At 45.3% G+C, this 54,734-nt stretch overlaps 1 protein-coding gene and 2 long non-coding RNA genes across 4 annotated transcripts; 1 reads left to right on the forward strand and 2 right to left on the reverse strand.

The window, feature by feature from the left end:
* Nucleotides 1-3,215: 3,215 nt before the first annotated feature.
* Nucleotides 3,216-45,493, reverse strand: SIAH3 (siah E3 ubiquitin protein ligase family member 3). Its single transcript, XM_013179523.3, has 2 exons — nt 45,305-45,493; nt 3,216-5,396 (listed from the first exon to the last, which is right to left on the reverse strand). Exons 1-2 carry the CDS (start codon nt 45,437-45,439, stop codon nt 4,803-4,805), a joined length of 729 nt encoding a protein of 242 aa, XP_013034977.3. The 5' UTR covers nt 45,440-45,493; the 3' UTR covers nt 3,216-4,802.
* A 5,833-nt stretch (nt 45,494-51,326) lies between these two features.
* Nucleotides 51,327-51,794, reverse strand: LOC125179652 (uncharacterized). The gene is made up of 2 exons (XR_001206458.3): nt 51,634-51,794; nt 51,327-51,566 (listed from the first exon to the last, which is right to left on the reverse strand). It is a non-coding gene; the product is annotated as an uncharacterized lncRNA (long non-coding RNA).
* An 80-nt stretch (nt 51,795-51,874) lies between these two features.
* LOC106035000 (uncharacterized) lies at nt 51,875-54,497 on the forward strand. 2 transcript variants are annotated; one of them, XR_010827884.1, is made up of 4 exons: nt 51,877-52,146; nt 52,246-52,309; nt 53,104-53,206; nt 53,978-54,497. It is a non-coding gene; the product is annotated as an uncharacterized lncRNA (long non-coding RNA). The 2 variants fall into 2 exon arrangements; XR_010827883.1 differs by having other exon boundaries at nt 51,875-52,146; nt 52,246-53,206.
* The last annotated feature ends 237 nt before the right edge of the window (nt 54,498-54,734 follow it).

The following is a 54,734-nucleotide window of genomic DNA, read 5'->3' on the forward strand; positions in this document are numbered from 1 at the left end:
GGGGCTTCATCCTGAATGAGTAGGAAATGCAACACTGTCCCCACAGTCCACTGGCCAGGCAGTCCAGTCTGAAAAACAAGATCCTCTCCAGTGTTGTTTCATGCCTAGCAGTATTTGCTGACTTTTTAAAGTGGTCTCCCTTAATCGAGAAAGCAAGAATATCTGCGTTTCTCTTGAATTCAGGCCAGTGGGACTTGACTGGCAGCGAAATGACTCTCACTAAGCAGACATCCAGTCTGTGGCAATAAGGAAAGTGCTTTTAAGACTCTGCCCCACATCTCACGTTTTCCTTTGAATAAGTTTATTTCTTTGTCTAAAAGCCCCGATTTTTCCAGCCTGCACGATATGGACGTTAAAGCAGTTCATCATTGTTGCCATGAAAGTTCAAAGCCATTTGTCTTCAATAAGGTTACTTGATGCAATTTCTAACTGTGCGAACCCCTCAGTCCTGGGGCTTTCTACAAGATTAAGTGATGTATTCAGATAGGCAGTGTCTCGGGAGGATTTTCAGTACCTGGAAGATATAAAGCTCATTCTACATGAGAGACAGCAGTCTTTGTAACTGGCGTTTCCCATTTCCCTCCCACTAAGGTATGTTAGGCTCTTTTCTGGAGCCTGGTATCCCTTTGTGAAAGAAAGTACTGTGGGAAGAGCTATCCTTGCAATGAATGAATGCCTTCATCCTTCTCTTGAAGATTATCACTGCCTGCTTAATCCTTTACATGTCTGCTGTGAAGGGACAGTGCCAAAAGGGGGATAAAAAAGCTATGCACTAATCTATTGCCTTTGTGGAGACGGAAAGAACGACTAGGTAAGAGTCCCAATCAAGGGTAAGAGGCATAGATGTAATTTTCTGTTCTTCCAGAGACTTTTTGGGTGGTTTCAGCCGATACTTCCCTACCTTGGTGAGAGCTATAGGGGTGAAATATAGCAAAGCTGGCTGCAGGTGCTGCCCTGTGCTACCCCACTCTGAAACACCCTGGTTTTCCTCAGGGTCACCTGGAAGCTGCGGGGGGCAGAACTTTTTGTTAACTGTTCTGGTGATGGTACATGCAGCAGAATACAGGCTTTGCTTTCTGCCCTTTGCTCAGCTGGTGTGAGCATGCAGCACTAATCCTATTTAAAATAAATAAATAAAAACTCTTGCTTGTGTCTGGACTGTTCAAAAGTTGCAGCTCTGTGTGAAAGGTGTTTCTGATCCAGCTGGAGCAGAAGTGCATCTCTGTGTCCTTTCTGAGAGACCCCGCTCCCATCAAAGTGTTCTTCAGCTGTATTATGGGCTGGAAAAGCAGATAAATCACCCGTACTACAGTGCTGCCAATCAGCCTTAATTCCTCTGATGCCCAAAAGAGAGAGTCATGTAGCAGTTCCCAGCAATTTATTGTAGCCCATTCATTTTATTATAACCTTTTCATTTTCCAGAATTTACCATCGCTCCTTTCTTTAATAGCTTACCAGCCTGTATTCATAAACGATGTCTTGAAATGTAGGATTTCATATCACAGTCCAGTGGGAAGGGGACCACTGCCCTACTTCTCAGCAAACCCTGAGGCTGGCACTGCTACCTTGCACACAGCAAGATCCTTTGTCATCTTGAAGATGATGAGACCCGGGACGCTTCAACTGATTTATAAGGAGTCGTGGATATATGATGTGAGCTTAATTCATAATGGGATTGAGCTAAAAGCACTAATGCTGTTTTACTGCAGACCTGACATTAACATTCACACTGTGCCTGATGGATAGTGCAGGAGAACCAGAGTAGGTTTCCTAGTGTATCTGGTGGCAACCCATCTGGCTCAGCCTGATGAAATTATGGTTGCAATTTACTAATCTAGGCAGAAGAAAATCCGTCAGAGAACACAATTATGTAAAAACTTTTAAATATCCTATTTTGTCTATGTAAAATACATAAATAAAAAAAATAGGACCAATACTCTCAGGTAGATAAGAAAACAGAATTTTGCAGCACCTGTGTAGCAATTTTTGCAAGATCTCATTTTCATCTGTACCAGAATAAGGGTAATTCCTTACTTCACGGAGATTTAAAGCTGTGTTCTTCATGTTTTTGAAGGTGTTTGGAGTGACTGGATATAACACATTATAAAGACACAAAATATTATAGTACAAAATTAATTCTGGAATCTAAAAATTCAGAATCTCATTTGGGAAACTAAGTTAAAAACTGCCTTTCAGCCATGATCAGATAGCTGCAAAAAGTGTTACATTATGGGCACTGAAAGAGTGCGTGTAAACCAAATTTCATTGTTGATCCTACTTGCCAGCTTTTCAGGATTTATGTCCCATCATGCAGAATATTTATTCACCTTCACTTTATGGCAGTGAAGAATTGCTCATAGGTTTTGAATTATGAGGGAATTAGAATGTCTTACGTTGTAGAAAGTCATTAAACATACCCTTAAACTTTTGAGTTTTATGTGGAAATGCTTATTAGGATTGGTTTTAGGTACCCATAATTCGGTTCTTCCCTAAATGTGTCCCCCTTTTCTGTCCTGGGATCCTTACTGGGCGGATTTTCATCAGCACTCAAAGGTATTCAGATTTCTGAAATCCCTGCCAGAACTGGGGCATTGCAGCTCCAGAGGGAGGCAAGAGGATGTGTGAAATGTGAGGAGGTCTGTGCCGGAGAGGTCAGACTTCCACCGGGACACCAGCACCAGAGAAACCAGAAAACCAAGACACTGGCAGGGGATGGAGATGCCCATCCCAGAGAACTGTTGCCACCATGCTTATCCTGCCAGAAACAGACCAGTTCCTTGGAGAGGGGCATGCCCCAAAATACCAACAGTGTGTTCTTCATTTCAAGCAAAGGTGCCAATGAGTGAGAAGTAAATGGTCTGGAACAAGTGAACACCTGAGGAATACACCTTCCTCTGGAGCTGGTTGTGATCGGACAGCACAAGCAGCGCAATGTTAGGTCACTATAAAGAGCTTGGGAAGTTTAAGCTAGAGGAATTGTTTTTCTTCACGTTTTATTGCTTTTGCTTTTAGTTCAGCAGCAGAATATTTGCCAGAGGAGCTGGAGGAGCCAGTTTCAGTCCACAAAAATGCCAATGATTTATTTATTACCATCATTTAGGGAAAGGGCAGCAGTTGCTGGTTCTGAATATTTAACATCGCAGGGAAAAAGCAAGCCACTCTGAAGCCTGCATGTTCTAGCGAAGTGCTGCAAACCAGCACGTCCCCTGCAGGGTTTGGAGGTGGGAGAGCTGTGTGGGTATGTCCCTGCATACTCTCAGAGGGACCGAGACTTCTTCAGACCTCAGCCTCCATTCCTATGTGGTCATGAGCAGCCTGCTGAAGAGGTCCTGGCTCCCTTCTGAGAGGAGACCTGCTATGAAAGCCCAGGTGAGGACATAACTTAGAAGATGCATTACCTGCATTCCTCAGGAAAATTGCAATTTGTTTTACTTCATGCATCATTTATAATAATTCCCAGGAGAGCAGCAGGTGGGAGAGATTGGCATCAAGGCTTTTCCGTACCCAAAGCTGGCTATGTGAGATGCCTTTTGAAATGATGGAGGACTGTTCTTATCTCACTCACCCCCCCACCCAAGGGAGGAGCTCCTCTGACCACTGCTGTCTGTACACTCAGCAGAAGAAAGGGACAATCATAACCCAACAAGTATATAGAACAAAAAAAAAGTCAAGGTCCTTTTTAAAGGAAAACATTTCAAACCTCATAGCCAATTTGCAAACAGATATTCCAGCATTGTAGTTTTAAAACAATACTTAGCAGCACAAGCTGTGGGGCTAGGGGCACAGAATTCACTAGTAAGATCAGTACACAATTTAGGGACTTCCTGCTACTTCATTTTCTGAAAATCTCATTTGGAGTACATGAGGAAATAGTAGCTAAAAAGGTGAATGTCCTGTTTGTAGGTTATGGATATCTCCATCCTGGAGGCAGACCATCTATCAGGACTCTCACTCTGCATCATGACACATGAATGAGATTTAACCATGCTCGCAGTGACCGCCCACTAGCTGTCGTTGCTGATTTAATGCAGGATGAAGTTTCCAAGGCCCCGGCTCAGTGGAAAAAATTACTTTTTCTTCTGAAATGTTCACAGTCTGGCTGGTGAATGCTGCCTCTTCAGGAGATAAAGGGAGCTCTGAAACCAAAAACTCGCTGGGGCTTGGTTGTGACCATAGTACAAAAGTTAAATCTCTGGTGCTGGTGTGGAAAAGCCACAGGGAGGTAAGTAAATGGTGCAAAAAGAAGGTGGGAAGGGAGGCACAAACTTCCTCCGACAGTCTGAAACCTTCTACAACTCTGTCCACTTGAGGTCATTCACTGCAGTGCACCAGTTTCTCTGAAGCTGCTCGTGAATCAGTGATGAAGGAACCTGTTGCAAATTGGGTGCTCTTGAACCTTGGTGGAATACTTTACCTTTTACCAGGCATGGGGGCCTCCTTAAAACCAGGCAATTAGGCAGATAACAAAGGAAACATATTTTCATGGCATTCTCAGAGCAAAGGTTTCTTTGGGTCACCCCTGGTGCACTTTCCAGGAGAGCAATGTTAACCCAAAAGGATCCAGCGTTGCTGGAAGGCGCCAATAAATGGATTAGCCTCTTTAAAATTTCTCATAAAATTGTATTAACAAAACAGTAAATACATTACACAGAGACCGTAACCACAGGATGTTTACATAATGCCCACTGTGGACCAGTACTAAATACCATAAAAGACCTGAGACCCCCCCCAAAATGTCTGCAAGTTCTGGCTCTCACGAGGCAGCAGGAGCACCGTGATTCCTCCTCTTCCTTCTCTTCCCCTCACATTTCAGCCTCGCCGTTGTGAACTTTGCTGGTGCTTATTGCAATTCCTATCGCTAAGCTCCCATTATCGGAAAACAGCTGAGCCAGGGAAGTGTTCAGCACGAGGCAATCCCCATCCGAAATGACGGAGTCCACGCACTCCAGCACCGACCTGGGGGTCGCCTCCCACTTGAGGCGCCTCTGGTTCCTGTTGAGCTCGAGCCGGTAGGTGAAGTTGTCAGCTTGGGTCGGCGTGCCGATCAGCATCATCGTGGCGAAGAACTGCGGGTGGCCTTCGTACTTCTCCTGCTTCCTGAGGACCAGCAAAAACTGGTGGCCAAGGCAAGAGTGCATGATGATCCAGTCTGTGGGTGCGGGCAGGTGCATGTCCGTGGCCAGGAAGACAATCTCTGCCCCCTGAAGGATGTTGATGCGGTGGGTCTGCCTCAGGTGGGACACCACCACCTCCAGGTGGCCTTCCCACGGGCAGGAGAACAGCGGGCACGTACAGGGAACCAGCTGGGGGTCGTGCACGGCCTCATGGTGATGGCAGGGAGGAAGGCCGCCTTGCTCCGTGGACGTCTGCGCGGCTGCGCAGCGGGTCGGTGCATACTGCAAGAAAAAAAAAATTACACGTGACAGCAGGACAAGGAACACATGCGGGCACACAATATCCCACCTTAAACAACATCAGAGGCAACATCTGTAACCCAGACTCCTGAAACCAGACTGAGAGCAGGGGCAATCCAGGCCTGGATTTGCACTGCAAAAGGTGCTGGCGGCTGCCTTGCTCTCCAGGAGAAGAGAGAAAGAGTTTGAGCCATGATAAGTCACTTTAAATGAAAGTGATATATGTGTTTAAAGAGCGATTTCATTAGTTCAGGGGGGAAAATCTGATTAAAAAGAAAGAAAAGCCCAAAAATACTAGGACAGCATGGGGCATTTTATATAGTTATGGCTCTTGCAGCTCAGAACAAGGAAATGAAATATGTATGGCTTTATTATTCTTTAATGAAACACACTGGCAAATACAGGCATTTCTCCTGAAATGATATGCTTTATAACACCCATAATTTGTGAAATAAAAGTCAGTTTTTATTGTATACGGTGCCTTCATTTTTTTTTTCTGGTCAATGTATTTGTGCTTAATTGATGTGCTCTCCTACATAAATCTTAAATGGCTCTCAAAGGTGGATAGATGGCAAATTTAGGGCATTTTTATGCTAAAGTTAATTTGGATTAAGGTAAGGCAGCTAAATGGAAAGGCAAAGGCTCTTGCAGAATGATTGCGTGTGAGAACTAAGGAGCAAACCGCTCTGCTTCTGTCAGGCGGACATTGTTGAAGAGAAATGAGTAAGTCTTACTCAACCCAAAGTGTGTCCACATGTAATGCTATTCAGGAAGAGTAATGGCTCTGCTGCAATAACTCTGTGCGTAGACAAACCCTCAGGCACGAGCATGACGGTCATGATTCATCCTACCTAATTTTAAGCATTTACTTCAACCATCTGAGACAGAAACCTGGTTACCTAAGACTGTCTCTGTAGTCAATAGAGGGATGCAGCCCTTTCCACCGACTGATTCAGACCTTAGCTGGAGTAATTCACCTCCAAAACGTGGCACCAGCTGCTGCCAGAGTGACCGAGGCTGAGATCCAGTCTGTCCGTACCTCAATTTTACAAGCTTATACATAGGAGGACACTGTCTCCTTCTGAACTGCTTTGGAGATGCTTATAAAGAGTGTAAAAATTAAGTGTACATATATAAATATGTACGTTTTGTTTTAATATATGTTTTAGGAAGGTTTCTGTAATTCTCCAGGTACCCAAGTGAGAGTGACTGCAGTCTGCTGTGGGCTTGTAACTTGGAGTGGTTAGGTGGGATAAATCGAGGTTTTTATAACCATGCATAGGTCCAACCTCTTCATAGCTTGCACTTTTATTAGCATCTTTCCTTAAAAGATTGAGGAGGTTTCTATACAGGGAAAGCTAGAAAATACAAGATGGTTAAAACTCTGCCATATACACATTTGCACAGCCTGGAAAAGCAGATGTAGAAGGTGCAACCCATGAGACATGTGCCCATGCAATGCAGTGGGGAGTGCAGGGAGTACACCACCATGAGCAGCACTGGGGGCACTCACTATAGGGGCAATGCCATACCTGAGGTCCAAGCTCTGTTTTCACACATTCCACCATTACAACTGCTCATAAACCATAAGAAACAACGAAAATCTGAAAATTCAATGGCCAGCCTAATCTGTGTAAATAACCTCAATGTTGTGTTTTGAATATTTCTGTCCCATGTCTACTCATTTAAACATTTGTACCCAAATAACAGGAGCGGTATGGATCTAGCATCTAACAGTTGTCCTTCTTGATGCCACAACCAAACTCACAGTGGTTCTTACTGCCATCAGTTTTCCCCCCAAAACTTGCATTTTTACTTTTCAGGACATTTTGGAAGGCAACCTCTTGGGTCAGCTGTCAGAACTCTTAGATGACCAGGACATTTTGGAAGGCAACCTCTTGGGTCAGCTGTCAAAACTCTAAGATGACCAGGGCTTCCTTGCCAACCAGGATGACACATTTCTGGGTGTCCATTCAGGATCTCCGTTTGTCAGTAGCTGTCTAAGGGACATGACAGCTAGAGCAGGGTTATGATTGCTGCTGCATAATGCATGGCTCTTCCCAAGACATTGGGTGTTAAAGGGAGATGTTTCTACTTCCTCTGACATTTGATATGAAGAATAATTGACAATTTAAGCACCGTTACTCGACTTCATAGCTTTTTCTCTGGAAAATTATTACTGAAGTAGTACTGTCCTACTTTTTGGCTTTCTTATTTTTTTAGTTGTTTTGCTGTATAAAATTCAGGAGTATAAACTTTTCAACAAGATAATGAATTGAGGACGGATAAATGACTATCATTGTCTGGGAAATAAAGCAGGTCATTATAAACTAATCGAGGTTTGTGGCTTTAGCTGCCTGCTTATCGCGGTGGGATTGCTGAAGAGGAGTGGTTCACGCTTAATTCTACATTAATTTTTGCATCCCATTAGGATGAAAGTTATGGTTAATTTAAACTCTTTTGGTGAAGGAAGCTACATTGCTACTGCAATGGCAGATCATAAAAGCTTTTTAAAAAATCCCTGAAATGCTAATTGCCTCATAAAATGAATTCTAATCTCCCGATCTAATACAGTGGGTGTGAGCAATTACTTTCTCTCACCAAACTGTTAATGCAACATTAGTGATTATACTAATTAAAACTAATGAACTCATACTCACATGCTGATAAACCTCTCAACCACTCGACAAGTTCCAGCCTTCTATCAGTTTTATTTAACTCCTCTTTTGGAAGATGAATCTTAAATTAACCTCTTGAATAACATTCAAAATTAGGTTTTGAAATGCGAAGCTTTATAGACTGTGTATAATTCCTCTCCAAAGATTATCAGAGTCAGAGAAACCATTTCCACTGAGGATGTAATTGAATTTAAAAATGCATTCTCCTAATTTGATAAGCTTGGACAGCAACGGTAGCTCATCCATCTAAGCTGTATTCAAGGTAAGAAAATACAAGTGTCGTCAAAATCGTGATATGGCAATCATGATTCATGGCTCAAAAACTGGAAAAATAATTTTCAGTGATCAATTTTTTCATTGTATCTTGCACCTTTCCTTTATTTTTTATTTATTTATTGTGTGTGTGTGTGCAAACAAATGAGAATTCCCTTCAGCATTTTTTGGTTTTGAAATTTTTTCATGAATCACTTCAGGAAAGGATGTTTTGGTCTAACTTCAATCAGCTCAGGTTTGTTGAAAATTCTGGAATTTTTGCACAGTCCAGATGATCTATTTTTATTCCCTGACTAGGTGAGAATAATCTTCAAAATCTGATTTCTGAATTATTCAACATTCCTTTTTCTAACTACTGAATTTTGTAATATTCTGACAGAAATATTTTAAATTTCCCCATCTCTGTGAAAAGTATTTCACAGAAAACTGTTATTTCACTCACACTTTGGGGAATAAGTGGAACTACTGGGGTGCCTGTGCCCTTGTTGGTCTTTCATACGGCTGTGAATTGAACCTCTAAAATTGAAAGACAAAAGAGACTTAAAATGGTCACCTTGAGTGCATTTAAACACCTAAATATTTATGGACCTTTTTTTTTACGTTTCAGCTTTCCCAATATTTACTTTCTATAATTTGTTTCCTGGTTACCTAATAAAATTAAGTTTATTGCATTGTTTTATCAGTCCAATCTTATTCTCCATAATCTTTTAGCTTGTTGGCCAATTTCAGTCAAATTTAACCATGTGATAGAAGTCCCAAAGACTTTAGTTTTCAACTGCTTTTGTGAAAAGATGCAGCAGGGTTGAAAATTGCAACCCTTTTGTGTCTCCAGAGACAAATAGCTTGCCACATGGGCAAAATTGCATTTTCAAATATGAGAGAGCCTAAACAACCGCACTTTGAGTCCAAATGTAATATCAGACAGCAGAAAATCCACATGAGACAGCGTCTTTATGAACAGGAGAAAAGGCTTCAGTCAGAGTACTCCTCATTAGACCCGAGATAATCCAGTCGCGAGACATGAAACCCCAGGAAAGCAGGATCTGCTGCTCACAGAACAATTTCTTTTTAATGATGTGGCTTATTACAGTGTAATTCTTTGTACATTTGGCAAAGAGCAATTTACAAATACACGGTACTTTTCTTAAAGACGCACTTATATTTGAACCTGGGACACAGTGCTTCTGAGTCGTGCTCTATCCTTTCTATAGACTTTCTAATAAAAATTCAACAAATTGCTCCAGGTATGACTCATCTGTTCTAACTTTGGCATTTGAGGAGTAGGTGGCTAAGTCTGAAGTACATCAGCTCCTTTTACAACCCATGCAGAGCTCCCGAGTGCAATTCTCTTGATCTCAAGACAGACCAAAGGGAAGTCCCCCTGTGCACTGCTCTCTGTGCACAAGTGGGATCACTCCCATCCTCGGGGCAGATCCATGTTTCCTTTATTTTTTTTTTTATTTTTTTTTCCTAGTTTCTAACCAAGGAGCAGAAGGGCAGCCCTATTTTGGACAGGAGGGAGCTGTAGAACACAGGCTTCTTCTGCTGTACCGGAGACAACATAGTATGTGGAGAGAGAAACAGATGTCTGTCCACACATGGGGGTTAATCTGTGTGTCCTTTGCACTGTTACACCTCTGGTCACCAGTGACTAGATAGAAAATCCACTCAGAGCTTGTCTGAAGCATGGTTATTAATCCATCCTGCAAATCTGGAAAAAAAAATCTAGCACATCCAGAAAATCGGTGTGTGTTGTCCACTCTCACAGTAGTTTCCCAGCTAAAGACTTTGATTTGAAAAGGATTCAAACCCCCAGTTGCCCAGGAATGCCTTAGCCACGTGTAGGATAACTGGTGGGACTTGCAGTGGAGCTTGGTCACTGTGAACCCCAAAATTCAAGCAGAGTCAACACGAGGTAGAGAAGATGCACACAAATCTCTGAGTCTGAAGCCTCAGAGCTGGGGCCTCCACTCAGGAGAAAGGGCTTTGGTACTGATCCTCTTGCTTTTGTATTTTATCCAGTAAACTCTTTAGGTCATCTGTGGTGTAAACAGTGGAAACAGAGGCAGCAACCCTGGCCAGCTGAGCTCCTGATCCTGTTGTGTGCAGATACCAGCTACTTCATGACTCCCTGAGCCCCCATTTCTTCTGTGCATTAGCACAGCTTCATGCAGAAGGCTGTCCCAAGGAATCCAACTCCTTGCAATTAAAGTCCTGATTTGCAGATGAGGGATTTGCTGCCTGCAAATCCCTCAGGATGAGGGGAGGATTGAATCCAGGCCTCCCACCCCATGGGAGAGGACCCACACGCTGAGGGTCTGGTGTGAAAGGAGGGCGGACAGCACTGACATATCGTGGAAGAAAAAATGCTGCTCGGTTCTTCAAAGAAAAGGTTAAATGTCATCTTTCTGCAATTCCCAGTGTTCCCCAGTGCTAGACAGGGAGCCTAGATGGCTCATTCATATTTTAGTTACAGCAGCACATATAGTGTGCAAAAAACGAGCTTTCTGTGCCTGTGAACGCTGCAGCGAGTGCCGAGAGGAACATCCCAAGGAGCAAGGACAATGACTCGTTCACTGCCTAGTCAATAAGCACTTCTGTCAGCAAAGCAGGTGCTGTGAGTAATCATCATTTTCCAGACGCTTCACACCCGTGCAACTGCATTTTATCTGGGGATCACACACAACATTTTAAACGCTCATTAATCCACGTAAAGCCTGAGCTATTTGCTTGGTGAACTCAGTGGTGTAGTCTGAATGCCTGGACACGAAAGCTGTCCCAGACCAGCAAGTAGTGCTCCCTCTCTACCCCTGTCCAACTTTAGCATGCCCTGGGACACTGCAACTTAATCCTTCTCCTGAGAGGGAACCAGTATCTGCTTTCTCTGTGGATGCAAATTTGTTCCTCCTTAACTACTGCTTTTCTGCTGAATTACAAGAGACTTGGTAAGAACAACTCAAGTTGTTTGGGGTAACACCTTTTTCATAGGAGGCACTTGATTCCAACTGACTTTAAAATATACATTAAAATATATATGCACATAAACAAATACACACCCCCTTATTGTACATAAACTCATATTGTACATAAACTCATAAACACTTGCAGATCTATATCAGGCGTTTCTGAAAATAATGCAGTGGGTAAAAATGCGTCGCTGTGTCCAGGTTAAACCACCCTGGTACATTTTTATTTAAAAAAGTCTGCAGGTGGGACTTGGCGGATGGAATCCCATTTATTTTGACAACATGTTTATTTTTGCTGTCCTTGGCAATCACCAACAATATGAAGTTTAACAAGAGCAAGTGTCGGATTCTAACCCCCAGGTCCCTTAACCACAGCAGATGCTTTTGGTGAGAGCTCCGCAGTGACTTTCGGAGCTTCTGTTTAAACAAATTGGCAGTGAAATGTGTTATTTACTCAGTTGTCTTACCATCTTCCTCCTTTTATCTGCCTTTTTTGAGGCCTCGGTCCCTTCTCATCTGTATGGAAACTGCTCCAATAATTTCCTAGCTCTCAGCTTCTTTCTATCTCATAAAAGCTCTGCCACCCACTAACATCCACCTCCATGCTACTTACACCCACCACACAGGGACAGATGCTCCAAGGAGCTATAAAGGTGACATGAAGAAACTAGTGAGTCTTTTAATCCTGGTCTCCAGTTAATTTCTCCTCTGCTATTTTTTAGTATGCTAATGAGATTTTGTAAATCTCTCAGATGAAAGAAAAGAGAAGAAAGGAAAAAAAAAAAACCCTCAACCTATTTTGTCAAAAGCTCTACTTCCGTATCTGAAATTAAGAAGTTCAGACCAGGGCTCATGTTGGGGATTTATTTAAAATTTTAATTACACAAAATTCTATTCATTATAAATGCATCAGTTGAATTTCTTAAGTACTGAATAATAGTTGCAGCTTTGGCAGTGGGGAAGTAGTTGTTTTCTGCACTATCTAATGGCAGCGAGAGGACAACTCCAAGCTCATTTTGCTAATCTCACTTTGCAACATAATCAAGCATGACTTGTTGACACGGCACACAGTATGTGCTAATGGCTCTCCTCGTGCTAATGACACACCTCTGAGCATGCAGAGAAAATCCTGGTTTAGACTGCGTCCACACTGTAGAAACCACGCTTCCTGGCAGCAGAGGACCCTGAATTTTAGTTGAGGCCACATGTTTTCAGAGATATTTTTGGGAAGGAAAAAAAAAAAAAAGGAAAATTGTTTTTTAGTGTTAGCTATAGATGTAACAAAAATATGTTACAGCATTTTCAATGTATCCCAGATGGAAAGAAAGACATTATTCTCGAATTAAAATACCTTGCTTGCTTTTCAAAAATCAGGGTTTTTAACATAAATCTGTCACGCAGTTTTGAAATGCAAGGAAGAAAATATCAAGAAACTTGACATTCTTCAATACATTGCAAACAATGTAATTATAATGAAATATAAACAGGATCCACACTAAAGCATTTCAGTCTCAGACATGCTTTCCTAGGGAGACCCAGGCAAAGACATCAGCGGGGTGGAATGAGGTCATGAACCCCATCTCTCCTGCTTTAAAACCAAGTTTGACGAACCTTCCATGTGGATAACTTCTGAAACTTCACATATTTCAGGCTGGAGAAAAACCACCTCAGCCAAAGCTGCAAATGAGGGATGTGGACACCCAGACGAATGGTCCCAGTTTACCAGCTGTGTTTGCTGGATCTCACTCTGCAACTAGGCATCAGATCACTTTCTGTGGTTTCTTTGAGGAACAAAATACCTTGCGTATATACAAACAAAATCATATACACGGATGATTCCTGTGAAGAATCTGGCACAGATATATATATATTTTATATATCCTGGAAATTCTGAGGAGTTTTTGAAATGAATGGGAATAATAGAAGACAATAAACTGCTCCTGCTCCACTAGGAGGATCCTGCAAGGCCACAAGAGTCCTCTTGCCTGTACCCTTTAAAACCTCTACCAAGGTACCCAAGCAAGGATCTGACTGAGGCTGTTTTGGTTGCAAGTCTTCTTCTGCAGAAGCTGGTCTACCATCATGACCATGACGGGAGTGGAGACAGACTCTGCTTCCAGCAAGGGGAGCTTCCCTGATCTGCAGATGGTTGCTGGGGACAAATCCAGGCCCCCGAGCCTGAGCTGCAGCTGCCAGAGGTGGAAAGGGTGGGCAGCTGCCCGCCAGAAACATGGTCTTCCTCCTCTCTTGGGAGTTTAGAGATAATCTGAGCATTTTCTTCTTGGGTCAGTTCTGGGGGTCCTTTTGCAGCAGCAAATGATGGCAGACTGCCCAGCCTTACAGCAGGGCTGGAGCCATTATGAATTTAGGAGAAGCTGGGCTGGAGTATGGGACGTGTACTCAGGACCTGAACTGCAACTTGAATTTTCTTTGCTGCCTTTTAGGACTGGGCACAATGCAGTGACAACAAACCATAGCACAGAGTATTTGGTGTAGCACTGCAGCTGCTGATGGGTAGGGGCATGGGGAGGTTTAACTTCTTTTTGGAATGGATAAAGATTTTATATCTTGTTCAAAGCAAGGGTGAAGCCTCTAAACACCATCCCCTTTGGCCACACAGAGAAAGAGTCGGGAGCCAAGGTACATGCTATCAGCTCTTGTTCCAGAAGAGTGGTATATAACCACTGCTTATCAGCAGATCTCTCATGATACAGTGCTGGTGGTGGCCCTGAATGATGTAGTGGGCAGGCTGCATATGTAAAAAGAGATAATCCATAATGTAGAATTATCTTAAGATTCACTTCATGCTTTATCCACTTTGTATTTTGTATAAAGCCTGTTAACAAAGTGCAAAACCATTAAAGGCTTTAATTAAAAGCAATGTGATAAAGTAGTTCCTGGCTGCATCTGCTCTGACTGATAGGGAAGGCAGAGTTCATAAGAGCCCTATATCTGACCTGTTGATTTTGTGTTTTACATTCGCACCGAGGAAGAAATTAATATGGAAAAGGAAAAAAAAAAAAAAAAAGAAAAAAGAAGAAGAAGAAGAAATGATTGCCCACTGTGCTCATAAACTTACCAGTTCAGACTGGCTTTAATAACTCATCATCCAATATTCATTTACAAGTTACTACAGTAACAGCATGTCTCCAAGAAGAGCAGATTTGCTGGTCTCATCTGAGATAATTAGACCAAATCCACCCCTAGACAATCAAAATGCTTCCCTTCCATCAGGCAACCTCCAGCTATCACAATTACATGACATTTAAATTCACTAACTGCTCTTTCAGGAACGCCGAAGGACGGCACAAGCATTGCGGATCTGCTGGGAGGAGATGAGGGGGTGGCTGCTGAGCAAACCTACAACCTCTCTCGGTGGGAGCGATGTCTCCAAGCCCATCCCAACCACACAGATATCCTGGCCAAGGGTGTGCTCTATGGGCTGTATATTGCATTGTACTTGCAGCTGTCGTGTGGTAATGCACAACTGCCCTGGTCTGGGGCAGTGTAGGTGGAGCACGGGGCATGCAACACCATGGACATCCTATATGGCCTGGTGTGGTGGAGGTCATGCTCAGGTTTTGGGAGCATTAGGAAGAGAACAGAAAGGAAAATAAATCATGCTGTACTTAGCGTAACTCTTCTTTCCTCTCTGCATCCCTTTCTGAGGGCACTTTTGGTTTTGTATCACAAATACTTCTTTTAATTTTGTACAAATCATAGCTTGTACTTTCTTCTTCCTCCCCCTCAAATTCTCAAAGAATAGTTCTTCCAGAAGTTTTCTTCATACAGGGAGGGTGCAGGTGGAAAGAAAGAACAGAAAGGGAGGCTCAACTTAGCCAGAAAGACAATGTTCCACCTACAGTAGGAAAATTATCTCTATTAATAGAGATGAAGTTTAAAGCAATAATAATAATAATAATAAATTCTAAGTTAACATTCATGCTTATGGAAAGGTAACAGCCCAGCATCTCCCAGGTTTGCAGTGCTCTCTCTACCTGCAGAACTAGCAGAGCAAAGAATGACAGTGTTCATTTATTTTCCACCCTGCCCTGTCAAAATGCCTTAAATCTGAGACAAAAGTCTCCCCTAGCCAGGAGAGGTCAGGTCAGTCGCCACGCTTCCCATCCTGCAGCACTGTCTTTTGGGGGAAGGAAAGCCCTGGCATCCCATGACCTCACCACCACCTCTGCTCTGACCACCAGCAAGAGGGATGTCGCCAGGGGGTGACTACGTTGTTCTTGGGAAATGGTAAACCATCTACATGCAAGACAACCATTGCCCAAAAGAGCCAAATCTCATGGAGTCTACTTAATTTTAAAGCTGGGGAGACCCTTGCTGGAAATCCACTGGCATGGGCTGTGTAGGTCTGACTGCAGCACCATGGGCTCTTTTTGTCAGCTTTGGTCTCTGGATCTCCATCCTACACTTACCATTTCTGAGGATTAAGGTTGGGGTTGGGGTTGATTTTCTCTCTCTCTCTCTCTCTCTCTCTCTCTCTCTCTCTCTCTCTCTTTTTTTGGTTTATTTTCAGCTTTCTGTAGACCATTTTTTATAGAGCTTTTGGTGTGACATGTTATTGAACGAGATGACAATTCAGTCATTTCACCACATTAAACGCATTTCAGCCTTTCTTTCCTAGGACAAACCTCTCATTTCCTCCTGAAAGGGCCTCCAGGGCTGGACAGAGGACACGTGGCAACTCAGGAGTGGGACACCGAGGAAAGAGCTGCATGAATGTGTGCAAGAAAGGGCATGGCTGCCCTGGTGTTCAGGATGCTGAGATCCTAGCTGCAGTCCTTGCTCCTGCAAACTCTGACTTCATACAACATGGAAAACCTCCAGTGGAGGAAAATAAGGGAGAGGTTTCACAAGACATCTCAGCTACCAAATAAGATGCTCCTCCTCTTGTACTTTCTGCCTCCTATTTTTCTGGCTTTTTGTTGATCTCCTTGGTGAGTTGATTCATCCTCCTAAACCAGCAGAAAATGATTCCATTTTTAAAAATTGATTTACTAGCCCATTTTTGTGCTGCCCTGGTGGGATGAATTGGTGAGTGAGTGGTCAGAGGTGCTGCCCCAGAAGCAGGGCTGGGCTGGGGAAGCCACTGAAATGGGCTGGGGAAATGGGCAAGTGGGGTGGACGGGAGCTCCTTGCTTACTGAAGGCTGTTAGGCACCTACAAGTCTCCATGTTGTGTCAATATATCTTCCATTTGTCACTAAAACTCTGCATTTCCCTACTTTCACCCTATGAGCATATAACAATGGCTCACCCTGCAGTTTCCAAATCCACAGTAAATCCAAGTAACTCACCTAAATGTATTATGTCTGAAAGGAAGATGTTCAAATCTGAGCTACTCACCTGAAGCTCCCTTAATATAGAGATAAGATGTACCTCCACAGAGCACTTCATCATCCCATGTTGAACATCCCCATCTCCAGGGGAAGAGGAAGCTACTGTGTGGTGACTACAGGAGGCGTGCACTTCTTTTCATTGGCTAGAAGTAGAGCTGGGGTCACCATCCCAGAACTGGACATCAGTCTCAAAAAGTTTCCCCACATTCTGTACTGCAGGAGTCATGACTCAGAGCAGCGAAGGGTGGTCGGAGACAGCCACCGTGACTGTTTAATGGGTGATTATGAGCTGCCTATTTGCCTAATGCAGAAAACCCCTTGAGCTGACACATTTTCTTCCTGGATAAGGACTGGGAATCCTAATTTTCAGGCTTCTAGATTTAACAGTGAAATAAAACTAATTTACAGCTCTTGCCATTAGGAGGACAAATTTTCGTCTCCGTCCTTCGGGTGAGAGGCACTATAACAAATGAATGATTACTGACCCATGATACCTATTAGAGATTACAGTTGGGTCATCTCATTTGTTGTTTTAACACATGAAATTAAGAGCCCTAGCAGGGCTGTCACAGAAATTGAATTGATAATGAGATGAACACTGCCTTTACCAGAGGCTCTTTCCGGAATTACCTGCGGGAAAAGCTCAGAGACAACAGGACCTTGAGCTCTAGGCCTGAATTGTAGAGCCCAGCAGGACTTTCTACTTTGCCACTTGCACTGGCTTCCTTCCATTATTACCTGGAAGTGCAATCTAGCCACCAGGAATTAGATTTCATACAGACAAAGGAACAGTTAACCACATACTTACTTGGGCCTTTTGCTTCTATCACTACCTGCAGCTAAATTGCCCACCAAAGAGGTTTTGAATCAAAAGGAGGTAAATGGATAGGCCAGCTCATTCCTAACACCAGCTGCCTCGCCAGAGCCTGCACACTTAGCATGATGCTGATTGCAGACTGGTCCCTGCTGCCAAGTAACATAGCTGATCTCCTTCAAAAGCATCCTCAGTGCTGGGAAAAATATAGTTTCAAGTTTTAAGGGAAATACCAAAGAATGCCATGGATCTTGCTTGTTCTGCTTGATGGAACATCATGACCTACTTGTTTATATGGACTCTGAGCTGCGAGAAGGCGAAACCAGACCTTAGAAGTCCTGCTGAGTCTCACATCAAGATGTATTTAGCATCTGGTCACCCCCTCCTGCCCTCACAGTTTGGGGGCTGTACATCACACACGTGATCCGTGGTTTCATTGTCTGAGACTCTGGGCTCCAGCTGCACCATGGACCCTTGAATCTGATGGCCATCTCTGATCCAGCAGCATCATTCCTCCCTGCACCCTACCCCAATACACCAGGCATTTCCAATTGTGCCAACACAGTGCCCTGGCATTGTCCCATGTATTGAAGAAAAAGAATTTGTCAGAATTGTAAGAATTGGCTGCCCCTTAAGCAACTATCAGCTAGTCATTAGGATTTCTGTTTGTTTGCTTTTTAGATTTCTAATCTAACGTACGATGGAAAACTGTCCAAAGGCCCATAATTCATAGATGTCTCATTAGTGCATCAATAGACAGAAAAAGTACTCTAAGCAGTATCCTACCCTTACTTTGTGGAGTTGGGTTGTATCTTCCTCTTTCTTTTGGAGTTTCATCTTAGCACTGGAATGGAAGGAAATTAATACTATAACCTGTTGCTGACTGGTCTTTCTTCTGCAGCACATCAGCAGAACTGGCTGTCCTGTTTTCACGGGCTCAGGGAAGCACAGGAAACAAGAGGCTCTGCAAGGTTGTGGTTTGAAGCTACACGTCAAGAAGAGCTTCAGATTTAGACCATAGACCAGAAGGTAAACAATCAGTGAAGGACTTTGTATCTTCGCTTTTTTCTTCCATCCATAGCTCTTAGGCCAGTGCACTCCAGCACAGAAGAAGGCCATCGGAACACAGCTCCTCTGCCATTGCAAACTCAGCAGTCCCAGTTCTTACCAGTTTAGGATGCAGACAGCTTACCTTACCCCTGGTTGTGGCCTTGTCGGCACTGGTGTGAGGAGCTAACTTCAGGGGAGGCAAAGGAGAAACTGTTTTCACTGAAAGTGCTGATGTAGTTACAATGGGAAACCTCCCATTCCCTTTCTGTCCTTGCAGTCCCAACTCATTTATCACAAAATGTTCTGTTTCCCCAGAGCTTCTTTGTCTCTCTGGAGGACTCTCGAGGCTGCTAGGTCAGCATTGCAAACTCAGACCTGTAAGTTACATCTCCATTTTGCTTCCCACATGAGCTTTCTCCTCGTTTATGCCCCCTTTTTTTTTTTTCTTTTCTACTTGAAGATCTGTTTTAGTTTTTGGGCTTGCTCCAGCACCATTTTCTGAGATTATAACCAAGTATTGATTATTAACAGATATATTACAGGGGCAATGCTATTGAGGATACATTAAGTAAATGGAGGAGCCGGCCCTGAATGATTCTATGATTCTGTGATTTTATGCTTCTTCCTTTCACTCCATTGCTGTTTATCAGCATGACAATCATCAGCAGCAGAGGTATACAGGATCTAAACTGTGGCTTAAACTGGCCAGAGATCATCCAAACCGATAGGTTATGGAGAAGACTGGGTGTTGTGTTAAATAGCTGTGGTTTGGTACTACCCTAGGTTACACAGTAGTTGAGTAGATGACCTTGTGAACTGAGAATGATTCGAGGAAAAAAAAAAGTTATGATTCAAGAACCTCATCACTGTGGTCATCTGCCATATTGCTCAGTGTTTCATTTACACTTATTATCACTCGATATTTTATTTTATCCTGCCCTTAGAAAGGTGTCAAACACTGGTAACAGTGATGACTGGTTACTAATTTTCAGGCCATGCAACCCGGGCAGTGAAGTAGAAAGGACAGTAAAAGAGCAGGGAAGGGGAAACACAACCATAATGCCAAACAATGGACACAATGGTAGAAGATGAAAGTGATTGTTTCAGGATAAGGAGTGGAAGTTAAAGAGATTTAAGCCGCAAATTTACATTAATATATGAAGTAAACTACCACTATTTCTTAACACTCAAACATAAAAATGAACATCAGTGGCACCAATATCACCCTAAAGTGACTTGCAGATGTGTTTTTGCTGGAGATCCTTGCTATTGGACTTACACTGGTGACTGCAGGTAGAGGAATGTATGTGGAAAAGTTAGAGAAACCTATATATATTAAATAGCACCCTGTACAGTTCAGATCATCAGTAGCTGTAAAATGGCAAAGTTATAGTTCAGTATGCCCTTCCAGTTCAGTCTGGCATCATCCTGATGCTGGCATCACCAGGCTATTTCACTCCACTGACTGTAAGGGGTGCTGAGGGGGACTAAGTTGAGCTCAGATGCAGACATTTGGTTTTTGGGTCCCACACTCAGCCAACATGAATCCCAGCCTGCCTCCTGCCTTGGCTCCCAAGCTTCCTCTTCACCCTCAGTTTTTTAATTCTGCCTCTTTCTGGTCCATCTGCCTGGCTGCACACTGGCTTTTCCCCTTATTGCCTCAAACATGTCCCCTTGTCCCTATGTTCTTCTTAAGATTAGTGTTTTTATGAATTTAGGTTCTCCTAATGACACCACTGCTCTTCACTGAATTCTATCTTAACCAAGCCACTGTCAACATCCCACTCTGAACCCAGGCTGCTTTTAGGATCTCAGCTAGATGGCTGGAGTACCTCCATTTGCCCTCTTTTTTTGTGTGAGAATGTACCCTGACACTGACCCTCCGGCTGATAAACTCTATACCTAGCGATCCCTTATGTGAAAGGCTCCATGTGATGAAGCAAACATCCCTGTTTTCACCAGGGTTTGCTGCCTCTAAAGGGCAATGATGCACTGGGCTTATGTGCAAGGCCTAAACTGCCAAATAAAGGAGGTCTGGGGATGGATGTGCCAAGCTCAGGTGACACGACCTGGCTTAGAGTCTTTCCCTGAAGGGACACAGAGCAGACCATGTCAAGGATCATGTGGTATAGATGGTCAAGGCCCAAATCTCAAACTCAGGCCTTATCTCTAATTTATTAGCCTAGGCTACCTTTATACAGGCCTTTCCTGGCCCTGTGGACAGGTGGTTCAGTGGTTCAACTCACAACTCACATGGTGTGGCCTGGTGGGAACAGTCCTTGGTCTCTCCCAGCCCTTGGCCACCATCTAGCAGAGGCACCTGCTGGCACGGGGCAGATGTGGAGGGAGTGCTGGCCACCACGTGTCATGGATGACAGCCAGCAGGTGCCTGGGCCTTGGCCTGCTGCGGTTTGGTGGATACAGCCATACCCAAATTTCCTGAGCTCAAAGGAGGCTCAGCTTGTGCGGTCACATCGGAAGAGTTCATGTGCTGCTTGAAGGTTAATGGTTGCATTGAGTCTGTCAGCCTTCAGGGTCATCTTCTGACACTTTCCCTAAGCACTTGGTCATTTGGAAAGGAAAAGTAATAAGCCCTTTCCCATCTTTCTTTTGACATCTGATGTCAAGATGCATATACATGTCATGCACGTGTGTGTTTTTATAAGGAACTATGTTAAAAAACATCCCTTCCTTCAAGTGCACGCAGTGTCAGCAGCTCTTTTGGAACAGTTTCAGCTCCTCAGCTGCACCGCAGCCCTTCTGCGGCTAGAAGAGGGCATTCGGGCTTTACCTTCCCTGTCAGCTGAAGAGCACTGCTCTGCAAACTGCCCTTGAAATCAATGCAGCTGCTATATTAGAAATACTTAACACATAAATTGTAGGACACGGAGGCAGTGCACGTTACAAGGCATGATAAGCGTGCAGTGAACCTGCTGTACAAGCTCATTTCAAAACCCAGCATGGACACCTTGCTCTCTCTCCTGCTTGGTTCGGAGCTTTAAGGCTGGATGTGCTTGTGAAGAGACGTGGGTAACCCCATCCAAACTCTGCTCAGCCAGAAATGGGGCTGAGCTTCCTCACACGTCATATATATTTTTTTAATGCTGATGTACCCACACTGCAGGTTCTATGGCAAAATGAGATTCCCCACCCAATTTGGGCACTTTAGCTTGAATCTGAGGATATCACTGGGTGGGCAACGGTTAAAGAATATTAAAACAGGAATAGAAGTGCCTACCTACATTTTAGTAAGTGTTACCACGGGTCTTGATAGTGTATGTAGTAATAAATAATTATAAATGTGCACTTTACTGTGGAGCAGCTAGACGGTGAGGGAAAGAATGGGAGTTATCTCTGCAAGTTTTCATGTGCCTGGGCATGTGAAAGCCGAGGAGACCACTGTAAAGATATATCCAGACGGCGTTTTTATTTCCAAGCCCACCAAGGAAAACTACATCTACGTGTGTAACTGTTAGAGCCATATGATCTGTGTTCACAAACCTGAGCCTATAAAAAGACAAGCTCGTTTGCTGGGGAAAGGATTTCTCCGTGAAAAACCTAGAGGCTCTTTCGACGTGCCAAATTGATTTCTTTGTCTTCTCTTCAAGCACGAATATCAATTAAGCTGAGGTTATGTCCTAACTTAAAAGCAGGGTGAGATTTATGTGAACAATCAGTTTCAGTTACAGGGAATTAATCTTAAGTGTATAGTACAGGCATAGGACTGCATTACTTTCCTTTTATGTCATTTGTTTCCTGATACTGGCACTCGGGAGCAAGGGTATCTCAAGTAAAATTGGCTTCTCATTATACATCCAAATCCCATCAGCACAGCTACAGACACCTGGCGAAGGGTCACATTCAGTTGAACATGCTCAGCTGCATGCAGGGGACATCATGCTTCACTAGAGGCACCTCAAGGTTTCGTAGACATCGCTGGGGAAGGAGCTGCATCTCTGGGGGACAGCAGCAGATGCTGAGCAGCCGGAATGGGTCTCGTTTGCGCTGGAGCAGTACATTTCTCACATGGATGCGTTACTGTTTTGCCACCCTCATTATTTCTGCTGTTGTTATTTCTCCGGTGCTGAATATAAGAGATACCTCATGAAGGATTGTACGGAAATGGTGAACCACCATAAATCCAAGTTCTTGGCTGAACAAAGCCACCACTGCAGCCATTGCTCCTACTCTACTGAGCTGTGCTGTTACAAGCACAGGGACCATGGAGGTTTTCACAGTTTGGGTACTGACGTGAGGGAAGATAAATTTAGGATTTAGCCCTAGTTTCTGTGGATTGAGTTTTACAGGAGACAGTAGCTGAAAGTATTCAAGCTGCAGCTCACTGTATCCATAAGAGATGTAGGTACGGACTCATGTTTCTTCTAGCCCTAAGAAGCCACTCTTGGTTGTGTGGTGACTTCACTTCAACAGGAACAGTGCAGTGTGATACTGGTCCTGATCCCTCCCACCTTGAGAGCACTCCTGTGGGAAATAGGAGATGTGGCTCCCATCCTGCGAGAGGGATTTTTACCTTCAAAGTCTCTCTGCAAGTGGTGGATGAAAAATAGACTGAAAGCTGCCAGGGAGTCATGTCTTCTGCCTTCCACGCCGTCACTCGGTGTTGGCTACACTCACAGATTAAACACAGGATTTAGACCTTCAGGGAGTATGTGACTGCCTGATTGTGTACCCAGAGAAGTACAAGTGGGAGAAAGCTGAGCTGAACAAAGTGGTCTCCTAAGATGTCATCCCCCTGCTAATGGGACTGAGCCTGGTGTTTGCTGTAGCTGCAGAAGGGGGTGGGAGGAATGATACTAGGCTCAGCAAGAGCAGGGATGCAGTCTGAAATGCTAATAAGAGTGTTCCCTAACTGTGGTGCAGACAGTACTGGTGGCATGCAAGCCTGGGACGGTGACATGACCTCCCAGTAATAATACACAACCTCTTCAGAACTGAGATCTTGGTGCTCAGCAAAAAAAATTGCTTGTGGATGGGCACATCCTTGTCACTTATGCCCTGACACACTTACAACCTCCTCTCTTCCTCAAAACATCACTGTGATCCCAGAATCCAGCGCCTGGCTCTGGCTCAGCCCAGCTACACTGTCTCAGCTCAGACCACTGAGAAGGAGATGTGAGAAAGCCAGCAGAGCAGAGACTCACATATATGAGAATGGTGAAATGGCAGAGGTAGGTCTGTTGAGGTGAGGATATGCAGTAGCTAAAGGGTTCAGGAAGAAAAACACCAACATGGGAAGTTATAAAGTCCTAGGTGGCAACATAGAGAGATGGAAACTGGAAACTCAGCAACAATGCAGTAGAAATGTGCCCTGCCCCACCTGATGGCTGACTGCCTGGCCAGCAAGGACTCATCAGGTGTGCTGTCTGGGACATTGTGCATACTAATGCTTTCCCTGGTAGCACATTAAAGTCCAGCTGTCTCTTGTCTGTATCAGCCAATAAATAACCGTGTTATACTTCAAAGTTTTGTAAATTCTACTTACAGAGTCTGTTTGTGCATAGCAAGGGGTGCCTGAACAAAGATGTGAACAAAGATGACCTAGAAAAGAAGGGTTACACTTTTTTTTTTCCAATGTAGGAAGCCAGCAAGACCAATAGAAGAAAATTCAGTTTCTTTGTTCATATACTCTCTCTTCATCTTCATCCTGTCTCCAGCCAGTTAAAAGAAAAAAACTTATTTTGATTTGATGGTGTATGAGGATAACCACAAAGGCAAAGGGGTAAAAAATACAGCTGGGACTGTATTTGCAGTTGCACACAAGTGGAAAGTGCTGCATGTGGCATGCCGTGATGTTGAGACTTCTTAAGTAGAACAAAATTCAGATTTCAGTAAGTCACAGAACAAAATACCTTTGAAGATCTAGACAATTTAGTTAGTAGAAGGTGACAGTCTGCTGGGCTACAGTATCTACAATCTCAACAAGAGAAATCTGGTAACATTTCTATACTCTATGTTTCAGAGTTTGGAGATCACAAAAAGAATTCCAAAACAACTCAAAGAAAAACTGTGATTCATCTTACTGAACATCACAGGTTCACAGGCCTATGAGCTAGCCAATATAGGCTAAAAGTCAGAGGAGATAGCAGGATCCTCTGGGCCTGTCTCCTGATCTGCTTTTGCATTTAACCTAGGCGTGCCTATTTCCATTCACTCAGTAAAATGGAACCCTGCATTTAGCCAGGTATCTTCTGTATTTGGCACAGGAGAAGAGCTGAGGATGAGAGAAAAGTCACCAAGGCTGTGAAATGAAATCAAAATAAGGGTGAACTGGGTTTGACTGGAAAAGATTTAGCTCTCTTCACAGTAGCCCTTATGGTGTTGTGCTTTGGATTTGTGATCAAAACTGTTTCGATAACAAGCTGATGTTTTGGCTGTCTCTGGGCAGTGCTTGCACAGCATCAAGGCTTTCTCTGTTCCTCACTCTGACCCTGCAGCAAGCAGACTGGGGGTGGACAAGGGGCTGAGAGGTGACACAGCTGGGACAGATGATCCCAGCTGTCCGAAATGATGTTCCATGCCATATAACATCATGCTGACCAATAAATTTGGGAGAAGTCTTGCCAAAGTGGCTTTTGCTTGGAGACCAGCTGGGCATCAGGCTGCTGGTGGGAAGAGGTGAGTTGTTGCTTTTGTATCACTTGCTCTTTTCTCTTCCCCTTCCTTCACTTACTAAACTGTCATCTTGACCCATGAGTTTTTCTCTTTTTCTCTTCTGATTCTCTCCCAGCCCCTGCTGGAAGGAATGGCTGCTGGGTGCTTAGCTGCTGGGCAGGGTTAATCCACTGCAAATAGCAAATAGGGCAAATATATGTTACTGAAGACCAAAAGGAAATGGATCCAGAAATTCCATTTCCAGCTTCTGGAAAAGACCAGAAAATAGATGTTTATATGAAATAAATCAAACCCTGTAGTCCCCTGGCAGCATTGCTGAAACATGCTGAAATGGGAATGACATTTCCAGGGTTCCAATGCCACAGTGCAGGCAGAGAGCCACAACCTGAGAGCAGCTATTTTATTGGAACTTATAACACCTGATTGCATCAGACATGAAGAAATGTTCCCACTTTGTATAAGGTCTCGGTGATATTACTCCTATAAACCTGAAAATCCTCTTAGAATGGCACCAACTGTGGAAGCACTCACACTTACTGAAGAGCAGTTTGGCAAACAAAGCTACGATGTGACCCAAAGCTAAGACTGAAAAAGCAGGAATGTGAACATTTCTGTAATACTGAGAATGACACGTTTGGAAACAAACACATTTGTGCTGTTTACGGAAAAGACAGTCCAGAGCACCATGCCATCTCTGTGCTCAGTTCAGCGGTGGGGAAGACCTTGTGAAACAACACTAACGCAAGGCAGAAGTGACAAACAACAAACGAGCTGGTCCCTGCCATTCACCACTGATATATGTGCGATCAGCCCAAATGACAGCAGCAATCCCAGCCCTACAATAGAAACACTTATAGGGAAAAGGCGGTAGGAAACATTTGAAGAGCTGATGCACACCAGTTGACTGCAGTGGAGGAACCACGTGAGCAGCAAGCGGGGTTGAGCACCATCAGCTGGAATTGCCAGGGTTATTTTGTGATTTGCATCAAGATGACCAGAAAATAAATTCATAGGTGAGTGGCATGAAGCCAAGACCGGCGCACTGTCTTTGTAGGAGGCATTCCCCAAGGAAATGGGCTGAGCTGGTAGTGAAGACGGGACTTGTGGTCTTCATCCCCAGCAGATGAGGGTTAACCCATGCTGTGGTAGCTTGTTTATGTTTCAGGTGTGATGGTGAGCATCTGCCTGCTGCCAGGATGAAGAAGAGGGCTGTAGGCACAGGGTAAAGCCAAATTTTTAAAATTACACAAACTTCATCCCACTGACCAACACTGCAGCAACACGTCTTTAGGGCTCCCTCCCCGTCCCAGTTGCTATTATTATTTCACAAGAGCTCCTGAGGGTCTGTTGGCAACCTGGTATTTTCTGGCCTTAAGCCAGCTTCCTTATGAGTGTATTAACATCTCCTTGTCCCTCTGTGTGTGATGAAAATGCTTAGGAGGCCTGGCAGGCAAATGTGTTGCATCATCACTTTAGCAGCTTGCTGTGCTATGCAGTTTGGGTTTCTTGCTGTCCTCCGCCTCACTGAGGAGGGACCAAGCGATAAATGGGGTGTGATAAACCCAACCCGATCTGGTGCAACTGCAGTGACAGGTTTTGGGAGCGTCTTTTTACATAAAGTGCACTTGTGGAAATGTGGCAGCCTGTTGTTTTCAGATAAATGCAAATAAAGAAGGAATGGCTAATGTGGGTCACTCTCCCCTGCCTTTGGATGTGGTGAAGGACACTGCGTTAAAGTCTCCTAGCCACCACACTGACATTTCTGAGTATGGAGCCAGCTCTGGCACCCTCAGTGTCTCCTTTCCCTGCCTCCTCTGGGACAAATTGACCCTGCCTAAGTAAGAAACGACTTTCCTAATCGCATTAGGATCAGCTCAGATGGTGGAGAGGGTAACAAAATTAGAGCTTTTAAACCATTATCTCTTCTCCATGAATGTCTGCACTAATACAAGCCAGCAGAGAGGTAAGGGAAGCTGAGCTATGGCTGATCTCATTATAGCTTGAAAAAATAAAAATGTGATGGAGAGCTGGTCCATGGCTGTAAGAAAACCAACAGACTTTTTGTAAGACACAAGAAAGGGCTGTCTTCAAGCCCTGGATGGTTATATTCTGGTTCCTGATTAAAAAAAATGAAATGATCTCCAATTTCTCACACCTTTTCCTAGGACCCACGTACAAGCTAATATATACACATATACTTAGTCAGGCAGCACGCCTATAATTTCATATTATATGTGTCATGCCATAGTGTTTTAATCCTGTTGTCTGCATCCTGTTTGATGTAATAATTTATTGTAATATTTTACATAACCACAGGTGATATATTGTATAGAGAAGTCAGGGAGCGTGTCTGATCTCCTTACTATGACAGGCAATAACTGAAGTGATATGGTTATTGTACTCAGAGAGAAACACGAACTCTGCAGAAAAACTGGCCTGGATGAAATAGGGAATAGGACTGGATTTTGACTATTGCAAACTAGACAGCTATCTGGCAGATGATACTGTGGTCAGGAATTTTATCATGTACCATATTTTTCTTAAAAACACCTATTTCTCACATAGGAACTACTCATTTATTAACATAAATAAGGAAAAATCTTATAGTCAGGACTACCCTTTGACTTATTCAAAGTGCAATTTACTGGAGAAATAAATTCTCTATTTATTTGTAAATGTAAGCAAAACTAAGAAGGTCAGAAGTCAAACCAAAATATTCTGAAGATTTCACAGTCACATGGGTTCACTACAACACATAGAAGCCCAAACCACAAAGCCAGCATCTGGAGATGGGGATGTTCAGTGACGTCCAGCCAAAGAAGATCGACCAGTGAACTCGGGCACTGGACTCCCAGTTGTCCTCGTGGCTGAGTTTTCAGCTCACTCCCTGGTTCTGCTCAGACCACTCTGGCTACATCTCTCCAAGGTGAAGCTGCTGCAGCAAAAGCTAATCCTAACCAGGTGGAGACACCAGTGGCATTTAGCTTCAGGCAAGAGACTGGTCCCTACCCCTCCTTTATTTAGCATCACAGACTTAACCCGTGATTCTTGGGCTTTGATACTGTGCTTTCTGTGTGCAAGCATCGCTTCTGCAACACATTTACAGAGATGTGAATAAATGCATGCACGCACATTTAACACATACACACATCTTCTTCATCACTCCAGTTTGGCAGAAACCTGAGCCTGTTCTTGAAATGCCACAGCTCAAATATAATCCCCTGAAAGAGTTTGCAATGCAGATCATTCCAGCAATCTGGTTTACAGCACAACCCTCTAAATGGTAATACTGGTAACAGACTGAGATGGGAGAGTAGGAACTTTTTAAACCTTACCACTGAAGTCTATTATGAAACTACCCTCTCCATCTACAGAGATTTAATTGCTACCTGACTTTTGGCCTCATTATATTCCAGATAATTAATCCCCAAGTACTAGGTTTTCACTCTGCCCCAAGACACTTCAACAGGTTTTCTTTGCAGTGGCCCTGAAATGATCATTTCCTGCTCTTGGCACTGAACATGCTGTGCCACGCAGTTTAATTCATGCCCATTAATAGCGGACCACTTTGCTGTATTAAAGAAAAAAAAAAAAAGAAAAAAAAAAAGAAGAAAAAAAAAGATGAAAAATACAAGCCCTGCACTATCATCAATTTCACTGTGAATTTGAATGATCAGAAAAATGCAGATTTGACCACCTGCTGGAGCATTACCCTGTTGCTTTCCGGAGTGCTGGGTTTGCAGAAGGGCCAAGGAGCCACACGGAGCTTCAGAGCTGGTTTCTCTCTTGTCCTGGGTCATCCCCTGCCCAAGGGGAAGTAACTATACTCATCCAGAGAGAAGGGAGCCAAACCAGTCTCCTTTTTTGGCATTTGAAACAGCCTTCCATTTCCACTCTTCCCTTTATTCAAGTCCAGCTGCCAACCCCGAAGGACACCAGTTCTCCAGGTTCAAAGGTGGCTAAAATCTCAAGGAAATGAGAATAATGCACTCCCAGTTGTGAAACGGGGACAAAAAACTCAGCTGCCATATGGTCCTAAGTAAATTCTACCACGGTTGTAATTCAATCAAAACTTCCCCCTTCCTCATAAATAAGCAGCAGAAGGCAGTTGCTATAGTTTTTTCCTCTGTGGCTATCACTCAGTGGAGGCAGAGCTGGAAAGCAGCATCCTGCGAGTGATGCCCAGGGGCAAACAGAAGGCATCTTGCATGAAATTTGCACTTTGGCCCCTGGAGACCCAACGGCATCTCTATTTTGTCTATAATTTGGGTGACAAGTTCGATGAGATGATGCTGCACAGGCTTGAAAGTAACTTTCACAGTTTATTTTCTAGGCTGTTGGGGCTGGCATGACTATTCCATCAGGAACTGAAATGTTCTTACAAACCTCATGGTTCATGAACTTTGAGGAGAGGTAGGGAATGGGGTCTGTCCTCCAATGGGCACATATTCTTGTCTATAAATGCAATCAGCTTACATTTACTTGTCATTTTTTTCACACTATATCTCAGTTTGTTGTATGTAGCAGGTGTCTGGACTGATTATCTTTCAAAACAGCATAATTAATGGATTTCTGTGCCTTCAAAATCAGAACTATTTTGATCAGCTTAAAAAAAAATCCCTTGTTTCTGTTCATATGAGGTGTGAACCTGGAAGCGTTGAGCCCCTGAGACTTTCCCCAACTTCAGAAGAGGTTTCATCTCTCATTCCACAGAATTACTGAGGACGCCTCCTTCATTAACAGAGAGGAGGCTGGGACCTTCTCCTTTCTGCAGCACAGACCTTGCTTTAACCTCAGGAAGGCTTTTATTTTTCCAGCTCTAAAGTGAAGGTAATGGTATTTATAAGCAGGCTAGGAGTTTCTACCTGAGGAACGTTTTATGAAAGCCTGGCTATTTGCCAAAGACAAGCATGATATTTTCCAGACCAATGAGCCATTGCCTCTCTACTGCAGAATGAGAAAAAAAAAAAAAAAAAAAAAAAAAAGCACATGAAGATCCAGTCCCTGGAAACAGGAGCTGCAATATTCATTTAGAAATGGGGCATTAAGGCTGGTCAGAGGCTGGTCCCAAAAGGATGAGGGAGTGGAAATCCCACAGCTGGCCCCACTGGTTGCCACAAGGAGCGGGACAAGGGGTGCTCCAGGGGTAGATGCTCTGCAGGAAGAGGTGCTCTCTGCCTGCTCCTGGCTGGAGAAACTGGGTAGGTCAGAGTGCTACCGTGGGACAAAAAGTAAAAACAGCCGTCTGGCAAAGTGTGCAGAGAGCTGTGACTCTGGTTCATGAGATAAGTGGCAACTTGCAGACTTTGCTGCTTTTTACAGAGTGCTGAAGCACCGATGCAGACAGCGGTTTTGCAAGCTGGGGTGACTTTCATGAAGTCTCAGAGGGCAAGAAGTGCTGATCCAGCAGCTGAGATGGGCTGTAACTGCACCTGCAAAGGCTGGATGGGAGAGGAGCGTGGGGAACAGCCACTAAGGAGGGAATGGCTTGGTGTAGTGAGCACCGAGGGAATGTAAGACTATTGTGAAACTATTCCAAGGAAGGGGAGTCTCACTGAAACAATACTAACCTCTACTGTTGATTAGCTGTGATTGATTTTTCTGGGGTTATTTCATTGCTTCGCCCACCCCCAGCAAAGTTAGTTTGAGTTTTACAACAGATGCAGCCTTTCAGTGGGAATATCAAAGTTCCCCTGAGCAGGAGGGGAGGGATACTTGAATATCCAGGCTTTTTGTGGAGGATGTCAAGTTGCTGCGATTTCTTTAACATTCAGAAACAAACAAACAAACAAAAAACACTGAACACAGCTTCTGCCCAGTTTCCTCAAAACCCTCCTGAGGCAATCAGGTGTAGTTCTTTTTCTGCTGAGAGTGTCATTTCTAATCATCATATTTTGCCCATAGGCATGTTGTGATTTCTATCACTGAAACACATTGTGTCTACCCCGGAGACCTTTCTAAAAGACATCAGGGACCTGAAGTTATGACCTTAAGCTCCTAAGACGGGATTTTGGCTTTGTATTTGTGCAACTGGCCTGGCTACATTACTGTAAGAGCCTATTTTAGCTTTAAAAGATGTAAATTCAAGTCTGGGAGGCAAGAAAATTTCCCTGTACCCTCATCAAAGCTTCACCCTGTTGATCTGTCAGTGATGTTTCAAAACAGGAACCCTGCTTTTGGCTACCCATCTCCAGCTTTGCAGGTTCCCTCCAGATGCCGGTCCTCAGCAATGAATGAACCGTGCTGTGAGAACACAAAGTAACTGGTGAGAAGAGGAGGATGATGTCTTGCAACCCACACTTTGTTTATGCCAAGGAAGGCACAAACGTGCTGGCCCACAGTTCCTGGGGCTGGTGGCTGAGAGACCTCTCCGTGATCCCCAGGGACAGTGGGATGACCCTCACATGAGGGATTGGTGCTGCATGTCCAGGAGGACTATATCCCTGAGCACTCTACAGGAACGGAGCAGACGTTTAACTCGTTCCTCAAGGAACCCTTGAAGAACCACGCTGGCAGACACAAATTCCCTTCCCAATTACTATTTGTTAGTGTCCGTGCATCACTTAACCCAGAAATGGGTTGTTCTTGATAACAGTCTCCTCTTCTTTGGCCGTGACAGGCCAGGAGCTTTATGAAAGTCTTTGGTACCTACTGTGTCAACAGAAGGGTTGATTTATGGTCCACTTAATGAATGCTGTTCTATTACATATTGATTTGCTGTGTATTTAATAGTTGAACTTAAAAATGATGTGAAGGCCATAACTATGTTAAGCGTGCATGCATAGCAAAACACTGCGACATAATAAAGCCAAAAAATTGTTTCTGACCTGCAGCTGGTGCATCCTCTCCCTCAGAACCTACTAAGCATCATAGCTAACACATTCTTTGAAATATTTTTTTTTCTCGGAGGTAAACTCATAAGCTAGCTAATTAAATACCAAATTGGTTATTGCGGGTGTATTTACTGGGCATGAAAAAGGGATGCACCTCTGACATTCCTCCCTGTAAATATGTTTTAAATAAGTCATTGGTAGTTAATTACCATACTGTAAAATTAAGGCAAATAGATGTATTTTAGATGCTATAAGGCAGCTGCTTCATGGTAATTAAATAACATAAATGGATTATGCTTAGATAAAAATCCTGGAAAACTGGGAGCCTCACATCATAGTATGGCATTTATTGCTTCCGCAAGCATCACTTCTGGATTAGAGGAGGTGCAAAAGATATGTCCACATTAGCAATAAGGGCAGCACAGGAAGGAGGTGAATCCCAGGTGATTTATGGTTATCTTCCAAAGAGTTTGGCTTTGCTAGGGAAAAGCACAGAGGTCACTGCACTGACACATGTCTTTCCAAGGCAGCACCTTCAAACTCAACATAGGTGGCTGAATTTTACTCTGTTTGGAAACTGAAAGCAAAAAGGCTCTGATTCTTCTGTCTTTCATAGTGAAAAGTCCAGATGTTGGTGCAGATCCACCCCGAAACCCCAGTGCTCTACAAGAAGGGCAGTTAGAGGGCTATGCATGCCTCGTGGTTTTCACCTCTGACCATTGCTTTCTGTCTGCCCCCACATCCTCCCACAGCCCCAGGTGGAGCGGGCATCCTCTGCTTCCCTCCTGAAGGCAGGCGGGGACAGTGTGATGTGTAACGCTGGGGCAGCATGATTCCTTCCTTCCCTCCCAGCGGTGGCTGCATGCTGACCATGGATTAATGAGACCTCGAAGTATTACTTAACGCTCCTAAAGTGCTTTATATTTTCTAAGTACAGTATAGAATCATAGAATCATAGAATAATTAAGGTGGGAAAAGACCTCCAAGATCATCTGGTCCAACCACCTCCCTACCACCAGTGTGACCCACTAAACCATGTCCCTAAGCACCACGTCCAGCCTTTCCTTGAACACCCCCAGGGACGGTGACTCCACCACCTCCCTGGGCAACCCATTCTAATGCCTGACTGCTCTTTCTGAGAAGAAATGTCTCCTCATTGTTTTAATTGTTGAAGAGTAGTGCTCTTTGTTCAATACTTTAATTGTTGAAGAGTAGGGGCATGAAGTTTCCATTTTTCCACTCATCAGGGACATTGCCCAAATGCCAGGACCTTTCAACTATGATGGAGAGAGGCTTGGCAACTACATCAGCCAGTTCCCTCAGGACCCTGGGATTCATGTCATCAGGTCCCATAGACTTGTACCTGTTTAGTTTCATCAGGTGGTCTTGAACCTGCTCTTCACTTACAGTGGGGGGGACTTTGATTGCCCAGCCTCCATCTGTGGGTTCAGGGAAATGAAAGTCTTGGGAAGCCCATCTACCAGTGCAGACGCAGGCAAAGATGTTGCTGAGTACCTCGGCGTTCTCCGTGTCTGTCGTTACCAATTATTCAGATATAGAAACTCACTCCCAATATAAGAAATTAGCCACCTATAATCACTTACACACTACTATTTTCACCCCTCAGTCTATTTTCACAAATGTTAAAGGTGCATGGTGGCCCTTGGGGACTCCTCCTGTCACCCCATGCAGCAGCCCAAAGGGAGCTGGGTCTTCTCTTGTGCTCTTCCTCAAGGCTCTGTGCAGAAGGGATGCTACCTCTCACACAAGGGCTGGAGGATGGGAAAGAAGCACTCACACAACCCCTGAGAATTGGCAACAGATTTCTTTATTGCCGGGACGTCTTGCAGGTGAGCCTGTGGGATGTCCATGTTGTCTGGCGGCTCCAAGCTAATGCTTGGGGTGGGGCCTGCGCAACGAGTAAGGAGCTCGTCGGGCACTCCTGCGATGCTGTTGGTGCATTCGGATGGCAGGTAGCAAAGACATGCTGGGGTAGTCCCAGGTCTGATGTGGTCGGGGTGGATCCACTTCCACCGGTTCCTCCACATCTGGTGGATCCAGCTCCATGGGCTCCACGGTGTTAGGCAGAAGGATAAGCCAGTCCTTGCCCAGGACTGCCCAAACAGGATGCCTTCCATCCAGAATGTTTTTGGGCCAGGGTGCAGAACCAGGGGCTCTTCCAGTTCCACCCCTAGGTCCCATGCCACTGTCTGGTTCATTTCCATGAGTGGGTCCGATACTGCCATCCGTTTTATGTCCATGGCTGGGTCCCACACTGCGTTTCAGACTCTGGGCAGGCCTGTGCTCCACACGGCTGTCTGCCTGACGCTCCTGCCTTTGCCCCACGCCGCCATTGTGCCACTGGTTAGGCCCAGGCCCCCTGTCACCGTATGGTTGAGGGGGCGGCCTGTTCCCTGCATCATTGCAGTGCCAGTGGTGCCACCTGTGTGTGTCTGTGGGCTGCGTGCCAGAGGTGCCTCGAGCACTGGTGTCAGTTGTGCTGCAGGCGCGATCCCTCTGCCCACGACACTTCTCGTTAGGTGCACTCCTGCTCGGTGCTTCCTTGGACTGCATTGCGGTCCTCACACCGAGGAGGCCTGCCACTCGCCTCGCTGCTTTGGCTCTTCTTCCTGCCACACAAGCCGGCTGTCAGAGTGCCTAGATGCTCAGCGAGTGGTGGGCCAGCTGCAGGGGTCCTGTTTTATAGGGCCCGCAGCAAAGGCGGGGCAGTGGTGGCCACTGTGACCTCAGCAAGCCTCTGTGATGGAGTGGCCCACGCGTGGCCACAGGCGGCTGTGTTGGGAGCGGCCTGGAAGATGCCCTCATGTGGAAGAAGGAGGAGGGTTGGGGGGGCTGGGTGACCCTTTTCTGGGGCTGGCTCCCCTGGGTCATTTGGCTTGCCAGAGAGAAAGACTGCCCCTCGGCCACACGGATTGCACTCCACCACCGATCCTGTGCCCTGGGTTTATGTTTAACACTGTTTTTTAGGTAATTAAAATTAATTTACAGAAAAGAACAGAAGCAAGGTGCATCTTCAGCCCTAATTCCCATGTGCAGCTTGTGCTCTAAGTGAAGAATTTCTTCCTCACATCACATCTAATCTAAATCTCCCCTCCATTTGTCCAAAGCAATTATTCCTTGTTCCATCGCTACACTCCCTGATAAAATCACTCTCCAGCTTTCTTTTAGGCCACTTCTGTGGGTTAGGTTAGGTGGCGAAGCTACAGGACCTTGCAAATTGCAGCCTTATCTACCTTGTTCCACATGTTCCACATGACGTTTTCCAGCTCAGGCTCTAGCCCCTCATCAGTGTAACATAGAATCATAGAATCATTCAGGTTGGAAAAGACCTCCAAGATCATCTGGTCCAACCATTGCCCTGCCGCCAGTGTGACCCACTAAACCATGTCCCTAAGCACCATGTCCAACCTTTCCTTGAACACCCCCAGGGACGGTGTCTACCATGATTCCCAATGCCTTTTCTGAAAACATCACTTCCAGCCATCTGGCTTCCAGCATCTACTTGTACATGAGATTTCTCCTCTCCAGGTACAGGTCTCAGCATTTGCTTTTGCTGAACTGCACGATGTTCCTGTCAGCTCATTTCTCCAGCCTGCCATACTGAGATTTTTTAATTTCCATAATGATTAAAATTTATTATTGCTGAAGAATCACTGCAAAACACATGAATTGCTTAACGTGCTTTAAAACTCTCTCTTAAGTACAAGAAGATGTCTTAAATGGGCTTCTAACATTTTACTGTTATTATTTAAAGTACGTGAACATGAAGGCAGGTATCATCAGTCTTAAAGACTTATTTTGAAGAATTAATTTAAGAAGTCTTTAAGAATTTGATCTCCAGAAGTACAAAATATTCTCGCCTCCAAAAATGGTAATAAGGATAGCTAATTCCTTGCTAGATAAGGCTAGGGCTAGCTTTGTGAGTCAAGGTCACACAGGCTATGATAATCATTAAGTGATTAAGGAAAAAAATAATAAACTTAGGTGGCTACAATTAAGCTTCAGCATCCACATTTTGAGCCTTACATATTTACAGCCCAACCGTGAGATTGGAAGAGCACACACCCCAGCCTCATTGACATGAAAAGCATCAGCATCTTCACAGTATTTGTGGCAACACGGCTGTTTTTGCAGATGAGCCCCTCACACACATACAGAAGCTTAACCTATAGCAGAGGATTCAAGTATTTTGTCTTCCACCCCAAACCTCCTACCTGATGTCAGAGAACTTTGCACAGCAAACTTCTGACCCAAGCGCTCTGTGCCCCACTGTTAGCTGGGGAAGTCTGATATGAGACTGTCCCAACGCGGTGAACATACCCACCAAGAGGTAGGTAGGGTTGCTCCCTGCCACAGAAACAAATTATGTATAAAACTGGAATTGGGCTGTAGGTCTTCTCTACTGCAGAGGGCAGGACCAGGGTCTCGCTCCTCTTTCACATCTCAGCTGTTTGCAAACACCAGGTAGCAAAAGTCTTACTGGAGGGGCCAAGTTGCAAAGACACTTTAGGACTGTGCAACTTGCCTGTAGAGAGCATCGAGGCTGTTTTTTTTTTTTTTTTTTTTTTTTGTGAAAACCAGCACAGAAGCTACTGCAAGTTTCTTCTGTGCTGTAAAAGTCAAGAAGCAAAAGTTACTATTACAAAAAATGCTGAAATTTTGCTTTTGGCATCAATTAATTTTCCCTATGAGTGAGTAAAGAAAAGGTCTTCCCTTCCCCAACATCTGCTTCATCAGACTGCGTTCTCTTTGCTATAGGCTGTTGATTGGTCTCCGGCAAATTAAAGTTGCTTTAGTTAAAGCACCAAAAAGCAAAATGCCCAGATACAGCCTGGATTTATCTGTGAACTAGGATGTTTTTTTCCTAATCACTGGCTTATTCTTGAAAAAAGAAAACTAAAAAAAAAAAATAGAAAAAACATTTAAAGCTTAAAAATTATTAAGAGATGCCTCCCCAGTAAGCTTGTGTTTAGCTGCAACACTAAATTATCTCCAATTGCCTTGTGAAGCTGCTGGAGATTAAGCTGGCTTCAGATCTGTTTTGCGATAGTGCTTTCATCTTTTACCAACAGCCTGAAAGAAAATTCAGCCTTTATAATCAGTTATTTACAAACCAGTGGTTATGTTTGTGCAACCTTGCATGACCTTAACATTTTTGAGTCTCCTTTTTGAAATATTTTCTGCGACAGAAGAAACACAGGAAAAGTTTCATTTATTTTTAAAGCTGCATTATTTCACGTATGAATTAGATTCGGGAGATTCCAGGCAGGAATTGCATCTGGAAGAAAGATTCCTGTTTGCTTCTATGGGACAAACCAGATGAAGCCATTGTGACTTACTATGAGAGTTTCTATCTGCTTTCCTGCAACACTTTAAATCTCAACCTGGGCATAGCTGTGAATTGCCTGCAAGTAAAGACACATCTGTTTGCAAGGAAAGAGCTTGTGCTGCATTGCTGTCCTCCTTGTGTTTGAATTCCACTGACGTTGGCATGTGGCTATGGACAAAGTGTCTTTCCACTCAGTCCCAAAAGCCTGCATAACGAGAGGTCTAAGCCTGTGTACGTGCCTTGAGATAGCTATTTATGGGGGATACCACTTGACTTATCAGGGCTAAAGTTGTCCCCCCAAAACGTTTGCCAGAACGATGGCAGAGAGGAAATTATATGAGCCAGACAAACCTCTGGCCACATAGTAACTGCTGGGAACACTGGCCCAGGCTGCCCAGAGAGGCTGCGGGGTCTCCTCCTGGGAGAGCGGCACAAGGCGCCTGGACGGGGTCCTGGGCACCCTGCGCTGGGGGGCTCTGCTGGAGCACGGGGGTGAACAAGAGGTCCCTTCCAATCCTAACCGTGCTGTGATTCTGTGAGCAAGTCCAAAATCCAGGCAGGGAAAGCAAACCACACTACCTACATATCCTCTCTGCTTTGTACCTCTTTGCACAGATAATTAACACAACACACGCACCAAAAAGCAGGTCTGAAGCATTAGGGATCCTGCTGGAGGGGGAAAGTAATCGTGAAGCAGTTAATTGAATAAGCCCAGGGAAAGTTTGTTCTGCTGGCAACCATCCCATAAGGAGAATGAAAGGCAGATTTGGCTGAGGGGATTATTTGCTCCACGGTAGTCTCTCAGTGCTCTTTAGGAACATGTTTACTGTTGTGCCAGGGTTCAAAGCCTTTACAAATAGATGTTGAACAATCTGTCCTCTCTCCTTCAGAATTTATTTCATATTGCTTGTAACTACCAATGTGGGTGCTTATCCCAAAGCATATTTTGAAATATATCTTACTCTCTTTTGCCACTGTTTGTCTGCCATGGTGACCCTCTTCCCAATCCAGGCTAATTTCATTAACTGCTAATATCTCTGGGCTTTGGACTACTGTAAGGATTTAAATTATGAGTTTAAATTGTCAGATACTTATGTAACTGATATAGCTCAATCCTTTTCCGCCAGTGCCAATCTTCTATGCTGACCCTTGGATTCCTGAGTATCTCCCACGTATCAGTTTGTCTCCTGTCTTCTTTCTCTTCATATATTTCCCACACTTTGTCTTGATTGTTGCTGATGCAAACACTCAAGACTGCCCTTGAGACCCTTGTAATGCTGTACCCTTCCTTGTGCACCAAGCTCTGTTTTTGTGTAGGATTGTATGGTCAGAACAGTTCAGGTTGGAAAGGACCTCTGGGCACCGTGTTGTCCAACCCCAAATTTATGTCAAGACGCTCAGGGCTTTGTCCCATCAAAATTTTAAAATATCCAAGAATGGAGATGGCAGAGACCCTCTGGGCAGCCTATGCTAGTGGCACACTCTCCCATGGGACAGACTTTTCCCCTTGTATTTAGTCAAAATATCTCTTGTTTTGGCTTATGTCTGGTCCTTCTTGTCCTTCCAATGTGCATCTCTGGGAAAAGACTGGCTCTGCCTTCTCTATATGGTTCGATTAATTAATTGTAGACTGCAATTCCCTTCTCTTCTCCTGGCTGAACAAGCCTGGTCCTCTCAGCCTCTCCTCCTCCATGCTGTGCTCCAGCCTCCTGACCAGCCTGGTGCCCCCCATTCCAATTGGGAGTGGGGTCCCCATACGGCACCCTCGGGCACATTTCAACCTGAAGGTAACCTTAACTGTCCCCTTGTCCCCACTGCCCTACACAAACCCCACGTGGTGTGATTCACTCTATTTTAACTCTTATTAATTATTTGGCTTATTTGCCACACGGCAGTCCCTGGGAGAGGAAGAACATTTTCATCCACTGCTGATGTGGTTTTCTGCTCCGTGGCAGCTGCCTCCTTGTTTGTCTGAAGTGTTTATTTGTTTTCTGCACAAGGGGAAGTTACTGAATTCATCTTTTTCTGTCTCATTTGTGCTCTATTCCTCTATTTCTCTTTCCATTCCAGCTGACACTTGATGCAAGAGTGTGTGATCTTGTGGTTAAGATATTCACAAGGACCCGTGTCTCTCCTCTGCCATGCATTTCCCAGAGGCTGGTGGGTAATTCTCCAACCACTCTGAAGCTTAATATTCCATGTGTAAGATACCAGCAACAGCACTTGAGCTGTGCAAATGGTTTATTTTTTTTTACTGGGGAGGCCAAACTGAAAGGAAAAGGGACTTCAGTGTAGAGTGAAATTGCTCTAGAAATGAAGAAAGAAAGAAAGAAAGAAAGAAAGAAAGAAAGAAAGAAAGAAAGAAAGAAAGAAAGAAAGAAAGAAAGAAAGAAAGAAAGAAAGAAAGAAAGAAAGAAAGAAAGAAAGAAAGAAAGAAAGAAAGAAAGAAAGAAAGAAAGAAAGAAAGAAAGAAAGAAAAAGAAAGAAAATAACAGAACTAAAAGCACCACATCTGGTGTGGAAATAAGTGGTTAATCCCTTTCCAGAGCTCGTTCAAGTATTTTTGCCTTTAAAAAAATAATAAATAAATAAATAAAATAAATGTGCAAAGCACTTGGAGGTCTCTGCCTTTCTCCGAAGAAGCTTTCCTGCCGTTGCTGAGACTAAAGGGGAGAGCTAAAGATAAATCCATTACTGTTATATAAGACGCTCAGAAATGCCTCTAAATAAATAAAACTGCTGTAAATTGTACACATGTATGTGTCAGGCAATTCGTCTGCAGTGCCCGAGTGCTCTTCCCTCCTTAGATGAGAGCGCTGCGGGAGAGCTGAGCAGTGCTGCAGGTGGCTGTGAGCAGCAGGTCACCCAGAGTAAATTCTCAGGAAATCCCTATGCAGCACTGAGATTTTACCATTTTTCAGCACAGCCCTACAGCACTGTCCTCAAAAATCCCTGGGGGTAAGAGCTTGGTGGGAGGTTGCGAGAGACAGTCAAAGCCACCGCCCTGCCCAGCTGTTTGCTGCTGCAGCAGGGGAAGCTGGTTTTGGAAGGTGGTTTTGCACTGCCAAACCAAAGCAGAGATATCTTTTTGCAGCACTGACTGAATCATGATCGTGGCTCCCCACGTTGGGTGGACAACAAATGGCCACGACCCCACCAGCAGGACCTGCCTGCTGGAACCACTGTCCAGTGCACCGAAACAGCACGTTGCAGGCTTGTAGAGCCCTTGGCTTCCTTCCTAGTGGCATCGGAAAGTGGTGACTGCAACCTATCCCTTAATTTTGTAGCATTCCCTGTCTTGCTGATGATTGTTTTAAAACGGGACTTTATCAGTCAATATGTAAATTGATGCCACCAAGCAAGTTGATGTTTGGATTTTATTTTATTTTTTGAAGGAGCTTAGAGACATATAAGAGACTTGATGTTGCAATGAAGTTAGTGATGATTTCCTTCAGCAGGAGTACAAAAAAAAAAAAAAGACAAAAAAAGCCCAAACTAAGGTTATTATATGACAGACAAGGAAATCTTTTGCCTTAAGGATTTTGTGTTACCAGCAGTGAGCAGCATGAGAGTGCAACAATAGCTCGGAAGAAAAGGCACTTAACGAAGAGACAAACTGAAAAGAAGGAAAAATAAAGCAGCCTGATAAGGTGTTTAGCTTCCCAACTTCCACCCTTTTCACTTCCAAAGCACATATGTGCACAGGTGGGCTGAGAAGTAGCTCCCATGGTCAGAGAGAGCAGGTGGAGGAGAGCTCAGGACCAGGCACAAGCCAGCATTGCAGGGCAGCAGTGATCCTCATTACCTCCAGAAGAGCTGATCTTCATCCCCCACTGCCCCACTCCATCCTGGGTAAAGCTGGGCAAAGACTGCCCCTCCTTCCCCATGAAAATACTGCAGGATTCTCAGTTTTTCCCCATTCCACCCCGAGCCAAGAGATGCTGATGGAGGAAGGCACTGGGGATGCCGTGCTCCCTTTAAACTCAATTTTTTGGGTTGCTTAGGAATCTCAGATTCTCTCTGAAAAAAGTTTCTAAGTGTCCCCACTTCAGAAATACGGATAAAAAGTGTGCTGGGAGGTCTTTGGTACCAGGGGAGAATCTTAATGATGAAAATATGTCGTGCTATTTGTAAATTCTGACTTTGAGGAGTTTTAATGATGCTCGGGGACCTGGCCGTGGGACTTTTTAATGTCTGGGGCTTGCAGCACCGCACTCAGGGTTTGGCTTCTCTCCTGAGACAACTGCCAAAGCGTGCTAATCAAAGCCAACTGTGGAAATTTCCGGGTGTGACTTACATCTGCTGGGAAGCACACCGAGACCTCGCGACTCATTTCACGTAATCAAGGCTTTTATTAAAACACCTTGATTTCCCCCACACCCCGTGCATTTGCAACAACAATTGCTTTGGGGCAGTATTTTTCCTGAGGGAGGTATCGCAGCCGTTGTGCATCGCTCATGTATATGTATGCATATACAATGTATGTGTATGCAAACTTGCCATCCTTCTACCCCGTCTCCAGAGCTGTAGCATGCCAGGGAGCACCAGTTAACATGCATTAAAAGTATTAGCACAGAAACTTTGGAAACGCTGTCTCTTCCCCTCCCTCTGCATCCTCCCACAAGGTTTTGTGATTTCTGATGCTGAAGCTCGAAGCTGCTCTGCTTTCCAACAGGCTCAAAGGGAAGCCTGTGCCACCCTGCAACCAGATCCCTGTGCTGTGGACCCGTGTGGTGTACATGTGTGGGTCTGCGAGCTCCAGATCAGTGGGTTTTGGGAGGGGAGAGCTCCTGGTCCGCCAGCATCATCTGCTTGCTGCATCCGTACAAAAGGATTTTGAAGCCTGTCCGGCGTTAATGTAGCCCTGTCCCCGAGCTGGGACAGGAACCTGGGATTGCAGGCTTCAGGGGGGCTGCCAAAGCCCCTCTCACCCTGGTTATCAGGCTCCTATTGTTTCACATGGGAAAATGCCACCTGCCCCCCAAATCCCAGCCCTGCATGGGTACCTGTGCTGAGATGGTGGTGGAGGATGGTGGGGGGTTGTGAGCCGTACGTTTCAGTGCCCATCTCCTCCCTTAGAGGACGTATATAACTAAGTCTCATGGGGGTATAATGCACCACAGCACTTTAATCCTGCTGGGGATTAACTGGATTACAATGCTATTTGGCCGGCCACTGTGCAGAGAGCCAAGCTGGTAGGACAGGATTCAAATCCTTCCTCTAACTCAGCGCAGACTTTCTTCTTGCTTTAAAAAACACCTAGAACACAGACTGGCCCAATAAACCACGTTGTAAACCTTTTTAAATGTAAGATTAAACTACTTATGCCCTCCTTCACATATGCATCGTCTCATAACTTAATTAATTCCTTTAAGTCCTATGGGGATGACTGGCCATGGCTGCGCTGTGATCCTGTGTTGTGCAGGATGGACCTGGGGGATCCCCTGCCCTCTGCTGCTCACCAAGTATGGTGCCAAATTTCTGGTGCATGCCCACAATGCCCAACCATGGGTCCTTGGTAGGGGGCTGGATGCCACCACATTTCCTGAGCGCTCCCCTGGGCAGAAGGGGCGAGAACAGGGGTCCTGCTGTGATGTGGCTTTGACGGGTTATGCACGTCGGCACTGATGGAGGAGCTGACCTGTGTGAGGGGTGTCAGCGAGCATAATCACAGCAGAACATGACGCCTGCCATTCGTCCTTTGCCCAAGTCAGCCCGGAGCCCCCTCACTGGGGCGCTGCAGAAGTACAGAATAAGGTAATCCCTTTGCAAAGAGCTCACAGCTGTGGGGTAAGCACAAACATTTAAGCCTTGAAGGGAACGGAGAGGAATGGCATTGCTCCCAGCCCTTGTTTCCTAGCAGGCTCGTATTCATCGACCACGAACCTTAATACAGTTTTCACTCCACTTGTCAATTGTTAAGATAGATTTGGGGGCTGTCAACAAAATGTTACAGATGAAATGACCCGGCTAGAAATAATAGACTCTGAAACACCAAAGAAGTCATAATACTGCAAGCCACCACAGAGCGATGGGTCCAACCCCAGGGCAGAAACAAGTTCACCTGGCTGGTCTGTGACACCAAATTTTGGACAAAACACCTTGCTCACTGGAGGTGACCCCTCTCCACGGCCAGGGAGGAGAAGATGGAGTGACTGCTTCATGTGGAGGTGGCTCACTTTTTTTTGTTTTTGTTTTTGTTTTTGTTTTTCCGACCAAGGTTTCTTGTCAAATTGTCCCACCTGCCTGCTTTCAAGAGCCACCAGGACAGTACCGAGACTGCTCATCTCTCTGCTGGGCTTTGAGTCCCAGCAGTGAAGAGCTTGGCCATGGGGATTTTAATGTGCTGAAAATCCCCATGTGTTTAACAGAGAGCAGCTGAAGCATCAACTTTTTCTGGCAAAATGCTGCAGGTTCTGCTGTAGTGAATCTGCAACTTGGGAGGACGTGAACGGATAAATTCAGGTCCTGTCCTAGTTACCGGGGGAGAGACCAATGGACACCCCTCTGTGCGCTTGTGGGGTGTCTTATCAGACAGGCATTGTAATGTGACCTTCAATAACCATTTGCTGCTTAGATTTTTTTTTTCATAATTAAAATTAGAGATGAAAGTAGCGGGAGACGGTCACATAAAAGGGGCCAAGTACAGAAGCATTCATTTACTGAATCTCTCCATGCACTCAGGAAGGCGGGTCTTTCTTTCTGCAAAGTGCTTTACCCATCTGGGCAGGCAGATCCCTTTAAGATAATGACAGGGCTGCGGGATTTTTAAGCAGCTCGTGTCAGTGGTGGCCGAGGATGTGATGACACGAGAGGCGAGCCTGCACTCCAACATCCCCTCACAGCGCCTGCCGGCCAGTAACACTCACTGGAAATCCTCCCCAAGCTGGTGTTGTGCTGGAAACCACCTCTCCCTGCCTGAGACTGCAGATATAACTCCGGAAATCTGCTTTTTAGAGGGCGCTGTTGTTTGCACCGGGGGGATGCTGCTCCGAGGCGGGGGTTACCCCATCAGCAGACTTCCCGGAGCAGAAAAGCAGAGCCAGAGATGAGTCGTCCTGAATTAAATCCCCTTCTGAGTTTGCATCAGTCACTCTGCAAGTCAGGTCTGCTTCCAGCAAGAGAGGATTCACTTTGGTAAAGTTGATTCTTTGCTACCATCATAAAGTAATTAAAGCCTCCCAGTCACTTTCTTCCCCCACCGCTCCACCGCTACATGAAAGCATCAGTGTTCTGGCATAGGCAGAGCTGTTGACACTTTGTCAGTAAAAATCCAGAACCGTGCTAGTGAGAGAAATGTTTTATGGGGGCTATAAATAGTTTTGCATTAAGGCAAATGTATTCTCCCACCTTAAAATAGATTCACCTTGCAAAGGACGAAGGAGGCTTTCAACACCAGAGGGATGCCTTTAGCCTCCCCTCGGGAGGCAGAAACAGCTTTTTTTTCACCCAGAAGTGAGCGCGACCAACAGCCAGAGACCCCCTGGGCTGTGTGTGGGGGGTCTCTTGCCCTGCTCCCTGCTGCTGGCCAGCAGCACATTGTCACACCACCAGCAGCACTAGCTGTGCCAGAGCCCTTTTAACAAAAAAAATGCTAATTCATCAAACAAACTTTTTTTTTCTTTTTTCCCAAACGCTTGCAGCATGCCTGCTTGTCACACGGATGAAAGGAACAAGGAAACTTTGGTGATTTGGGGAGCAGCGACTTCCCGCGACCGCCTCGAGCAGCGGGATGCTCTCCCTTCCCTCTAAAGTGGCTCCTGCAGCAAAGACAACGCAAACACCCCCTCGGCCAGGGCTGCAAGGTGTTCAACAGCACTCTCCCTCTGCTGCCGGAGGGAGATTTCAATCCCCGTAGAGAAACGCCGGCGGGAGGGGGTTAGGGATTAGGGAGAGAAGAAATTGGAAGAGGAAAAAAAAAACCATCTTTCGCTCACCTTCAGGCTGTGCGTTGGGTTGACGACGCAGACAAGTTGCCCGGCGGCCGAGAAAACCCTCTTCGCCTTGTAGTGCTGAAACCGCAGGTGGATGAGATCTAAGACAGCCCCAAAGCACTGGGTGAAGAAAAGCATCACAACTTTGGTCGTTGCTGCTGCCGGCGGCGGGCAGGGGAAGCGGCGAGGCAGCCCCTGAAGTCCTTGAGCCCGGGGAGGGAGTGCGGTGGGCGAGCGCTGCGCTCCGGCACGGCTCAGCGTGCCTTCATATTCATCATCAAAATAAGACGGGAAGAGGCTTGCAGCAGCGGGTCGGCCAATGGAAAGGACAGAAATGTTATCCTTGAGGTCCGGAGACAGCCAATAACGAATGCCTCCCCTCCAGAAAGTCCCTGATGAATTGAGCCTGGCGGAGAATGTATTATTGAACATTACCATACATCAGCACATCGCATTTATCTTGCGATTACAGCCGGGCGTACGTAAGGCTGGGGAGATAGGCAGGCAAAATTGATTGCTTAACGTCTCCATTTATTAATTGGCTTCATTTAGCAGAAAGCGCCCTAATACTGGAGCTAAGTGGAAGGGGTAGGAAAGAAGCCCACCAGCGAAACTGTTGGAAAGTAGCAAAATTAGATGGAGCAGACTACATTTTGCAGCCCGGGAGGAAAATCAAATATGCAGAGAGAGTTACAGCTCCTTGCAGGGGTTAAGCAGAAGTAGAGCTCGCTATATAAATAGATTCACGCCTGTGCATTTGCAGGCTTCGCTTTGGATTTTTATCACTCTGATGCTTTCTAAATGTTGCATTCTGCTGCTTCGTAAAGGAGACATTCCCAGCACACAAACAATGCATCCCCCCACCCCCCAAAAAAGTATAGGAGACATCAAGCCTGGGGTCTAGTGCAACTTGGTATAACTCCATGCAAAGTCAGCAACATTCCCCTGATTTACACTGGCTGGATCGGGTCCGCTGGACACTGAATGCGATTGCTGGATGCTGGAACTGCAAGAGCATGAAAAGGCACGGAGCACGCTTCTAAAAATAATGAAATACATGATGCATGAGAGCACACGCACGGAGAGGAACTTGCACAGGGGGGAAAGTGGCTTCTGAATCAACAGAATAATTAAACATGCAGAAGGCTTTTGCTTGTCATTCGTCTGCATATCAGTGGCTGGGAAATTACTAATTAGCCATTGGGTTGTCCTAGGTATTAAAAAAAAAAAAAAAAAGAATTAGGGAAGGACAAGAAAAATAAGATGCTTTTGTGTATTGTTACCAGCATGTATCTGTGTTGGTGGGCAGGGATCCTTTTCAAGCCACCGGGTCTCATTAAACAGGGTTCCTCATGACCAGGTTTTCCAGGAGGCAAAAGCACTGAAGCAGCCAAGGGAATCAGAAAGCACATTTGTTTCATGGGACAATCCTGTGTGATGTGTTGCTCTGCTTGTTAATAAATCAAAGAGGGCTAATTTAATTAGCTCTCTGCCAGAACTTCCTATTAGGGTGCTATTTAGGATTGCTAGCTAAGTACTCAGATGGCTTATTTAGCCTTTGTAATCATTTCCCCCCTCTTCAAAGCAGATAAAAATAGTTTTTCTTTCTTCTTTTGCCTCTTTTTAAACATGATCCCAGCCCTGGGGGTGAGGTTTCTGCTCAGGACGGAGCAGCCCACGTACAGCACCAGTATCAGCCTAGAACGGGATTGTCACTGCTGCAAGCTCCTAAATCAATACTGCAATACTGGCTCTGCCAGACTGCAGAGAGCCCGGGCGTAAAAACAATAAAATAACATAAAAATAAAAAAGAAGAGGCTCAAGCAGATAAATAAGTTGGATTTTGCAAATATCGGAACAGCTGACGACACAACCTCCCCCCAAAAGCATTAAAGATGGGAAGAATATGTGTCTCGTGGTTCTTAGCATTCACTTGTAGATGAGGAGATAATTTTTGCAGCGTTGAAAGAGATTTGGAGAATATTTTCAGACAGGCTTAAGGACAAGCGAGTGAATTGATTTGCTTAAATGTATCCTTTCCTCTGTTCCCAAAGTAACTGCAGGCATCCAACTATTTATTATTTATTTATTGCCAGTCTGTAGCTGGTAGCTGCACAAACACTTCAAACCAGTAAATTTCAGCCTACAAATCATCAGTGCAAGTACTCTGCCGCTCAAGTCCTAAATGAGCAAAAGGTACTCAGCATTTCTGTTCATTGTTGCTACTGGCAGAGTTTGCAAAATAAATAAATAAATAAATAGAGATGTTTTTCTTGTAAAGAAAATACCAAGCAGTTGACTGCATTAGGATGCATCTCCAGACATCCTAAAGAAGAAGGATCCTGCCCCTTGAAGAAGACTTCCTGCACTCACCCAGAGCCTCGGAGACCTGAAGGTCAGAGGTTGGAGGCGACGTCTGCTGAGCTGGGCGGTGCTGTGAAGGTCGTGGGGAGGCACCCGGCCGTCCTGGTTCTCTGCATGGTGAATGCAGGTCCTTCTTCTGCTTGCACATGCAGGGACTGTCAAGCAGCTCTCAACCAACTTAACTCCATCAATCTGAGTCAGGCTTGTGGAGGCAAGGTCTGCTGCCCTACCTCGCCTCAAATCAGGTTTGGGTCCTTGTCGGCTTTATTTAGCTGCATAGGTGTGCCCAGAGAGAAGAAGAAAAGTCCAAGTGCAAGAGTTAAACCCCTGTTTAACTGCTTACTGCTCATTTCTGGAGATTATAGTCTTTATTTCCAAGGGCATTCATTCTGTAATATGAGTTGTGTGGCACGGCAAAAGACCCTTGGCTAAATCCTTGCTACGACCCAGATTTGCCAAATTAGCAGCTCTAGGGACATCATCATAATATAATGGAGATTATAATGCTCCAACAGTTCAACTACTGGTGCGGCTGCATACTACTAACATAATAATAGGATCAACTAGACATAAAAACCTCGTAGATCTGGAAAGTCAGGGTTAAAATTTTTCACTCACTGAGATACCAGAAAAAAAAGAAAAAAAAAAAAAGAGAGAGAGAGAAGAAAAAAGAAGCATGAGATGGAGATGTGCCCAGGGATACAGCAGCTAGCTTTCCACTTTGCCAATTTGCTTTTGGTTGGAGCTGCCACGATGGAAGGGAACCATCCATAGGAAACTGTAGGCATCCAGGAACCACACAAATTCTCAGGCCAAGAGTCCAGGAGACACATCTCTCAGAACTGAATATTAAGTTGCAGGGCTTTGGTTTCAGTCTGATGTCTATCTTTCTGGCTGGGCACTTTTGGAGGGTGTCCTTCCTACAGGCTGCTCTTGCTGCTTTCCTGCCCCACCAGACACTGCAGCCATAGTGAAACCTAATTCCTTCCTGCCCCTGTGTATGTGCAAGACACTGACATCCACGGGATGACCCCTTTTACACCCTCAACCCTGCCCATTAGGGATGCTAGCTGGCTATTTAAAAAAGCCCTTGGCCACTTCCAGCCAAGTCCATTTTCCACCTGGCAAGGAGCTGCAGAAGCAGGATTCTGGCCACTTTGGCACCTCTCCTGTAAGTGTCTACATCTGAGTGCGTCACCCCAGCTCCCTTTATAGTTTTGGATGAATGGGACATGTTGAGGATGCATTTCCCCAGAGCTGGCTGGGACATCAGGCAGCATTCCTCATCCTTTGGATGCAAACTTACTGTATGAAGCTCCATCTGCTCTCCTGGGTCTCACGGCAGGTTTTGAGGAGAGGTGTTTGCACCGCTAGTTAATATTTTCCTCTGCTGTCCACCCAACATTTTAAGCAGGACCTTAAGAAATGTCCCACCGGCTCAGGGCAATGGTCCCTCCTGCCCAGTACTTTGTCCCCAGCAGCGACTGCAGGAGATGGCATTTTGGGTTGGCACATAGGCCTGGGCCACCACCTTCCTGGTATTTCCCCAGCATTTAATGCTGTTGAATTGGTGCCTCGGAAGGTACAGCATCAGCAAAGCAGAACCAATTTTTAAAACTGGAAGGAGTGTTGTAGTCCTCCAGCATGTGTCCTCTGTAAAGCATTTGTCACTTCATATGATTGCTCTGCAGGCCCATCTCTTCCACACAGCCTAGGTTTGAAATTTCCCATGAAGGAGACCCATAGCACCTCCTGGCAGGTTCTTGCAAAGGTGATTTATCTTCACCACTAACAATTTGCATCCTAACTCCAGTTGAAATTAATTTCCTGCATAAGCTTCTGTACATAGAAAAGTCATTGTGCTTTCTCTTGCTAGGCTAAGGTGGTCTCTGGCACCACACACCCTCATGTGAAGGTGCAGCTTTTGGCTGAGCTGTCCTTCAGCAAACCGAAGAGATGGATAGTGTTTCCCTTGCAAAGCACCTTTGACCTGAGATCAGATCCCTCTCACAGCTTCTCTATGCATTTTCTCTGTGTCCTTATCACCGCTTCCTGAGCCTGACCCTCTCCTCCCAGCTGATGCATGCAGAAGCACAGCGGCCCATCCAGCTCAGAGCTTCATGGTTATGGGTGCAAATTCCTGCTCCCATGGATCCCATTCCCACACTTCTCCTTGGTTTCACCCCACTCACTTCAGCACAACCATGTGAGAGGAAGAGCTGCCTGCCTGAGGACAACTGAAAACCTCCCTGGAAAATGCCCAAATTGGACTGCATGGAGGTATTCCCTCCCCTCACCTTCCCTGGTATCTACAGTAATGAGAGGTGAAAAAGAACATCAGCAAATCTTTTTTATTCTTTAAAAAAAAAAAATTGTTTTTCCTGTGTTTTTTTTTTTTTTTTCCCAAAGCAAAATGCTGTCCAAATCTGTTGGCTTTACCAAAATACTTTATTAGCAGTGAATTATTTTACCAAATATGCGTTCAAAAATCCCTTTAGATTTTATACAAAGATATAAACAGTAACTGCACTGGAATTGCAGGGATGCTTTCACAGAATCACAGAATGGTTGAGGTTGGCAAGGATCACTGCAGGTAATCCAGCCAAGCCCCCTGCTCAAGCAGGGACACCTAGAGCAGTTGCCAAGTTTCAGTCAGAAGGTGATCTTAAACTTCTCAACAATTTTCATTTTCTCGAAAGGCCATTTTTTTTTTACTGGGCACGAAGTATCAGAAGCGGTCCTTAATGCAGTTAAATAACATGCCAATTAAAATACCCATGATAAATGCCACAGATAATTTTACAGATCTAGGGAGGAAAGTGAACCTGGTGAACTGGAACTGATTTCACAGTGCTGAGGCTCTTTGTGACCTTTCTTTTCTCCTTCAGCCACATGCGGTCATCACTCTCAGACGTGTCCTTCCTGCACCCCATGGATGCTCACAGAGCATGGTCACTGTACAGCCGCTGAGCTGGGCTTTCCACACTAATCTTCCTTCTGCAGAAGCCTGCATTTCCCTCCGGCATTGAAGGACACTAATATGGCAAGAGGCTTTTTTTTTATTGTTCCTTTCAAAGACATCCTTCTTATATTATTATTAGTCGTACATGAGTTTTCTAGTCACTGGGTCAAGAGGGGAATTCTTCATTTCTCCCTGGGGGACATCTGCTGCCTGGGGAAGGAGGTTGCTGCCTCCACCTTCTTAATTTTTCTCTTCGCACTGCAGCAGTTGGTATGTTCTCCCTTCCTCTGTTTGCTTATTAGCAGGGGAGTTTATGGCAATATCTCATGTCACTTCTCTCTGCAACGGCTATACCCAAGAGAGCATCTCCTTCAGCTCTCACCAGCAAGCCAGCAGCTCAATAAAGACACATTACATTCTCATGCTGTTATTAGATAAAGTAACTGCCATCATTTCCTATTCAGAGTGGCTGCCTGGTGCCCACATTACCAAAAGGACGTATTGCTTTCCACTGCCAGCCTAATGCAGTGCCCACTGGAGAGTCCTACCGTGTTGGGCCATGCCAGAGAAGGGGACATAAGGCCCATAGCCCCCTCCATCACCCTGCACTGAAGTGAAAAAGCACCAGGAGCCAGTGGTGAGGGGTGGAGGAGACTCCTCCTCCTGACCATTCAGCAGCATCCACTAACTCTGAGCAGGTTTTAAGGGATGGAGCATTTCTTATTTGTTGGGTCATGAGAATAATTAATAATTCAGGCTCGCTTCAGAGTTTCAGGTCCTATGTTCACATCTTCCTGGCCTCAGATTTTCTATCTTTAAAATCTGGTCCAGGCAGATTTAGAAAATGTTCACTGATGATTTTCCGGCCTTCAGAGGTGACGTGCATCTTCCTCTAGGAGATGTTGACATCTGAATTACCTGGCTGTGCTTCCAGAGATACTGTGAAGAAGCAGGTTAGGGGCATCTCAGGTTAAAGCAGATATCTAAAACGGGTTGGATGACTCACCGCCAAATCGCCTCCACAGACTGCACATCTGCGACTCTTACAGGCCATGCTCCTCTCTGCAACCAGGTGAGGTGAAGGCCAAGCAGGGCTATGTGGCATCCTGTGACTCCACACAGCTCACCCCACGTCCCACCTGGCCAGCCACATGCACTAGCGCTAAGTGCCACAGCAGGGGCTGCTTCGGTAAGGGGTACGTGCATAGTCCCCAGCTGTGACATCACAGAATCACAGAGCCACAGCAGGGCAGAGGCTGTCAGGGAGCTCTGGAGGCCCCCGTCCCCAAGCCCCGCTCCAGCAGGGCCCCCCAGCGCAGGGTGCCCAGGACCCCGTCCAGGCGCCTTGTGCCGCTCTCCCAGGAGGAGACCCCACAGCCTCTCTGGGCAGCCTGGGCCAGTGCTCAGCCGCCCGCCCAGCACACAAGTGCTGCCTGGTGCTCAGAGGGAGCCTCCTGCCTGCCCCTCGGTGCCCACTGCCCCTGGCCTGGCGCTGGGCACCCCTGAAAGAGCATCCCCTGTGCGTCCTTCTACAGGAAGTCCCAGAGCCCTGGTGACCCCAAATTACTCTGGGTTCAGTGGGTATATCCCATTGTAAACACCTTTGTGTCCCCTCCAGATGAGAGTCCCTAGGACAGAGTTCTCCAGGATGAAGCCCTGCGGTAACCTCCCCTGAGGTCCCGGTGAGTCTGGAGGCCACCACCACGACCTGAGGACCTCACCGCTTGCTGCCATCTCAGGGCTCGCAGGTCCCACTGACAACCACAGGCCCGGCAGGACATGCACCTTTTCTCAGTCTGTATTCACTCATTTGGAAAACGTGCCTGACAATGCCAGCCCTGCCGAGGCATTGCTGCGAAGCCCAGTTAGCTAATGGCATGGGGATTCAGAGAGTGATGTGGACAGGAGGCAGTACCTGGCGCCAAGCTCTATTACAGTGATTACCAGGCCCCAGCGTATCACCCGAGGCACCCATCCCTCATGGCCTGCACCAGCTAGCAGCTTGCCCGGACCACCTCCCTTCACACCTATATGTGGCACCCTGGCAGTGAGTGGCATTTTTTCAGACCTTAGATAGCTGAGGTTGAGCCCACCTCGGTCAGAGACAGTGCAGGAGATATTTTTGCTCAGAAAGCATGAACAAGAAGGATACTGAACAAGAAGGGTCTCATCTTAAGCACCAAATCCTCTTTCCATGCCCACACATGGTGCTCTAATGACACCAGTTGCAGGTGTAGACAGGTATCTGACGGCAGAATTTCACTCTTAGTCCATTTATTTCACCTTCAGGACCTTCTCGTGAGTAAAGAGGAGGCTAGTCCTCCCTGAAGTGGATTTTTGGGCTGTGCTTCGTGTTAACATACCCTTGCAATTAGGCTAATGTCAGCAGAGATGAAGCAGACCAATGCCTGCCCTTGCCAGCTGGCCAACCCTCTGGGCTATGTCCTACAGCCACTGCTTCCTTTCTTTGCATCAGGACAAGTGACTTATGAGTTAGAAACAGGCTGGATGCCTGGATGCCTATCTGGGATGCCCCCCTAGATATCGGGCTTGCCTTGGCTGACACAACAAACGCCAAGGTGAGAAGAACTGGGTAAGTTTGTTGAAGTACAGCTTCTTCACATGGCAGGTGGAAAAGTGATGCTGTGCCCTGCTTCAAACGTGGTCGGAGTCATGGACAGGGCAGAGGATGCTGGCAGAGCAGCGGGGAGGGGCAGGAGGCGAGAGTTTGGGATCCAGAATATGTGCCTAGAAATAATCCATCTTCCTTGTGCGGTAGATATATTTGGAGTTATTAACCTTGGTTGCAGACCCTTAATTCACTGTTTCCTCGGAGCGAGAGGACATAACTCGCCTTTGTAGTGGTGGGCGCATCACCCCACCTGCTCCATCTGGGCAGGTAATTGCTCACTGATGTAGGTGTTTGGCTCAACAGAGCCTGAAATAAATTATAAATATGTAGCACTGGAAATGACCACAAACAAATAATTACTTGCAGCCACATCGCACTGTCAGGTTCTCCGGGGAGAGTTGTTTTAATATGGATGGCGTTGCCTCTGTTTTGGGGCAAGCCACAGGAACAGACCTTATTGCTTTTTCTTCCTTTCTTTGTAAATTTAACTAAATTAATTTTATTTATATAGCCAATTAACAGGAGCTTCTGACCCCTGCTCTCAGACACTGTTGTCAAAGGGGCTGTTCATGCAGTCACTGCTCAGCCAGCAATAACGCTGTGTTTTAGTTGAAAATAATCATGTAAAGGGACTGTCCTAATTGCCTAATGTCTTAATTTTAGGTCTGTTTTCCAGAGAATAACTATTTTCATAATGAGATGGGTTTCCTCTCTACAGATACACCCACCTGCTTCCTGGCATCCTTTTCGTGCTGGAGGACACAAGTTGAAACAAGAGCCATATCATTGTCTCGAGTCTCAACTAGGACTATGTTTTATATCCTGTGATAGAGCCAACCCTCCAGAAGCAAGCAGAGCCTGAAATCAGCACAGCCAGCAGAGATCAACGCTACTGCTCCCTGTCTGGGATTTAGCTCTGGTGCTTGGTGCTGAAGTGGAAACTCCCAGAGCCTGCTCCTCAAGAGGATTTCCAGCAAAACAGCTATTTGGAGTTGGATAGGATAGGATAGGATAGGATAGGATAGGATAGGATAGGATAGGATAGGATAGGATAGGATAGGATAGGATAGGATAGGATAGGATAGTTCCAGTTGGAAGGGACCTATGAAGATCATCAAGTCCAACTAAAAATGTCTTAAATGAATTAAATGCCTTGCTATGAAAGCATCCCTCCGATAGCAGTAACAGCTTAGGAAGAGTTCCTGGAGTGATGCGCGTGTAATAGCACTGGGACTAAAACTGCGTGTCTTGCTCACATGCAGTGATCATGGCCCATCACAGAGTCAGGCAGTAATTCAAGGCTTGATTTCTTTTTTTTTTTTGGAGGGGTAGGTGGGGGTCAGGGGTAGGACTCAGTACTCCAATTTCAATTTGGCCTTTTTTAACCCCAAAAAATCAGAGCCTTCAGTGTCCAGCAAAACAGCATACAGATAGCTCAATACAAAACATCAAAGACCATCCATCTCTGGGGGGTC

Source organism: Anser cygnoides, chromosome 1, assembly GCF_040182565.1.
Source record: "Anser cygnoides isolate HZ-2024a breed goose chromosome 1, Taihu_goose_T2T_genome, whole genome shotgun sequence".
Taxonomy (NCBI): Eukaryota; Metazoa; Chordata; class Aves; order Anseriformes; family Anatidae; genus Anser; species Anser cygnoides.

Coding starts and splice junctions, on each gene's coding strand:
- SIAH3 (XM_013179523.3), bottom strand. CDS start 45,439: ATGCTTTTCTTCACCCAGTGCTTTGGGGCTGTCTTAGATCTCATCCAC. Junction 5,397..45,304: donor ACCCAACGCACAGCCTGAAG/GTGAGCGAAAGA, acceptor TTTTTCTTGCAG/TATGCACCGACCCGCTGCGC.